This window comes from Antechinus flavipes, chromosome 3 (genome assembly GCF_016432865.1).
Source record: "Antechinus flavipes isolate AdamAnt ecotype Samford, QLD, Australia chromosome 3, AdamAnt_v2, whole genome shotgun sequence".
In the NCBI taxonomy this organism is placed as follows: Eukaryota; Metazoa; Chordata; class Mammalia; order Dasyuromorphia; family Dasyuridae; genus Antechinus; species Antechinus flavipes.
Window position 1 is genome coordinate 9066577 of NC_067400.1, and position 72089 is coordinate 9138665.

At 42.4% G+C, this 72089-nt stretch overlaps 1 protein-coding gene across 2 annotated transcripts; it reads right to left on the bottom strand.

Moving 5' to 3' along the window:
• Positions 1-5091: 5091 nt before the first annotated feature.
• Positions 5092-44067, bottom strand: GAL3ST2 (galactose-3-O-sulfotransferase 2). 2 transcript variants are annotated; one of them, XM_051991668.1, is made up of 4 exons: positions 43637-44067; positions 13290-13376; positions 11031-11289; positions 5092-6992 (listed from the first exon to the last, which is right to left on the bottom strand). In XM_051991668.1, exons 1-4 carry the CDS (start codon positions 43657-43659, stop codon positions 6183-6185), a joined length of 1179 nt encoding a protein of 392 aa, XP_051847628.1. In that variant the 5' UTR covers positions 43660-44067; the 3' UTR covers positions 5092-6182. The 2 variants fall into 2 exon arrangements, with proteins under 2 accessions (XP_051847628.1, XP_051847627.1); XM_051991667.1 differs by lacking the exon at positions 43637-44067 and adding an exon at positions 34727-35486.
• Between the last annotated feature and the right edge of the window lie 28022 nt (positions 44068-72089).

Below are 72089 nucleotides of genomic sequence, written 5' to 3' on the forward strand. Positions count from 1 at the left end.
TTTGCACAAACAAAACCAATAAAAACAAGATTACCAGGGAAGTACAAAGCTGGAAGGAAATCTTTACAGCCAGTATTTCTGATAAAGGGCTCATTTCTAAAATATATAAAGAACTATGTCAAATGCATAAGAATACAAGTCATTCCCCATTTAATAAATGGCCAAAGGATATGAAAAAGCAATTTTCAGATCATGAAATTAAAGTCATTTATAGTTAATATAAAAAATGCTCTAAGTCACTATTGATTAGAGAAATGCAAATTAAAACAACTCTGAGGTACCACTTCATACCTCTCAGATTGGCTAAGATGACAGGAAAAGATAATGATAAATATTGAAGGGGATGTAGGAAAACAGGGACACTGATGCATTGTTGGTGGAGTTGTGAACTGATCCAACCATTCTGGAGAACAATCTGGAACTGTGCCCAAAGGGCTATGAAACTGTACATACCCTTTGACCCAGCAGAGCCATTACGTCCCAAGGAAATCATAAAGGAGGGGAAAGGACCCATGTGTGCAAAAATGTTTGTAGCAGCTCTTTTTGTGCTGGCAAAGAATTGGAAAAGAAAACCCATCAATTGGGAAATGGCTGACCAAGTTGTGGCACATGAAGGTAATGGAATATTATTGTTCTAGAAAAATCATGAACAAGCTGATTATAGAAAGGTTTGGAAAGATTTACACAAATGGATGCCGAGCGAAACAAGCAGAACCGGGAATATCCTGTACAGCAAATTGTGCGATGATCAACTATGAAAGGCTTGGTTCAGTGATCCAAAGCAATCCCCATAGACTTTGGATGGAGAATGTCACCTACATCCAAAAGAAGAAATAAGGAGACTGAATGTAAATCAACACATGCTATGTTCACTTCTATTTTGTTTTTTTCCCCCATGGTTTTTCCCTTTTGCTCTGATTTCTCTCCCAATATGATTCATAAAGCAATGTGTATTAAAAATAAATAAACTTATTACAATAAAAAAACAATCTTTGGGGCCATTAGCAGAAGCCTCGCTTACAGAAAGGTGATGAGTTCTATATCCTTATCAGCCCACATTTGGAGTAGTGTGTTCAGTTCTACAAACCACCATTAAGAAAAGACATTGACATACCAAAGAGTAGATGGAAGCTAGGAGAGAAAAAGATCTTGCGGTCATGCCATTATGAAGAGAGGCTGAAGGAACGACAATGTTTAGCCAAGTGATATAGAAAGGACATGATAACTAATTGCAATCATTAAAGGGCAATACTTAAAGAATTAGGCTTGTCATTCTTGTCTCCAGAGATCTATCTATTCAAAAGGAAAATAAGATGCCTTGGTAGAAGGTAATAATAAAAAAAAAAAAAAGAAGAAGAAGAAGAACAACAACAACAACAACAACAACTAGCATTTTTAGAGACTTTTAAGGCTTGTGCTGCCCTTTATAAGTATTTAATCCTCACAACAAGATGCTGTTATAATTTTTTAAAATCATTATTACTAAATCCTTGGCATCCTTGTCTACCATCACCACACTTTGCCAAACCTCATCCCCGAACTTCTTTCATTATCTGTTGCTTTCTTTCCTATTCACATGCTGTTCATATGAAGGAAATCACCCAATCACACTGGTTCCACTAAAAGTTGTATTATACTTGATAGTCTCACTGGATCCTCATGGCCACAAAGAATACTTTTTAAAATAAATATTTTTGATTACATGCAACTGAAAAATTTCTGCACAAACAAAATTAATGCACCTAAGATAAAATGTCAAATGGGGAAAATTATTTGTATCAGATTTTTTTAGATGAGAGTATGATATCCTAGATATGTAAATAATTTACAAATATAGATATAACCAAAAGATATTTTCCAATAGATGGATGATCAAAGGATATAAATGTTTCAAAAGCGGAATTGCAAACTATTCATAACCATTTGAAAAGATGTTTCAAATTGTTAATAATAAGAGAAAATGCCCATCAAAACAACCTGAAGCTTTACCTTCAAACTGATAAAGATGACAAAGGTTGGGAACAGTGAATATTAGTTGAAGAAGGTTTATGGGAAAATAGGCACACTGGTATATTGTTGGGAGAGCTGTGCATTAGTATAGCCATATATAAAATCAATTATTTGAATTATGTGCAGAATTTCAAGTTCTGCAAATAAAATGTTCATTCATACTCTTTGACCCCGATATTTCTTTAATAGGCTTATTTGCCAAAGAGGTCATTGATTTAAAAAAAAAAAAAAAAACACGCACATATGCACCAAAATATTTATAGTAGCACTTTTCATGATACAGAGAATTGGAAATAAAGCAGGTAATCATCAATAAGGGAACGGCTAAATAAATTTTAATTCATGGATTAATGGAATATTCTTGTGCTATAAGAATGACAACTACAATGAATATAGAAAAACATGGAAAAATCTTCATGTCTTTATGCAGAAAAAAGTAAGTAGGAGCAAGAGAACAATGTACCCAATAAATACAATAATATAAATGGGAAAGAACAATAATAAATAACCAAATGTGAATGTTACTAAATTTTTTAAAAAAAGAATGGAAGAAGATATGAAAAGACAGAATTATTCCTTTACAGAAGTAGAAGGTCTATAAGTGTAACATGTTGCATATTTTTTTCTTCTTTTTTCTTCTTCCTTTTATCTTTAAAAAATATTATGTTACAACATGACAAATATGGAAATATGTTTAAAAGTATTGCACATGTTTGATCCATACCAGATTTCTTGCTGTCTTGGGGAGGGAGGGAATAAGGGATAAAGGGAGAAAAAATTCTGAACACAAAGTCATACAAAAGTGAATGTCAGGGCAGCTAGATGGTACAGTAGATAGAGCACCAGCCCTGAAATCAGGAGGACCTGAGTTTGTATCTGACCTCAGCCATTTAATACTTCCTAGCTTTGTCACCCTGGGCAAGTCACTTAATCCCAATTGCCTCAGCAAAAAAAAAAAAAAGTGAATGTCAAAAACTAGTTTTACATGAATTTGGAAAAAATGAATATTTAAAAATCATACATATAATTGGGAAAAATAAAATACCATTAAAAAAGAAAAATAGTATGCTATGTAGAATGACTCTTTGAAAGAGAAAATTATGATAATGTAAGAAAACAAAAAGATATCAATAAAACCTTATTTTTAAAAGGAGATCAAATATTGGTCGGTACTTAGTTCATCAAAAGTGGCAAATTATCGACATAGAAGACAAAGACTAGACTGATTGCTACCAAAGGATTTGTGGTTTATCCAATTTTTCTCTTCCTGTTTCAGCTCACCCCCTTATCTATTATTAATGGGGAAGTAATTATCTATTTATTAAATCTGCATCATTGGATGTATGGAGCAGAAAATTTGGACCTATGGATACCAAATTATGCTCTTTGAAGTCACTTTTATAACATAAAGTCCTTAATACTGTAGAGCTAAAATTATGTAATAGTTAATGGAGAGAAGGCAGAATCACTCAACATCTTTATTGCTTATTTTTCTAATGAGCAGAAGAATCTTCAGAATGGGAGGCATGAAATAAATAGATCGATGAAGAGTCAACACTCAAGCTAGATAAGATTATTGTTAAGATAAAGTGATTGTCCTCACTAGCTCCAAATAACCAGAGGCAGACAAATTACATGTAAGGATACTGAGAGAATTCTGAAGTTTTTAGAGCCACTAATAAGTAACGTCTGAAATTTTTTGGAGAGTAGAAATGTTACAGGACTAAAGATGGACAAAGGTTGTTGCCATTTTCCAAAAAAAAAAAAAATGGAAGATATATTGTTCAAGTCAGGGATGGTGAGCTTGACAAATGGCTGGTTTGTGAACACTTGGAAACAGAGCAATAATTACTATAAACCAGCATGGATTCACCAAGAACAATCCATGGCATTGTGATCAAATCAATAATCTAACCTCTCAACCCCGCGCAAGTTAGACTGGTTTTTAAAGTGTTTAAACCAACTTCAAGGCTTAATTGAGTCAGGAGATGAAATCCATTCGCTTTATTGCACAGCAAACAGCCATAAAGAACAACAGGTCTGCTCTGACACTTGGCCAACAGGCAACTTACAGAGATCTTACTTATTCTCCCAAATTATCCTGATTGACCTCTTTCCCTTCACTTCTCCGTATCTTCCTAAGTCATCACCCCCTTTGCTATATTATCCTTCCCAATCTCACCATATTGATGACGCAGTTCGCCATTACACTGTCCTTTTTTTCATCTTTTGCATCCTTGTTTTCACACCATCTGTCTCCTTCGTTCCTACTTATACGTTACTGCATAGAATTGGAAGACTGTAAGACAGTGCTAACTAGATCCACCCAATCCATTATTATTTTATCTAATGTTAACTGAGTCCTCACTGTTGCAAGGCAATCCTCTTTATCTTAATTGATTCCTTATTTCACTTACTGTGGGAATTATTATAAATCTTGTCTTTTTTTCCCCTCAGATCTCCCATGGTGCTCCCTGCTCCCCACACTCTCCATCTGGTTGAAAACTTTGCCTCATTCTCAACTAAGAAAACTGGAGCCCTTCCCTCTCTTCCTCTCAAGAAAAATAATCAGATGACAAGGGACCTTCAGCGCCACGCCATAGAAGTCAGTCAGTGACTCAGGAGATGTTTATTCTGGACCAGAGAAGACTTTGGGAGAACTTGATAACAGCCAGTAAGTACTTGGAAGCTATCACGTGGAAGTGGAATTAGAGTTATTTGTCTTGGCCCCAGGAGCGGGGACTGGTGCCAGGGGTGGAAGTACCACAGAGGCAGATTTCAACTTGATAGAAAGAAAAGCTTCTCAGCAATTAATTACGCCTGTTTATCACTGGCTTGAGACATAGTGAGTTCCGCTTTATTGAAGATATTCAAAACATACACTGGATCACCACCGTGGGGGGAGGGTTGCAGAAAGGATCCCCCTCTCAGGAACATATTAAAATCAGCAGCTTTGGAGGACTCACTTCTGGCCCTGAGACGCCAGCATGGATTCGTGAGATGCATTTACCACAATTTAGACCGGCTTGAATGCAATATTTAGGACACCATAGAATGAAATATTAGTAATGAGCCGACGAGAACTGAGTAATGAGTATTTATTTTATCATAAAAACATAGAAATGGTGCTTTGGAATGACCCAAAGCAAAGAACGTCCCGTCTATTGCGATCATTTTAAACTGCATTTGGAAAATGAAGACCAAGGTTCAAGTATGTCCACGATTTAACCATTTATTCTTTAAATTAAAACATTCCTTGTCATAACATTAAAATCCATTAGAACATGAGTTCCTTGAGACCCAAGGCCATGTTTTGGCGTTTCTTTCTGTCCCTACGGTTCTTGGCAAAAAAAAAATACTTCTTATTGACTGAATGACTGACTAAAATCCCTGGAGCTAAAAATCCTTTTTAACTGGATGTGTTTTACATGGTAAAAGTTAGCTACTACCTGTATTTTCCAGCCTCTAAGTAGTCGGTGTGATGGGGTGCATAGAAAGTTGACCTAAAGTTCAGAAAAAAATTGGGTGCAAATCCTGTCTCGGAGACATCATGGCTGTGCGACCTAGGATCAGTCACCTAACTCCTCACTGCTCGAGGCAGCTCTCTGAGACTGAATTTCAGAACAATGGCAGATCTGCTTTGGTAAGAGGGACTTTCCCTACTGGGACACTGCTACCCCAATAAAGTTCACAAGTTCAATCAAGGGCGGGGGAAAAACAATAGGACTTGAATTCCCATCACTGGGTCCATCTGCCTGATATTTCCATGTTAGCTACAGAGCGCGTCTCTTTGGGATCCAATATTGTGCCTTCACTCCCCGTAACCATTCTGGAAATATCGCCTGGAACTCTTGGCTTGAACGCTCCCCTGCAAAATTCTTCTGGGAGGAGAAGGCCGTGAGGTCAGTGACTGGGATCCCCTGGGACACACACACACACACACACACACACACACACACACACTCCCCCCATACCCTCAAAGGAAAAAAACCCTTCTCTTAAGGCAATATTCCATTTTTTTTAAATAAAACTCTAGCCTGAGTTAAGAACTGTCCAGGTCTCCCAGAGATCCCAGACCAAGGGCCTCGTACCCCACTTTCTTGAAGCCTATCCCTGCCAGTCAGACCAGAGCTGGATGACCCTCTTCCGGGGCGCTGGGCCCCCCAAGCCCATCACTGAAGTCTGATCTTCTTGGGGGGGTTCGTGGGGAACTGCTGCGAGTACAGGTGGGCCATGTACTGGATCTCCGGCATGACCATCCTCTGACACCTGGCCAGGGTCTCGTTGTCCAGATGCTGCTTGAGATTGTAGCCCAGGATGTCGGCTTCCCCGGACTGGTAGGGCTTGAGGTTCACGTCCTTGATCTGGGTCTTGTTCTTGGGCCTCCCGTCCTGGATGCAGACGTCCATGAGCTCCCGCTGCCTCTCCCTCAGCAGAGCCACCTCCCTGGCCAGCCTCTTGAGCCCGACGACGGCCCGGAGCTTCTGCCAGAAGGTGCGGTTGAAGTGCCGGTAGAGCTCCCAGTCCAGGGCGCACCACTCCTTGACCCTCTCCCGGTTCTCGCGGGTCAGGTTCTGGATGCTCTTCTCACTCCTCGAGTTCAGCTTGAAGTAGACCACGTCGTCCAGCTCCCAGCGCAGGGTGTTCCTCAGGAGCACCATGGACTCGTCGAAGTAGTCCGAGATCAGGATCAGCTGGAAGCGCCGCTGGATCTCCCGGATGGCGTCGCGCACGTAGCCCTCGCCCCGCCTGTTGTTGTCGTAGCCGAAGTCGAACCACATGTTGTTTTTGGCGTAGATGTTTTTGATGGACAACGTCTCGTTGTAGTACTTCAGCGGGGACTCCAAGAACTCGTTCAGGCTCTTGGTCTTCTGGAAGGCGGGCACGTAGCCCTTGTAGTACACGAAGGCCGACTCCAGCTGGGCCACGGGGTTTCTCAGGATGGAGAAGTAGAAGGTGTTATTGGGCATGACTTTTTGTACCTTTGGAGAGAAAAGAGAGAGAGAGAGAGAGAGAGAGAGAGACAGACAGACAGACAGACAGACAGACATTAGCTAGCTTGGCTCATCTCCCGAAGGGCCTCTGGGAACACAGAGAAGACCGGGGCGGAGGCCCCAGCCCGGGCTGGGGGACGGGGGCAAAGCTCGGGAACCATCTGGGGGAAATCTCAAGCGGGGGCTGCAGCTGCCCTCCACCCCTGCGAGGAGCCCAGGAGAGGGCTCCAGCACGCTGGAAATGATGCAAACCAAAAGGAGAAAGCAAGAGCAGTAACCCCGAACCTGCCCTGCTCCCCGCCACCGCCAATCCCAGCAAGCTTCAGGTCTCTCCCCGGCCAGGGCCCTCGCACTCGCCGGCCTGGATTCTCCCTCCCTAGTTTGAGTGAATCCGCCCAACTTCCTATCCCCCTCTTCCATCAAGTCCCTGCCCCTTCGTCCTTGCACCAGGCAAGCTTTGCCCAACCCAGTTTTGGATTGTGCTACTCATCCCCTGCCATCTTTAATCCTAGTCATATGGTGTTAAATAAAGCCAGAGGAAGCTGTAAGGCTGAGTGGTTTGGGATGTAGAATCTCAAATGGACTCTCACTGGCGATCTTTTTTTACCCTTCTCTAATTGATTGAGGCAGCTGAGGGACACGTGAGAATGCTGGGCTTCCAGTTAGAAAATCTGAGCTCAGAGCCGACCTCAGACACTTATTCACAGGGTGAACCTGGAAGAGTCACTTCACCCTTCACCTTAATCCAGTGGAGAAGAAATGGCTGCATCTTTGCCAAGAAAACTCCAGGATGTTCCTAGGGGACCCAAAGAGTTGGACACAAGTGACTAACAACAGAGCTTGGTTCTCCGTCTCCTACTCCGCAGTCATTCTTCCCACCCTTTCCACCCCTCCTCCAGTCTCTCAGGCTTTCCCACCCTCTCAGTGTGGGGCTTTGCCTCACATCATCACTTAACCTTGCTTTGTCTCAGCTTCCTCACCTAGAAGGGGATGTATCCCAGAATTGTTGAAAGGATAGGATGATATATTTGTAAAGTGCTTAGCCCAGGACCTGGTACACAGTAGGCACTATATAAATGCTTATTCCCTTTCCTCTTCCTCATCTCACAGCATTCCTAGGTTCTCTGTCTGTCTCCTCCATCATTCCTGTCACTTTAACAGCTGATCTGTCTCCTTGCCAAGACTAATTCTGAACTCTCGATCCATCGCTCCCTTCCTTCTCCCCTCCGGTCATCCCCACTCTCTTAGTTCTCTCCAATGCCCCCCTGCTACATTGGCTGACTCTCTAGTCTCCAAATCTTTGCCCTGGCCTGGAATGCTTTCCCTCCTCCCCTTCACTCCCTAGCTTTCCTGACTTCCCTCAAGACTCAGGCAAGAAGACAGAGTGACTTCTGTACAGAATTATTCCAGACACATCTAAAAATTCATCAGATTAACTCCTGATTGGGAAAGCCAGAAAAAGTCATTGTGTAACTCAGATCAGCATAAGGAGACTGAGGGGAAGGACCACAGACATTGGGACTGGGCTCAGGACAAGAGCGGGGAGAACCAGAAACGTTGTCACTTGCTCATCAAGTCCAAGTACCAGATCGGAAGGAGCTGAGGAGAGGGGATGCACACAGGCAAGGATGATATAGCCAGGAGGGAGGTCCTGGGCAGTGGACCAAGAAGGCCAGACTGAAGCCAGTGGCTCAAATCCCAGGCACAGAGCTCGATCTCATTCCCAGCCTGAAGAAGAATCCCTGGGCAAGAATCCCAGTCCAAAGGGAAGTGTCCAGTTGGGATGCTCTAAACCAGCAGAATGTCCCAACTGGCTGATGGGGATTAAGTCTAGCTGCAGCAACTTCTTATGCTCAGACCCAGACTCCAGTCAGGAACTCACAGAGTTCAGATCCAGAGGCAGCGATCAGGCTTTGTCCTGCATCAGATCACTTTGGAAGCACCAAATACTCGCTTAAACCCAAGATCCTACAAAACTCAATACAGAACAATACACGACTCTCAATAGACCAAGAAAGCAGCAGCCGGCAGCCCAGATTTTCCCTCCAGAAATGCTGCAGAGAAAAGCCCTGACATCCAAAGTCAGGGCTAAAAGAATAGGCAAACCAAGCAAGAACCCCATCCCAGGAACTCTGAGCTAATGGGGGCAGGAACACTCAAGACACAAATGCAGAAGAAGAGAAAGACTCTAAAACATCTAAAAGCAAAGCCTCAGATAAAAACATGGCTCAGCCACAAACTTTAAAAAATACATGGAAGAAATGAAACAAAATTTTTTAAGTTTTTAATATGTTATAAATGAAGTGGGGGCACTAGAAAAAAAATTGGAAAATAAATGAAAGAATGAATGGAAAAAGAGGTTCACAGCCTAGCACAAAGTAACAAAATCCCAAGTAACATACCTCCTGAGAATTCACATGAACCAAATAGAAGCCAGTGATTCCATGAGACAACAAGAAACACTAAAACAAAGACAAAAGACTGAAAAATGGAAGGGAGTGGGGAGGAGTAAGGTATCACATTGCAAAAATGACTGGCTTGTAAAACAGATCAACGAGAAAAAAATTAAGAATAATGGCTTCTCTGGAGTCCATAACCCAAAAAGGAGCCTGAACATCTTGTTTCAAGAAATCTTAAAAGAAAACTGTCCCAAATCTCTTAGAACCAGAAAGCAAACTGGAAATAGGAAAAACCTACCAGTTGATTCCTGAAATAAACCACCCTATGAAAATTCTCAGGAATATCATAGCACAAACCCACAGCTTTCAGGTCAAAGAAAAAAATACTGCAAGCTTCCAGAAAGAAAGAAATCAAGTACTGGGGAGACACAGTCTAGACCACATGATTTAGCAACCATCACAATAAAAGAGCAGAGAACTTGGAATATGATATCCCAAAAGGCAGAGGATTTGGGCTTACAGTCAAGAATAACTTATCCAGCAAAACTGAGTATAATGCTGCAGAAGAAAAAATGATTTTTAACAAAATAGAAGCATTTGTTTCCAAATGAAAAGATCGGAGCTGTGAAGAACACACTGAAGTTCAAATACAAGAATGAAGATCAATATCAGATTAATAATAATAACCAACATTCATATAGTTCATTAGGTTTGCAAAACCTATAACCATTATTTCATTTGGTCCTCACAACAACCCTGGAAGATTAAGTGCTATTATCACCATCTTACAGATGAGGAAACAGTTAAGCAGATGTTAAGTGATTTACCCAGGGAGGCACAACTAGGGAGTGTCCAGGGCTGGATTCTGATTCCCAGAAATAGATTGAACTGAATTGTTGTTCAGAACATCTCCTTAGGTGGATTTAGAAACAATTCCCTTTTTGAAGTGCTAGCAATAAGAAGGTAGAAAAGCTGAGAAAAGATCTTCATGGAACGGAAAGGGACAAGCAATAGTCTTCCTAAAAATCTATGGCATTTTTGTCCCTTAAACAGTAACTTGTGTGCCTTGAGCTGGGAGAAAGCAGCTCCCTCGACCAGATAATTTCCATTTCACAGGTCTTCGATAAAAAGAAGGTTATCTTACAAGGTGTGGCTGACTGCTCTTATGACTGCCTGTTCAAGGTATTTCTGGCCCTGTAAAATGGTGATGAAAGGAGACTGGAAAGCCACTCCCTCGGAGAGACACCTGAATCATAAAAGAGCTGGAATGAGTCCAGAGGAAGGAAGCCAGATTCTGCAGAGGTTTGAAACCTGGCCATACAAGGATCAGCTGAAGGAAGCGGGGATGTTTAACCAACAGATGGGAAGATAGAAGGGGAAACCCAAGAACTGTCTTCAAATATTTGAAGATTTATCATAGAAGAGGTAGGTGGCTCCCATATGAAACCAAGGGTTGGACTGAAGATCAGTAAACAGAAGCTACGGAGACAATCTGAGCTCAGTTAAAGAAAAAGGCAGGTTATACACCAGCTGTGTGACCCTCTTAAGTCATTTAACTAATCAATGCCTGGGGAACGCGGCTGGCGCTGCACCTGCCGAGGGAGGAGAGCGCGGTCCTGGCCCTTACCTCTGTGGGGTTAAAGCGCAGGTGATTGCACATGATGTTGAAGGTCCCATTCAGGTCTTTGAATCCCTCCACATACTTGGTCAGGAAGAGCCAGGGGTAGCCCAGATGGAAAAGCTGCCCCGCAGGCAGAGCCACCGTGAGGTTCCGCTTCTCCGTGAACCGATACAGGATGTTCATGACGGTGCTGCTGGCCGTCTTGTGGGTCTTGAGGAACATGATGTTGGTCACAGGATGGAAGGACTCCTGGCCATTGAAGAGACTGGGGACAGAAGAACGGAAGACACCTTCCATCAGTGACTAATGCTGCTAGCGATAAAGTCCCCTCTGGATGAAAGAAAATCGGGGCTGAAAAGAGATCCCTCTCTGAGCTAGCTCTCTCTGCCTGGATGTCCTGGAGGCGTCCCAGACTCAACGTGTCCAAAAGGGAACTCGGTACCCTCCAAACTTCCATCCCCTCTGAACTTGCCTACTTCTGCTGAAGGTACCAACAACCTCCGAGTCTCTGGAGTTGCAGGCTAGCATCATCTTAGATTTTCCACTCTTCCTCATCTCATAGAGCCAATCAGTCACCAAGTCTTATTGATTCTATCTCCACACCTCTAGCTTCCCAACCTTCCCACTCCCTCATTCACATTAAACTTGATCTTCACCCTTATTTTTTCTTCCTTGACCCTCCTATTCTCTCAGACCAGCTAATAAGCATTTTTTAAGCACTGAACTATGTGCCTGGCACTGTGCCAGCCTCTGAGATACCCTTCCCTCTGTTGTCTGTCCACTCCATGGTATACTGGCCGTCACTCTGATCTCACACTCCCAAGTGCCACTGATTCGGATCTCAATCTGCCCATTCTCGACCCCAATTAGCCCTCACACTCTGATCCCTCGATTCCAGCATTTGTCCTCTCTTGAAAAGGGAATTTTGAGTCTTCATTCTTTATAGAATGTTGGGTTGGTGGGGTTTTAGGAATCTGGTAAATCTGCGGGAGCCAAGCCCTCCACTAAAATCTTCCACTGACTCCTCATGAGAGCATGGAGGTGATTCTGGGTCTTCGAAGCTTAAATCAAGAATCCCGGGCTCTCCTAGGGTGGATCAAGCTGGAAAGGCTTCAAGTTGTCTCTCCGGTTAGCATGTGAGATCCTCAAGCGCAGGGATGGGGGTTTGTGGGGTTTGCCTTTCTCTAGCACCCCAGCACTTAGCACGATCCCTGGCCCATAGCAAGGGTTTCATAAATGCTTTTTGATGGATTTTGTTGGAGGACCAGTCTAGTTAGCGAGGTTCCAAGAGCATCCTGGGCAAAAAGGGTCTCGAGTGAGCTATGTTTTGGCCCCTGCATAGAGGCACTGGAGGACCCAAACTGATCCCGTGTTCAGACAATTAGAGAGGGCCTCCTTCCCAGATAACCTGGTACTATTTCAGAATAAGGGAATGACCATGAGGTGGAAAGGGATGGAAGTTCAGGGTGGAAGTGACTTGGAGAAGGGGCACTCAAATATCCAAAATGGGTCTCAATCAACCAACCAGACACTTTCTCTTCCCTAAATCCAACACCACCTTCCAATAAGACCATGATTCTTTGGTTCCCTATAGTCCCTCCCTCTACTCGATAGTTTGGCACTAGGTATATCATGAGCCTACAAATCCTGACCAATCTCTCTGCTGATAAAGCTCTTTCCAGACTGGCTGTGCCCCCTCACCCCTGAGCCTGTAGGGCAGCAACTCGACAAATCCACTTCTGTTCAAAGGGGTCTATCAATTTGTAGCCACAAGGAAGTACATCCTGGGCAGCTAGAAGGTGGAATGGACAGAGCACTGGGCCCGGAGTCAGGAAGATTCACCTTCATGATTTCAAATCCCGCCTCAGACACTTCCAAGCTGGGCAACTCTGGACAAGTCTCTTACCTCTGGTTGCCTCAGTTTCCTCATCTGTACAATGAGCTGGAGAAGGAAATGGCCAACCATTCCAGTGATCTTTGCCACGAAAACCCCAAATGAGGTCAGAGAGAGTTAGATGTGACTAAAAAGGTTAAATCAAGCCCCTCATTTTACAGATGGAAAACTTGAGGTCCAGAAAGATAAAGATCATTCACAGAAAGTAAAGGGCAGAGCTAGAACCCACATTCATTGTTCTAATTCTAAAAAAAAGCAAGTGCTCTTCTCCCTACCTCCTTGCCTCCAGTCCCAGCCACGGGACTCATAGTAGCTGACAGTCTTGTGCATCAGAACCCCAAAGAGCACCCCCAGATGCACAAGCCACTTACGGGACCAGCAAGCTGACTTGGGTGTTGAGGAAGCTTCCCAAGAGAAGGATCAAAAGCACCAACAGGATGACGACGATACGGAAGTACCTGAAATGACACCAGACGGGAAGAAGCATTCAGTGTTAGCAGTAGCAAGATGGCTCCTTCGCAGCACTCGGGATGGAGGGCTCATCGGGCCCCCTCTTCCTTTGCCTCTCCAAGGCCCTGGTCTATCATGAATGCCTGAAGAGAACCGCTCTTGATGATGTGAATAATCATGTTCTGCCTATTTCTGTTTCCTGCCTCTGCTTTCCTCAAGCCTCAGCTCCTGGTACAGGAGGTTTTTCCCATCCTACCCCTTCCCCATCCAAGCTGCTGAAGTCTTCTCAGGGAACACTTCCCATTTACAATATACACAATTATCTGCACCTTGTTTCCCCCTCTAAAATATGAGCTTCTGGGCGGGGGGAGGCCATGGAATTGCCTCTTAGTCCAAAGTACAAGAAGTTACAGCGGGCGTACAGAAAGTACCAAGGAGCAAGAGTCAGGATCACTCAAGACCGGTATCTTCTGGACCTTGAGATGCTCTGGCTACCAGACTCTCTCATCTTCCTCCCCCGATCCCTGGGATTCAAAATCACCATCAGTTAAAATAAAACCCCTCATTCCAGATGAGAAAGCTGGGGTCCACAGGTGTGAGCAGTTTGTCCGAGACTACAGCTAGTAACTGGTACAACTGAGATTCAAACCCTCAACTGCACAGACAAGCACCTATGGCCTTCACCTGGGACTCACGGGTTCTCACCTCAACTGCAATCCCCTAAAGTAAGGTGGAGATAACATCTTCCCTTTCCTGTAAATGGAGTGGTTGAGATAAAACACTTTTGTAAACAGAAACCCAAGACTGGTTTGAGGGGCCCCTCAAAGTCTTCTGGCTCATTCCTCTGTGTGGACAGAATACCTCTCATTCATCCCAGAAAGCTGTTCAACCTGCTCTTGAAGTCCACCAGGAAGTTTTTACAGTCTGTCTTTTGATGCATCAATGCTTTAGGATTAGGATTGCACAACCCTTTCACCCCCAATCCTGATCCTACAGCTATGGGAGGGGAGGTGTTGGAGACCCGGCAGATTAGCTCTAATTGTCTCCTTAGTGAGAGCTGTTGGGGCCAACATGAGATAAGATTACCATTTTCCTCCCTTTCATTAAACTAGAGCAAGGAAATGTCATGTCCTAGAAGGTTGATGGATTTAGGGGCAGGAGACCTCAGTTAAAACCCCAGATCCATATTCACTCAAGTCCTTTTTCCCATCAGAGCCTCGTTTTGACATCTCCTGTGACTCCCCAGTCAATCCCCCAACCCAATGACCTACCATGGACTTATCATGCTCCTTACTCTCACTTGCCTCCCTATTCTATCAGGAGAGATGAGCCCCTGGAAGGTAGAGAGAGAGAGAAGACTCTGGGAATACAGCTTCCCCTCAGGGTTCTTGCTGTACAATTATCTTACAAAGAGCCTCAAATGATTTTGAAGACACTTCTTTGGAAAGAGGTCTTTCTGTTCTACAAAATCAAATGTATCAACAAACAATAAGCACAGGGAAGGAGAGCACTGAATTTTCTACACCATTCAGTCCACTGTGAAATGGTAAAGATGGGGCCCATTGCAGAAGACCCCTGTAAAAATACTCCCTCTTTAAATTCAGACCCACACTCCCTGAGTGAGTCAATTAATCTGTTTGTCTCAGTTTCCTCAAATGTAAGATGAAAATAATAACAGCACCTACCTCTCAAATGAGATATTTGTAATACAATTAGCAGAGTACCTGGAATATTGTCGTTCAGTCTGACTTTTTGGGATCTCATTTGGGATTTTCTTGACAAAGATACCAAATTGGTTTATTTCCTTCTCCTTCTCTTACAAAAGAGGAACAGGGGTAAGTGATTTCCATAGGATCACACAGCTAGGAAGCATCTGAGGTAAGATTTGAACTCATAAAGATAAATAACATTTTCCCAACTCCAAGTTTGGCACTCTATTCAAATGTAACAAATATTTAATAAATGTTTTCTTTCCTTTCCTCCTTTCTTCAAGGATGACCTCAATCCATATGTAGAAAATTCTCATAAACCATAGATTATCTAAATGGGAAAGTAGAATGTAGATTGGTTTTATTGGGGTTGTTTCTGTCATCTTTAGGGGATATTAATAAGTCAAAGACTTTTTTTTTTACATCTCTGGAATTTTTCCCCTCCCTTCAGCTATTTTATGACTCAATCCTTCAATGCCCTCCCTATTATATCACTCCAGCACAGATTTTCTCTGTATGCACTTGGGCCAGTCAGGCTGGTTTTCCTGCCTTTGTTCTGGTAAACATGAATCTCCTTGGGGAGAACCCTAGCTCAGCTCTAAAGGGCTTGCACTTGGGGGTGATAGAGACCATCATAGAAATGAATGGTGTTGGATCCATGGTCTGGACCCTTGCTGAATAATGCACACAGAACAGAGTGATCTCTGGTCCCATCACCCAGAGCTATGTTGAAGAAAATTGATAATGGAGCCAAGATGTTGCCTTCTCGGTAGGGGAAAAAAGGAGAAATGATTTCCATTCTTCCTCCTCTCTTTCAGATAGGTAGCTTGGGACTTCCACAGCTCTACCTTGAACTTCCAGAAGGGAAAGGGATCCCTCTATCTTCCCCTCCTCCCCAGCACTATCTATGGTATTTGTCCTTCAACAAAGAGTTGAAATACCTGAGTCCCATAAAAGGACTCAAGGGAAATACACTGACACTAGCCCCACTACACTAAAATTGTCTTTGTTACTAGGAAGAATTCAACCATCTATGGCAGCAAGAATATGTGCTAATCTAGGAGAATCCAAGACTGGTTATCTCTTCTTCCCTTCCTGAATGTAGATGGTCCCCATCTTGATGACAACCTTGTAAATTAAAAAGATCCAGAGAGTCTTGTTCTAGGTCCTGTTTGGCCAACTTCTCAGAAGAAAAGATAGTCACCACCAGCATTTTACTTAGTTCAGATGAAATGGGTGAGAAAACCCAAGCCAGGCTATGGATTGCCAGGAGATGCCAACTTGTGAGCCATCCAAAAAGCAAGGAGATATTAACTTGTAAGCTACCCCAAAATCCTGGGTGACAAGTAAAAGCAAAGTACCTGTTCAATAGCCTCCAAATGCCCAAGTATTCACTCCCGGGAGAATATAAGAAAAGGGTTGTGTTATGGTACCGTGTTGACTTGTGTGTCGATATGCTTGAGTATATGTTGCATTAAGCATTTCCTTTGTTTAGCTATGAAAAGACCCTAGACTTGGGTATGTACTACTTCAGGCAACGAGTAATTTTCAAGAAGGGACCCTGCCCATGCCTTTTATGGAGATCCTACACATTAGCCAAACCTAAACTTTGCTGTGGGGCAAAAATGGGCCAGAATGTATGAGAAAAAAGTGGTCTTCTTTTTTTTAGAGATCAGGTTTCCAAGTTTACTTGAGCCAAAAATTCAGGGTCCCTTTGGATAGGGAAGGACCCCTGAATTGTATGTAACATCTTGATCATGAACATGCCCCCAAAATCTTATAAATGCCCAGGGGAAGATTTTTCCTATCACAGTTCTGCTCCGGACTTGTAGAGGTCCCAAATTCATCCCAAGAGCAGCCTGACCACAGTAAAAAGGGATTTCTAATTTGTAGAAAATAAAGAAAAATCTCTTAAACACAAAGTTCAGTTTTGGTTCATGAACAGGATCTCCTCAAAAGGGATTAACAAGGTCCCTTTTCAGAGAAGGTATTCAAGGGGAAGAATAAATATAAATAATTATAGGACAGCTATTTTTTTCCTCTACCACAAAAGAAATGTTCAAAATACAAAGGCCTCATAAGCCCACGTTAACAGATACCTAAAACATAAAATATCTGATCACACCCATTAGGCTCCCCTGAGAGAGAAAGAAAACAGATGACCCCAGAGTTCACTTTCACTTGAACTTCCTACATTCATTGCAACAACAAAGCAGGTACAGCCCTCTAGACCTGTCAGAAGCAAGATGAGCCTTCAATCTCCTATCAAGTAGCCAGTACCAATTTAAGAACTCTCCAGCTCTCAAGCTCATGAGCAAAATAACTCCAAAGAGACAGAGTAAAGATTTGCTGTTATTCTCCCAGGCTTTTGTGGGAAGGAGAAAGGTCCCCTGACTCAGGAGCTCCCAATCACCAGAACTGTCATGAAGGAGTTTCTGTATAATCATAATGTGCCTTCCTTCCACAAAGAGTTCAAAGACATGTGTCTACAAGAGGGCTCAAGGGAAATACTCCGACCTAGCCCCACTACATTAAGATTATCTTTGTTATTAGGAGGCATTCAATGAGAAGAAGGGACGGCAGAGAAAGAAATGATTGTTTTAAAGGCACGAGCCAAAGATATTAAATTAGAGGAAAAATAAAATAGGCTCTAGGTAAAACAGCGTTACTTTGGATGGTTGCAGCTGCTTAACCATATACACGCATACCCCTCCTGTAATCTGTCCATGACCAGAAGTGCCAGGGGCACATTTGTGCCACTTTGTCCATCAGGGACAACAAGAGTGGGAGGACCCTCCCAGGGGCAATGGGTACAGGTATTACTTACTCTAAGAATCTATCAAAGAGGGACCTTGGGAAATAGCCCAAGTAGCATCTGTTAGAAATTGTCCCCTGAGGATACTCAGTCCACAAGCATTTGGTAAGTGCTGCCTATGATACCAGCCAAGGAGCACACTGAGTTTGTAGAGCTTTTCCCTAGTTTTTTTAGGAACAGTCACCTGGAAGAACTTACCTTGAAAGCAAGAGACTAAATAGAAGACCTCTTGAGGACCGTAAGCACTGACTACTCACTCTCCACCAAAGAGGAAAATCCTATGTAAACAGTCTGAGGAAAATGACAGATGCTGAAGGGGATGGGAGGAAATAGGGACACTAATGCTCTGTTGGCGGAGTTATAAACTGGTCTAACCCTCTGGAGAACAATTTGGAACTATACCCAAAGGCTATAAAACTGCAAATCTCTTAACCCAGCAATATCACTGCTAAGTCTGTATGAAAATATTCACGGCAGCTCTTTTTGTGGTGGCAAAAAATTAGAAATGGGACGTCTATAACGGGATTAGCTAGACAAAATATGGTACATGATTATGATGGAATAATGCCATAAGAAATGATGAATGATGGTTTCAGAAAAATTTGAGAAGATTTATGTGAATTGTGTAGAATGAAGTGAGCAGAACCAAGAGAATATTGTATACAATCTCAACAATATTGTAAATATGATCATCTTTATTTGTGAAAGACATAGAAGCTCTGATCAAGACAATGATCGAAAACAATCCCAAAGGACTCATGATGAAAAATGCTATTTGTCCCCAGAGAGAACTGATGGAGTCTGAATGCATATTGAAGCATATTGTTTTTTACTTTTTTGTGCTTTTTTCCCCTCCAAAATGTGGCTAATGTGGAAGCCTGTTTTACATAACTGTATAATGGGATCATATTTCTTGCCTTCTCACTGGGTGAAGAAGAGGGTGGAGGAAGAGAGAATTTGAAAATGGAAGTTTTAAATAAAAATTTAAATCTATGTACCCCTTCTTAGAATGTCTAGGAGAAAATATTCAATTTCAGTTAGGAGTTAGTGAAAATCAAGATGAAATTGTTCATATTCAAATTCAAGAATCCCCTGACATCTCTCCAAAGACCCCAGATTAAGAACATCTATTCTAAGACTAAACATGACAGAGAAGATGCTGGTTTGCTTTTAGTGAAGGGCTTCTAAACCAAGGAGTTCTTCACAAGTCCTTCAAAATCCCTTCTTTCAAAAAGGAAGTTAGAATGGAATTCTATATCAACGTTCTGTCACTTATTTATAGATCCAAAAAGAATACACAATGGAAATCTTATGGGGACAAAGAAATTGGTTAAATGTTGACTTTGCGTTGTTTTTCAGCATAAATGGAAATCAGACTTTTTCTTGTTTGCATTATGGTCTCGAATTATTGGTTGTGAGAAATGCGCTGTCATGTCTGAGTAAAGTCCACAAGAAAAAAATATATGTCAGCAGGACACTGGTGATAAGAAAGATGGGGAGTGCATCCTGTGGCAAGAGGCAGGAGCAGGTGGGCCAATGGAGAGCGCCACTCTGACTATCAGAGGAAGGACCTCCAGCATGTCCTGTGCATTCAGTGGCGAATTAGGGGAAGATGTGGACAAGAGTGACACAGGAGGGAGCAGGAGTGGCTGTGAACGGCATCACTGGCAGGAACATCCACATGGATAAGATCCCAGAGCCACCTGAGGGGATGTAATAATACATGGTAGACAGAGTCCTGGAATAAAAGGAGCTGAGTTCAAATCTTATCTCTGCCATTTGCTACCTACATGAGTGTGGGTAACCTCCCTGTATCTCATTTTCCTCATCTGTAAAGCGGCGGGGATTGGAGATGGGCTGGATGGCTTCCATGATCCTTTCCAACGATAAGTCTGTGGTTCTGTGATCACAAATACAAACGTGTGTACATATCATGTACATGTTAACATACATGACAGCCAGTATGGTCTGAACGTACTTGTTTGATTTTTCCAGGTGACGCTCAAGCCGTTGGAGCAAAAGCCGAATAAAGCTTCCAGGAAGCAAGATGTCACAATCATTCATTAACTCTTCTCCATCACCATTTCCCAGCAGAACAACCTCCCCAAGCTTCGGTCTTAAACAGACTGAGATAGAAGCAAGTGTTCCTTGGCCCAGGTTCTGAATTCTAGGGTATGATATAGAAAATGGCCGCCAATTACCAAATAAGAGAATTATTCCTCTTGGTTTCCCCAACCCCCATTCCTGCTTTTGGCATCTTTCTTTCTCATCCATCACCTTCTAATATCCTTTTGTTGTTATTATTTCCTGTTACAATAGCATGATTTTAATGGACAGGACCAAAGTAAAGGAGGTATGAGGCTCAGTCAGTTATCATCCTTTTTTTTAGAAGGACTTCCTATGTTGGGGTCAAGATATAGTGTGTCCCACTGTGGCTGATCGGGCCAATATGTGTTCAAGAGGACAAATAGTCCACATTAAGATTCGAAGTCAAGATGTCTCTAAATTTGTTCATCTTCCATTTCCAAGAAAAATAAAATGTTTTAAAATTCTGCTTCAATCTGTACTCAGAGGGAACCCATCAGTTCCCTCTTTGAAGGTGGATTTTCTTGGATCTTGTGTTAGAGTAATTAAGTCCTTCACAGTTGAACATCCTTACAATATTTCTGTTATTGTACACAATGATCTCCCAGTTCTGCTCACTTCACTTTTCATCAGTTCATAGAAATCTCCCCAGGTTTCTCTGAAATTATCCACTTTGTCATTTCTTATAGCACAATAGGATCCCATCACAATCACATATCACAACTTTTTTCAGGCATTCCCCAATTTCCAATTCTTTGCCATCCCAAAAAGAACTGCTATAAATATAAAATAAAATCCTAAAAAAAAAAAAAAAAAGAAAAGAAAATCCTTTTCTTCTTCTTTAATCTCTCTGGGATACAAACGTCTTAGTGATATTGCTAAGTCAAAGCTTATGCACAATTTTATGCCCCTTTGGGCAGATTTCCAAATTATTCTCCAGAATGGTTGGACCACTTCACAGCTCCATCTACACTAGAGTAATGTACCTACTTTTCCACATCCCATCTAGTATTTGCCATTTTCTTCAAAGCCCACTTGCACAGCAAACTTACACTGGCAGATATTGATTATTCAATGCTCGATGCCTGAAAGAAATCTTCTTGCTTTTTGCTTTTTTTTTCAATAGTATTTTATTTTTCCAAATACAGGCAAAGATAGTTTTCAATATTCAGCTTGCAAAATCACATGTCCCAAATTTTTCTCCCTCTGGAAAGTTCCTCTGCTGGAAGTCAAAAAATCAGATTTCTCTTCTCCCCAGCTCTCCCCAACTCTGGCCCTCTCCAAGGCATGGATCAATCTCCACCACAGAAGAGTCCCATTGGAGTATGAGCAGATAGTTAAAGCCCTAGGTAAAGTCTCCAGTGAGGGCTCTAAAAGTATCAGGAGGGAGGGGTTCTTATGATTCCAAACCACTGGAGTTTCAGAAAACTGAACAGGAGTTTCATTCGGCACAGACTTGAACTGCAAGTAAAAGCTAATAAGGGATGCTAGAGATACCCCAAGCATAGAGAAAGAACCATAGCACAGATAAGGTGTAATTTTGCTCTCAGAAAGATCTATAAGGGGCCGTTCACTTGAATCCTAGCTCAGATGAGCTTGGAGAACTGAGAGGTTAAGCAATCTGTCCGAAACCTGGTTCTGAAGAGTCTTGAAGACTCTCCGACTCCAAGACAATCCCTCTGGCCCCCAACTCTCCTATCTTGAGTAAGAAAAAAGGGGGACATTTTAAATAACAGCTCAACATGCTCATGAGCAGGCGTAGCCTAGCAACCTAGCATAACTTTGATTCTTCCCAGGATGGGATGTTTCAAGAATCAAAACCATGTGGCTTCCCCTGGGGAACAGCTGTGTTAAAAAGGTGGAGTTTTCGGCGGGGGAGATGACTTCAGGTTGTTGACAGCAGCACACGATCTCTCAAAGTCACCTCAGATTTCAGATCTTGCCCATCCTTCTGCACGGACAATCCCAGACATCACACGGCTGACCCTCTAGTGGACCGGTACCTGAGTGCCATAGTGTGGCCCAGGGGAGTCCTCCACTCATTGGGCTTCTTTCTAGTATAATGGAAGAGCACTAGCTCTAGGAAATGGTTCGGAGTTTAACTCTTGTCTCTAACACTCAGTACTTATGAGGTACCTCCCTGGACTAGAGAGTCCTTATCTATAAAATGAAGAGATTAGACTAGCTGACTTCTAGATGCCCTTAAAGCTCTGGATCTATGATCCTATGAAGGCAAAATTAGAATATGCACAACTGGGGAGATATGCTTTAAATGATTTTACATGTACAACCTATATCAGATTATCTGCTATCTTGGGGAGGGGAAAGGTAAAGGAGGGAGGGGGATAAAATCTGGAACTCAAAATCTTACAAAAATGAATGTTGAAAATCATCTTTACATGTGTAATTTAAAAAATAAAATATTATTGAAGAGAAAACAATTTTTAAAGTTGCATGTTTACACAAGGTTTTTTTATACGTAAAAGAGAAAACAAGCTAAATGGAATAGAGACTTCGGGTTCCATTACAATCATTTTTTTCTATTCTACTTTATATACAGAATTTCTCTGGGGGTTATTTTGGTTTGGTTTGGTTTTAGTGTTTATTAAATTCAGAATTTGATCCTTCCTGAAATACCTCAGAGGCAGTGATTCTACTAATGTCTAAAGATGTTCTTCTCCGTTCTTGAGTTTTAAGAGCTCCTGGTTATTACTTGCTTTATCTTAATATGTTGAAGTGAACAGGTTTGTAAGAATCCATATAGTGTGAATAAAAGACTCCGCTGTGGCCACACTAATACATATTATACAAAGGGGGGAAATGAAACACCACCCAGAGGAGGAGACAAGTAAGCTGGCTGAATGAGCATCCATGAATATGGGTCACCCACCCAAACACTAGAGAAACTAACCTTGTGTTCATGCTGATCTAGCTTACTGATCATTGATGTATTCAGGAGTTAACTAACTGCTGGCAATATTTGTAGATATATCTGAAAAAAGGTTCTAGCTTACCGATCATTGATGTATTCAGGAGTTAACTGCCAGCAATATTTGTTGATAAATCTGAAAAAAGGTTCTAGCTTACTGATCATTGGTGTATTCAGGAGTTAACTAACTGCTGGCAATATTTGTAGATATATCTGAAAAAAGGTTCTAGCTTACTGATCATTGGTGTATTCAGGAGTTAACTAACTGCTGACAATATTTGTAGATATATCTAAAAAAAGGTTCTAGCTTACCGATCATTGATGTATTCAAGAGTTAACTGCTGGCAATATTTATAGATATATCTGAAAAAAGGTTCTAGCTTACTGATCATTGATGTATTCAAGAGTTAACTGCTGGCAATATTTGTAGATATATCTGAAAAAATGTTCTAGCTTGCTGATCACTGATGTATTCAGGAGTTAACTAACTGCTGGCAATATTTGTTGGTATATCTGAAAAAAGGTTCTAGCTTGCTGATCATTGGTGTATTCAGGAGTTAACTAACTGCTGGCAATATTTGTAGATATATCTGAAAAAAAGGTTCTAGCTTGCTGATCATGGGTGTATTCAAGAGTTAACTGCTGGCAATATTTGTAGATATATCTGAAAAAAGGTTCTAGCTTACTGATCATTGATGTATTCAAGAGTTAACTGCTAGCAATATTTGTAGATATATCTGAAAAAAGGTTCTAGCTTGCTGATCACTGATGTATTCAAGAGTTAACTAACTGCTGGCAATATTTGTTGGTATATCTGAAAAAAGGTTCTAGCTTGCTGATCATTGGTGTATTCAGGAGTTAACTGCTGGTGTTTCTATTGGGCTTATATCCCAAAGAAATACTAAAGAAGGGAAAGGGACCTGTATGTGCCAAAATGTTTGTGGCAGCCCTGTTTGTAGTGGCTAGAAACTGGAAAATGAATGGATGCCCATCCATTGGAGAATGGCTGGGTAAATTGTGGTATATGAATGTTATGGAATATTATTGTTCTGTAAGGAATGACCAGCAGGATGAATACAGAGAGGACTGGCGAGACTTACACGAACTGATGCTAAGTGAAATGAGCAGAACCAGGAGATCATTATACACTTCGACAACGATATTGTATGAGGATATATTTTGATGGAAGTGGATTTCTATGACAAAGAGACCTAACTGAGTTTCAATGGATAAATGATGGACAGAAGCAGCTACACCCAAAGAAAGAACACTGGGAAACGAATGTGAACTATCTGCATTTTTGTTTTTCTTCCCGGGTTATTTATACCTTCTGAATCCAATTCTCCCTATGCAACAAGAGAACTGTTCGGTTCTGCAAACATATATTGTATCTAGGATATACTGCAACATATCCAACATGTAAAGGACTGCTTGCCATCTAGGGGAGGGGATGGAGGGAGGGAGGGAGGGAAAAAAAATCGGAACAGAAACGAGTGTCAATATAAAGTAATTATTAAATAAAAATTAAATTAAAAAAAAAGAGTTAACTGCTGGCAATATTTGTAGATATATCTGAAAAAAAGGTTCTAGCTTGCTGATCATTGGTGTATTCAGGAGTTAACTAACTGCTGGCAATATTTGTTGGTATATCTGAAAAAAGGTTCTAGCTTGCTGATCATTGAGTTAACTAACTGCCAGCAATATTTGTTGATAAATCTGAAAAAAGGTTCTAGCTTGCTGATCACTGATGTATTCAGGAGTTAACTAACTGCTGTGAATATTTGTTGATAAATCTGAAAAAAGGTTCTAGCTAGCTCTGCTCTCCGAAGTGTGGAGCAGGGCTCCTCCTGGCCACGGCAGCACTCGGACCTCGCTAGTGTTCTGGTAAGATTGATGGTCCTACTGCTTGTGCTGCTTTGCCTCTCAGGGAATAAAATAAAGAGCAGAAAATTTGCTGACCTGCCAGACCAACTGACATTTGTGCAGCAACAACTCTGCCCTCCTCCTCCCCTTCTCATTTCTCCTTTCAGTGGGGTCTCCAGGAGGCTGTTTCCAAGATTCAAGATTCAAAGACGGGGCCTGCAGCAGAGCCCTTCTACACTCTAGAACTGTTCTACAAGCACAGTAAATGACAAGTGATGACTCCCCATCAGTGTTTCCTGTTAACAACCAGCCAGAAAATTTGTCCTTCGAAAAGGCATTTATTCAAGGACAATAGTTACAAAGACCGTCTCTCTGGCAAACCTCAGACTCTTTCCCACAGATACACATTTTGGCCTGGTGACTCTGGGCCAAAGTACAATGGCACAAGGCACACACGAAAAAAGAGGGAATTTACAACTTTTAACTTCAATGTCCTTTCTCCCTGCGGAACCGAAGAACCTTGGACACATTTTCCCTCATGGGGGAGTCACTGCTGACCTAGCCTGGATGTCTACTAGAGGGTCCAAGCCCTCAACACCACGACGGCTTGTTCCTCAGTGGGCACTGACACACGCCGCCCTCTCCGGCTCTGGTCCCGTCAAATACAGTCTCAGTTAGAATGTCCTGGGCTCTTTCAGAAAGAGCGGAGACCCTTCGCTTAGCACCCCAAGAAGTCTCTCCTGCTCTTTCTTCGGGGCCTCCAAGACAGGAGATGGGAGATGAGGGTCATTTCGGCATTAGCCTTTCCCTTTGACCGAGTTTCCTCATCCAAACCCAAGTTCTCCTATAAAAAAACGCACCCTAATTTACAGTAGTGACCACCCACTACATCCCCCTGATCCCCTTCTCCACAGATGAAGCCACAAACAGGCAAACACGATTCAATGAAATTACTCGGCAGTCTGGGGGTCAGGGTGCCCTCGTTTTCAAACTAGGCTTCTATTAGTCTATGGAAATGAATGCTTGGAGGTATCTCTGCCTGGGAATAAGTTCATTCCCTCTATTTTTCACTTGTAAACAGACTGATCCAAGCCTCATATACTGTCCGAGGACAAAATGACAGACTCACACGCGACTGAACCTCAGCCCCTCCTAAGGTACGACTGCAGTCCCCGGGGCTGCCGGGTGTCCTGTGGGTTCTGGGACTTGGCTCGCACAACTTGCAGTGCCCTCGTCTGAAGAGCCATGGCTCGCATCTTGGTCCGGGCAGTGTTTTGGTACGTATTTTTAATGGCTTACACGTGGTCAAGAAACCCTATATTGTTAGCGCTAAGTAGTTTGTGTCCGCAAGGGAAGGTAGGTAGACAGATAGACAGATAGATAAATAGACAGACAGACAGATAGATAAATAGACAGACAGACAGGTAGATAGGCAGATAGAGAGACAGACAGATAGGCAGATAGAGAGACAGATAGATAGAAAGATAGACAGATAGATAGGTAGATAGGCAGATAGATAGATAGAAAGATAGACAGATAGATAGGTAGATAGGCAGATAGACAGACAGACAGACAGATAGATAGACAGACATATATATGCTTGTGTATATATATACACCGAGATAGAGATATTTGTACGTATAGATAAATGGACAAACATATATATACCCAGAGATAGAGATATCTGTAAGTATGTATGTATATATAATATATGCATATATACACAGAGATAGAGATATTTGTATGTATAGATAAATGGACAAACATATATATACCCAGAGATAGCGATATCTGTAAGTATATATGTATATATAATATATGCATATATACACAGAGATAGAGATATTTGTATGTATAGATAATTATACACACACATATATATATACATACAGAGAAAGATATCTGTATAGAGATATATGGATATATATATCTGTATATATATGTACACAGATTTTTATATGTGTGTATATACACATACATATATAAATAGATAGATAGATGGATGTCTCTGTGTATATTGATTCAGTCTATCGAGACTTTATAGGAAAATTCACCCAATGTTAAGTCAGTCTCTTTAGAAGAGAAACCAAGAAAATCTAAGAAGTACTTCAGCTTCCAAATGCTTAATCTCGTGTCTCCGAGAGATGTGGCAACCAAAAGCAACACTATTTAAACCATAAATTTGTTTGTAAACACACTATAAAGGAGCAGTGTTGTTTCATAAAACAGTGAGAAGCACTGGAGGGAAAACCAGTTTACAGAAAATTTGACAAGGGAACAGCAAACCAGAGGACCTGAATTCAAATCCAGCCAAATATCCTTGATATTTACGAGCTGGGTGACCTCGGACAAATCATTTAGCCCCAATCGCCACAAGACAGAGACACAGAGAGATCACAACTATCAAACTAGATCACAAAAAGAGTATTTAAGGATGAATCTGAGAGAAAAGAAATGGGGGAGGAGCAAGGAATGACAAAATCTGTCAAGATTATGGCACTAAATCAATCTTCCCATCAGTGAGAATGGGCTCATGGCCCTCGGATTCTAATATTATGATCCCGAATCATCTGCACAATCAAGTAGAAATGACAGGGAGATGAAAGTGGCTGCCCACACTCGAGGGGCTCTGGGATAGAAAAGATACAACTTCCAGGAGGTCGGACATTTATCAGCAGAGTCCAGAAGGTCCAGACCCAGAGTGACACCCCTGGTGAAGGCCCCTCCCCTCGGATCCTGGAAGTCCTTCAGGTGAGCTTCCCTTGGTTTTATAGCAAGATCAGGTAAAAGGTAACTTAGACCAAGAAACGCCCCTCATTGGAATTCAAGCTCAGCCTGGATTTCCTGCCAGATCTGACCCAAGAGTGAAGGATCAAAGGGCCTCGAGCCACAGTGGGACTCCCCCAGCCCCTCACGGGAGCCTAGAACCAGAGAGAAGGCTTGAAAGGATCTCAGAAGCCGTCTGGGCCCCTCTTCTTACAGAAGAAGAAACTGAGGCTCAAGGGGAAGCTAAGCAGCAGAACCCAAGCCTCCAAGTGGCTTCTTACTGCGCTGCGAGGTGTCCCCCCCAACATGTCGGCGGATTTGGTCCAGGAGAAGCAGAAAACATGGGCAGCCCACGGGGTCTGTCTGCCAGCAGGTTCTGGTGAGTCAGAATCGCGGGCTCCGAGCCCCAGCTCTCCACACACTGGCTTCTGGCCTTGAACTTCACCTCCCAACAAATGACCATCAGAACCACTGGTCCTCCGCCATGAGTGTGGGGCCTCAAAGGCACTTTTGGTACATTTGAGGTCTTTGCAGAGGTACATACAGAGTCCTCTGAGGAACAAATGGGGGAACCCCCCAACACCCCTGTTCCAGTCAAACAGGAGAAAACAAGATGAGGAGCACACGGACCTATCTCCTCCTCCCTCCCCTTCTCTGTTCCCAAAAACAAGAAAGGGCCCAATTTAGATGGGGACAGCGGCCTGCGGCGGGATGCTCCTGCACTGAGGAGGCCAGACAGAAATAAGAAAAACGAAGGTTTCAGGGCGGCAAACTGCAGGGAAAAGTCTCCTAAAACTACCCAAGTCAGCATGGCTGCCTCAGGAGAAATGGGTCTGGGGGGACAGGGCAATTTAAGCTAAGACTGGAGGGCTGATGGAGTAACCTGGAGGGTAATCCCACTCTTTCCTGCCAGGATTCTAAATGCAACTGGAAAGCCCAAAAGTGGGCCTGCTGCCTCCTGCTTTTCTCGGTCTTCCTTCTGCCTCAACTACCTTGTTTCCCAACACTCCGATGGCTCCACATCCCCCGCCCCTCCCACCTTCCCATCCCAATTAAAAGTCAATACCAGCTTCTAAAGATGCAATCCCAGTTATTATTGATCCGATTATCTGATTAAAACAAATCTAAGGGGCAAATGCGGCTTAATTTTCCAAGGGATATTTGAATTTCCAAACCCCCTTTAGTCCCCTTCGAAGCTCTCTAACTTTCCCTGCCTTCCTCCTTTCTGGGATTCTTCCGGCCTGCTCTACTCCTCTCTCTGGGCGGGTGGAGGAGCAGCGTTTGCCACCTGCTCGCCTCCCGTCCCAGAATCCGTCCTCACTCATCCCCTCCTCCTGCTCTCCCTGCCCTGGACCCCACCTGCCCCAGGAAGCCTTTCCCAGGCCCTCTGGAGGCCGGTCCTTCCCTCTCTGACTGGTTCCAGTTTATCCTGTCACAGCTTCTTTGGTTTTTGTCCGCCATCTTTCCCATTGGACCCCGAGCTGTGTCAGAGAAGGGTCTGGCTTTTGCCTTTCTCCATATTCCCAGTGCTTAGCACAATGTCTGGCTCATTTTTTTCAGTCATCTCCAACTCTTCTTGACGCCTTTTTGAGGGGGGAGGACATTTCTTGACCAAGAACCTGGAGGGGACTGCCCATTTCCCTCTCGAGCTCATGTCACAGATGAGAAAACTGAGGTAAGCAGGGTTAAGTGACTCGCCCAGGGTCACTGATACGAGGCCAGAGTTGAACTCGGGAAGATGGATCTTCCTGCTTCGGACCCAGCCTCCATCTACCTTTCTGAAAGGGGGAGAGGGGTAATCTAGGAAAAAACATTACAGGGGATAGTTTGTCTCATTAGAGCAATATTATGAAGGGGTCAAACAACATGAAGCCCCAGGGTGGAGGGAAGGGAAGGGGGATAGAATGTTTAGGTGAAGTTGGGTGACAGTGTATGAATTTCTTTAGTTTTAGTCAAGACCAAATGCGATGTATCTTCCTGCTCTCAGCAGAGAAGCAGAGGACTATGGGACACGCCATTTCATTCGCTGCCATATGTGCTCCACTTGTTTCTGCTTCCCTGTTTTTTCTGTGTTGTAAGGAAGGGGGGAGGGGGCTGGAGCTAAACCCCAAAGTGTCAGTAAGGGAAAACCAAAAATCATCAACGCAACTTTTTTTTTTAATAAAAAGCGGATTATAAAACGTTCCAGTGTACAAAATAAGCAATGAGTGCACCCTAGTCAGGCACAGAGATCCCCTCCCTTTTAATCTGTCGAGCTGTATTTCTGGGGCTTTGAGTCAAAGCAGTGACTCACTCACAGGCTGCAGAAAGATCCCCAGTTCATCCCTGCAAACCACGGAAATGCAGAGCCCCAGGAATGCCCTGGGGACTTCCCAAAGCAGAATACAATTCTTCTTTCTCTTCAGTCTCGCAGCTCGTCAGGCCGGAGGAACTCCTGAATCACCAGGTACCGGCCAGGCTGCGTCCTAAGTGCCGGGGCCAGGACGGCGACACAGCCCTTGGACTCGGGAAACTTCCTCGGGGACCTAAGCTCTTGCCCGGTTTGGGGGGCTCCTCTGAACCAAAGTACCCGTCCCTAGTGCTGGGCCCTGGAAGGCAGATGTGCACCCGGGGCGTCTGTGCAAGTCCGGGGACGCCCATGCAGGTCCTGAAAGCTCCCGGCCCAAGCTGCTGCTTATCCCCGGTGGGAGAGTCGTGGCGGGGCAGGAACAGACGGGCCTGAATTGTTCACGCTCTGTCTCCTAATCCCTGATCAGGTCCCTTCTCCCTTACCGGGAATTTAAAATGCAAAGACTGTTACAAAAGATTTCATTGACAGATGCTTGTATACGTACATATGTATAAACACATATATGTCTAATTATAACGTCCTGGCTATATGTGTGTATATATTTTACCAAATTGGACTCAGCCCCATTTCTCACTAAGATTTTTGCCTCCTGAACTTCACATGACCCAAAGAAATACAGATTTACATTATGGTCTTAGCAAAATAGCCAGTATTTGATAAGCACTTGATAAATGCTTGACAGCTTGATTTTACAATACATTTTTTTTGGCTGGGGTAACTGGGGTGAAGTGACTTGTCCGGGTCACACAGCCAGGAAGTGTTAAGTGTCTGAGGCCAGATTTGAACTCGGGTCCTCCTGACTTAAGGCTGGGGCTCTAGCCACTGAGCCACCTAGCTGCCCCTACAGCCCATTTATCGAATGGAGTTTGATGTTACCAAGAAGAAAAAGAAAGAAAGAAAATGGCTCCTCCTGGAGCTCGGCCCTTCCAGCTTCTCTGGAGGGAACAGACCCGCCCGGAGGCTGTGGAGGTAACTCAGGGAGAGTTATGACAGCCAGTCTCCCAGGGAGAGGGAGGGGACAGTCTCCGCAGGGCAAGAGGCGACTCTGTCCAACTGCTGGAAGGCTACAGTCGGTTCTTGGCTGATGGCCAAACCACGGCCTCGCTTCTGCTCAAGATCTCCATCATCTTCCCCAGTTGTCCCTCCCCTTCCCAAAGCCCACGAGCCATCTTAACCCGGATTTTCTCCAGGCTCTGCTGGAGGGTTGGCCACCGGGCAGCCACAGCCCCACGAGCTGCCAGCTCCGAGGCCGGTGCCAGGGGGGGAGGAGGAGGAAAGCCCTCCCTCAGGAGGCCCTGACCCGTCCAGCAAGCTTGGGGACCGCCCGGGTCCCTCTCCTGGGTCTCCCACAAAGCGAGCAGGCTCAGTTTCCTCCGAAAAGACTATCTCCCCAGCACAACAATCACAGCAGGTTTGGCAGCTCTGCTTGAGCACAAGCCGCAGACACTGCCCTGGCCTTCGGGGCCTTCCAAATGCCGGGGAAAGCTGAAGAAACGGCCTAACTAGACAAGCATCACAGGCCCAGGGGCTCATGGGAACCTCCCCGGTCTCCTGACCCGCCCTTCAGACGCTGTTCCCGCTAGTCTACACACGGGGAAGCTGGGGCTCAGAAAGATTAACCAGGGCGCACAACTGGGCTCTGCAGTCATTTCAGTCATGCAGGACTCTTCATGGGCCCATTTGGGGGCTTCTTGGCAAAGCTACTAGAGGGATTTGCCATTTCCATCTCCTTTTACAGATGAGGAAAATGAGGCAAACAGGGTTAGGTAATTGGCTCAGAATCCCCCAGCTTATCAATACAAAGATAAACTTTAACCTCAGGTCTTGCCGACTCCTCTCTCCATTTCTTTCATGAAGAAAACCCAGTCCCTGCCCTTAAGGAGCTGGTGCAACTCCTTGATAATTAACGATAACAACAATACAGAATTTCAGAACTGAAAACAGAGGAGGAAAATGTCTGAATTCACCTTTGCCTTTCTGCTCCTCCTTCCCCCCCGCCCCACACCTGTTAGATAGCTCCACTTGGAAAGCGCTGTATGGTTACCCTGTCCAGCTCAACGTACCCAAATGGAAAGGATTTGTTATATCCCCTCCCTAAAAGCACTGCTCCTCCAAACTTCTCCATTTCGGTTCAGGCCATCACTGTCCTCGCGCTCAGGTCCCTGTTATCCCACTCTGACCCCCAAACAAATCGCTGCCTTGAGATCTCTCTTATTTATCCCCTTCCATCTACCTACGAGATGGCCAATCAGATTCAGAGACGATCACTTCCCAAGTTCCTCCACGCAGTGGCCAATATCATCTCCCTAAAACAAAGATCTACCGATTCTTCTTGTGCAGCCAGATAATTGTATAATACGTGTGCCTGTATTGGATTTAACATATCTTTTTACCATATTTAACATACATTGGATTATTTGTCAGAATAAAGTGAAGGGAAGGGAGAGAATGTTGGAAAATAAGGTTTTTCCAGGTCAATGTTGAAAAATTATCCTTGCGTATGTTTTGAAAATAAAAAACTTCAATAAAAAAAAAAAACAAAGATCTAACCATCAGTTCAGTGTACAAGAAACTTCCCTGACTCCCTCATCTTCCATTTTTAGTCTTCAATCCTTAGCTTTCTCCGAGGCTAAGATCAGCAACTGGCAACCCCAAATGGGATCAGGAAGAGTCAGATATGACTGAAAATGACTGAACAAAAAAGGCACTGTCCATTCCCAGATGAAGGGGAGGAGAAAGTGCGTACCTGTCTGCACAGGTGCCTTTGCAGGTGGTCCACACCCTTGAAAGCTCTCTTCACCAGGCTTCAGAGTCTCCAGCTTCCTCCAAAGCCTCCCTCATGCTCCCACTACACAAAATGTTTCTTGATCCCTTTCCTGCCCAGTGTTCTCTTCCTTTTGAAATGGCACAGAGGATAGAGCCCGGAACTATCAGAAAGAGGAACTCAAATCAAGCTTCCAACTCTCTCTAATTGTGTAAATCCGGGCAAATCACTTCCCTGTCTGCCTCCAATCCTTCAGCTCTAAAATGGGGATAAAATTAGCACATGTCTTCCAAGGTTATTTCTAAAGCACTTTAAAAACTTTAAAGCATTATCTATATGCGTCGTAGTAGTAGTTGTAGTAGTAGTAGTAGTAGTAGTAGTAGTAGTAGTAGTAGTAGTAGTAGTAGTAGTAGTAGTAGTAATAGTAGTAATAGTAGTATAGTGGTGATAGTGGTAGGATGCACACACACCAGAATGTACTATCCTTGAGGGCAGGATCTGTTAAGGGTGATTTTTCTTCTTTCCCCAATCCCTAGCCCAGTCTCCTGGCACATAGTAGTACTCAATAACAAGGAATTAAATTTAAAGAGAAGGGGAGAGGTTCTGCACATTGGGGACTTTAGAACTGCACGAGAGCTTTAGTGAAAGATTTTAAATGGATTTTAAACATTTTTAAACATCAAATTTGTTTACTGAACTTTTTATATTAAATCCATTCCTCATAATCCTTACCCAAAAAGTTAATTAAGTTAAAACACACACACACAAAAAAAAAATCACTCCACCTATTTATTACTGAAAGGGAAAGCAGGCCCCCCAGGGTTTACTTAATGCTTTCTTTTCCTGCTGTAGCAACCAGAGAAGCAGACTGGAGAACGGGAGATTGCTCTCCTGTCCCGTAAATGACAAGCTCATCCCGATTCTCTGTAGCATCTTTATGATTTTATGTCCAGATCTTGATAATATTAACAGGACTCCTTTATGGGAGGGGGGAAGGGGGGGCAGAGTGAGGTTCTCTGAGGATAAGATCAACAAGCCGAAACTGGAGATTTGTCCCAAACTTCGTGTCTTTCTTAATTCTCTTAAGAACTTAAGAAAAATGAAAGCAACACGTGAACCAGGTAACCCAGCAGTAACTGGGGCAGAGAGCTTGACAGAGACACAGAGACAGAGAGATGCAGACACAGAAAGGCAGACGGAGGAAAAGAAGGGGAAGGAGGAGGAAAAGGAGGAAAAGAGGAGGAGGAAGAGGAGGAGGAGAAGGAGGAGGAAGAGAAGGAAGAAAAGGAGGAGGAGGAGAAGGAGGAAGAAGAGGAGGAGGAGAAGGAGGAGGAGGAGGAAGAAGAGGAGGAGGAGGAAGAAGAGGAGGAGGAGAGGAGAGGAGGAGGAGGAGGAGGAGGAGGAGGAGGAGGAAGGAGGAGAAGGAGGAGGAAGATTCTCTTCCCCCTCATTCCCCCTCCCCTCTCTAAAGAGAAAGTTTTCGTTTCCCCAATGCCCTGGGCACCTTCTGAGATTGAGGCAGGGGCAGAAAGCTGTTTTCCCAAACTCTGAAGTGGCGCCTTGGGACGATTCCAAGCTTTTCAAACAGTCGCCCCTGAGGCAGGGAGAAATGTCCGCCCAAGGGGAACGTTTCCCAAAGTAAAGTTAGAAACCTTCAGAGGGGGCCGCGCGTCCTGATCCCCGCGCTCCGGCTGGGGAGGAGGGGGCGGGCGCCACCCAAGGGTCTGGCCGCTGCCTGGGCGCCGTGGGGCTTAAACAGGGAGACGAGCAGGGCCAGCAGAAGGAAACAGAGCGCGGGCGGAGGGGGGCCGCGGTGCTTGGGGGGCGGGGGCAGAGAGAGGGGCGGAAGAGCAAGTCTTCCTGCCCGACCCCCTGGAATCCAGGCAGAGAACGTCCTCTGGCTTCCTGGGAAAGGTGGCTCGCCAACCTCAAACAGAGATGGCTTGGCTCTGGTTTGAAGGGGGGGCCGGGGGAGGCTCGCTCCCCTCCAGCTTATCTCCAAACCGGGTCCTTCCAGCTTCCCCCTGCGACCTCGGTCGGCCTAGCCCTCCCCAGCTCCTCCCGCCTCCATGCTTACCTCCATTCGTGGAGCAGCCCCAAGGACATCCTGCAGGGAAAGACTCCGGGGAAACAAAGAGCCGCCTGTGTGCGATCGGCCCGCGGCAGGGGCCCGCTGGCTGCGCCCGCAGAGCCGGCCAGCCGGGGAGGAAAGGGCTCGGCGGCCCGGGGCGGGCTGCGAGAGGGCAGGGCGGGGAGGGGCTGGGCCGGGCGGACCCGGAGCTGTCATCACCTGGGAGGCTCACCTCCGGCCCCCGCCGGCCGCTCCTATCCCTTTGCCCCCAAGCCCCAAGCTGGGACCTTTGCATCGCTCCCCTCCCCCGAGGATGAGTTAGCTCTGAAAGGGACCTCAGAGGTCACTCAGTCCGAAGCCTTCCTTTTCCAGGCGGGCAATGACTTCCCCACCGACACGTAGCCCGTGTCCCGCGGGAAACTGCCAATTGCTGAGCCCTCCAAGTCCAGCAGCATCCTTTCCACAGCCCCGAGCTTCAGTTAGTGTAACAGTGAGGGGCAAAGGGCATTTCAAATAGCAGTTTAAAGTTTGCAGAGCTCATAACGAAAATGAATTCCGTTTAAAAATGAGCTATCTGCCAGGTGAGGAGGGAAGGAGAGGAAGGAAGAGGAAGGGATATGTTTGGGAGGGGGGGACAAGAAGGAGGGAGAAAGAGAGGGAGAACGAAGGAGAGAAAAGTAGGAAAAGGAAGGGAGAGAGAAAAGGAGGGAGGGAATGAGAAAGAAAGGAAGGAGGGAAGAAGAAGGGGAGAGAAGGAGGAAGAGAAAGAGAGAGGAAAGGAGGGAGGGAGAGAGGAAAGGAGGGAGGGAGAGAGGAAAGGAGGGGAGAAGGGAGAGAAAGAGAAGAAAGGAAGAAGGGAGGAGAAGAGAGAGAAAGAAGGAGGGAGGGAGGAGAAGAGAGAGAAAGAAGGAGGGGAGAGAACAAGAAGGAAAGAAGGGAGGGGAGAAAAGAAGAGAAAGAGAGAGGAAAAGAGGGAGGTAGGAGGAGAGAGATAAAGAGAGAGGAAAGGAAGAAGGAAAGAGAAGGGGAAGAAAAAAGGAGGGAGAGAGAGGAAAGGAGGGAGGGAGGAGAAGGGAGAGAAAGAAGGAGGGAGAGAACAAGAAGGAAAGAAGGGCGGGGAGAAGGAAGAGAAAGAGAGAGGAAAAGAGGGAAGTAGGAGGGGAGAGATAAAGAGAGAGGAAAGGAAGAAGGAAAGAGAAGGGGAAGAAAAAAGGAGGGGAGAGAGAGGAAAGGAGGGAGGGAGGAGAAGGGGAAGAAAAAAGGAGGGGAGAGAATAAGAAGGAAAGAAGGGAGGGGAGAAAGGAAGAGAAAGAAAGAGGAAAAGAAGTGGGTAGGAGGAGGGGAGAGATAAAGAGAGAGGAAAGGAAGAAGGAAAGAGAACAGGAAGAAAGAAGGAGGGAGGGAGGGAGAGAGGAAAGGACGGAGGAAGGAAGAGGGAAAGAGGGGAAGGGAGAGAAAGAGAAGAAAGGAAGAAGGGAGGAGAAGAGAGAGAGAAGAAGAGGGAAAAAGCAAGCCATTTCTAAGAGATCGGTACTATCACCTAAGGGTGTTTAAAATGCTTCAAATAATCTAACAATTCTTTATTATTTCACTAGAGAGGGGCAGGTAGAATGCAGCTAGAACTTGAAGTGATTTGGAATCAGGAAGTCCTAGCTGCCCTTTTTTTTTTTTTTTTTTTTTTTTTTTTAATGCTCATGATTCTAAAGGTCAATAGCTTCTGGCTGACTCTAGATGTAGTGAAACAATATAGTTGAAGGGTTTCCCTCTTCCCCCAAAATGCATTTCACACACCCTTGACAAAGTTTGTTTCCATCAACATCCACTGCTCAGTCAGACAGAACATGTCACTGCAGATCCATATGCTGGCGCACTAGGCTGAAAGCCCTTGGCCCAGCGGTGATCTGCCTCACTCTGAAAAATAACAAACTCAACACCCTCCCAGCCTCCGTTGCATGTCAGAAGGGAAAAATGTTACTGTGAAAATCTTACTACCCGGTTTCCTTTTGTGGATTTTTTCCCTCTCTCCCTTTCCTACTGAAATCATACGGCGTAAAGCTCATACGTCTTCCCCCAGCGCCCCAGGACAGCCAGCGCGAGTGTGTCTGCAGTCTCTGTCTGTGTGGGTCATCCCTCCTCACGAGCCCCCCACGAGTGGGGGAATGAGCATGTGCAGAGCGGCCAGGAAAGTGATAGGTCTCCTTCTCCACTGCAGCAAGGGCCAAACTGCCAGGAGATTCTGGAGAAGGTGTGACGGGCCACGTCCGACGGACAAGGAGAACAATAAGGGAAGAGGCGGGCACTGCCCGCCAGCACTGCGCTCCTGGGGAGGAATTCCCTCCAGTGCCCCCCCAACCCAGGTGGGCTCCCCAACTCTGGGTTTGTATTGCGCCTCCAGAGCCGGTCCCAACTCTTACGCAGGCTGGGCGCTCTCCACTGGAGATTTTCCGAGCACTGTCATGTCTGTAGCCACAAGGCTACCACCTGGTGCTTTTATCCAACGCGTTCCTTCTGCAGGCGAGAGTCCCAGAGTTCCCGTGCAAAAGTCAAGCAGCGCTAACGTGAGTTCCAACTTCAGCTTTAGTACGTCCTACCTGGAGCATCTCTGAGCTTCTCATCTTCATCTTCCACAGAACGGAGGTAACGACCCCCTAGAATTTGGAAGACAGCCAAGGGAGATGAGGTGCGCAGGGCGCTTTATAAACCTTAAACTCCAGGGAAAAGTTGATAATGATGTTGGAAACGATCACGGGCCAATGACTGATAATGACAATGTTGAAACCCGTCCCTGTCCCTACGGTTCCCAGAACCCGCCTCTTTTTTGTGCTCGCCAACTGCACACTATAAATATGTACAAAGTACAAGTTACAAAGTAACCAGGGTGGGGAGAGAATACCAACCACTGAGTGACCGAGTATGAGCTAAGGTTTAAACTGACCTTCTCCATCTCTTGGATACCAAGAGGCAAACAGAAGGAAGGAGGGCCTTCAAGGCAACCTAGGCAAAAGCGCAGAATGAAGGATGGATGCTTGTATCAAGGGAAGGAGGAGCAGGCCAGTTTGCCCGGATGGAGTGTGCATAAAGCAAAGGCACCTGTTCTTCCTGCTAAGGCAGTAGAAGAGCCTATATCCCTTATCTTTCTGAGAGCCATTAGAGTACCCTGAGAATATCCTAATTGATCTTCCTTATACCACTTCAGTCTCTCTCCACTTCAATCCATCCTCCACTGTTCCATGATTGATGCTCTCAAAACACCAATCCAACCATGGCACTGCTGTACAGCTCTCTTTATTTCTCCCTTCCTCCTCCTTCCCTTCTTTTCTCCCCCTCCTTCTTTCTTCTCCTTCTCAAACTTCTTTCTTCTCTATCTCTCCCCTCCTCCTCCCTTCTCTCTTTATCTTTACCTTCCTCCTCCTTCCCTCTTTTCCTCTCCTTTCCTCTCCCTCCTTCTTTCTTCTCCTCAAACTCTTTCTTCTCTATCTCTTTCCTCATCCTCCTTCCCTCCTTTCTTCTTTTTCTTCCTCCTTTTCTCCCTTCCTCCTCCCTCCTTCCTTTCCTCTCTTTTTCTCTCCCTCCTTCCTTCCCATTAGCCTTTCTTCTTTTCTTTACCTCTCCCCTCCTCTTCCCTCTCTTCTTTCCTCTTTTTTTCTCAAACTTCTTTTTTCTCTATCTCTTCCCTCATCCTCCCTCCCTCCTTTCCTCTCTTTCTCTTCCTCCTTTTCTCCCCTCCTCCTCCCTTCTCTCTTTATCTTTACATTCCTTCTCCCTCCTTCCTTTCCTCTCATTTTCTCTCCCTTCTTTCTTCCTCTTAGCCTTTCTTCTTTTCTTTTTTCTATCTCTCCCTTCCTCCTCCCTCCCTCCTTTCCTCTCTTTCATAGGAAAATCAATTAGGGTGTTATCAAGGTACTCCTACTGAGAGGTGATAAAGCCCTGAATTAAGGTGGAAGTAGACAAGTTTAGATTCAGGAAATGCCACAGAATGACAACTGACAAGGCGTGGCCACTGGATGAGAGGGAGCAATGGGAGAGGGAAAGGATGAAGCAATGAAAGAGAAAAAAAAAATCTAGGGTCTTGGAACCAGGCTAGTTGTTTCTACTGTCTGAAAGGAAATCATGTTGTTAAGAACTGAACAATGCAACTTTCTTGATTTGGGAATTATAGAATATTATACTTCTGTGAATGATATAACAGGACTTCATTTTTATTTGGATAGATCAGGCTTTTGTAAGCTGATAAAGACTTATAACTGCTAAATACATCTTAATGAATTTTGGGAAGTTTGCAGCTAAGATGAAATGAGGTGCTTTCATCTCCTGGAGGATAACTGAATTGCAACTAATTAGTAATAATTCAACAGAGTTCATTTGCTTTAAGTAAATGAGAAAGTCACCTGAATTGAAATAAACTATGCAATTTAGAAAGTAAAAGCTTGGTAAATCATTGGTTTTATTTAACAACATTTTGTGGCAAAGGAGAAATTCATTGCTGTAAAGATCAATTGTATAGAAGAAATTGCTTAGAATGAGTTAAGATAGACTTGCTATTAAATAATGATTGTTGCTGTTATTCAGTCACGTCTGACTCTTCGTGACCCCATCTGTTGTTGGTTTTTGACCAAGATACTGGAGTGGTTGGCTATTTCCTTCTCCAGTTCATTTTACACATGAGGAAACTGAGTCAAATAGGGTGAGGTGACTTGCCCAGGATCACCCAGCTAATAACCGTGTAAGGTTGGATTTGAACTCATTTAGATGAATCTTCCCGATTTCAGGACTGGTGGGCAGTCCACTATGGTGCCACCTAGGGGCTAGTCAGTATAATATATATTACCACAAATCATCTTTGAAATCTCAGAATAAGGAAATAATCAGACAAGTATGAAGTTTACGGGACAAAGATATAACCACTAATTAATAAAATTAAAATCAGAAATATCTTCTATTTTGTTTTAAAGAGGATTTCAATGAAATATATTTTGAAATTTTAAAATTGAATATATTTTAATCTTTGTCCCTTACAATTGAAGTTAGATAAGAGTCTGTTAATAAAATCCACTCATTTCACAGGGTTACTTTGTGGAAAGAGTTGTTTATAAAGTGCTAAGCCCCATGCCTTGCCCATAGCATATATCAAGCACCACAAATGTTATCTATTATGATTACTTCATTCTCTGTGCTCTGTTCCTAGTAATTATTTGTCTTATGGGATTTCATTTACAGAGAGATATATTTTCCTATTAGGATAATTAGTCAAAACTTATTACTATGTCCTGCCATCTTCATTTCTTTTTTATTGAAGTTTTTTTAATTTTCAAAACATATGCAAGTATAATTTTTCAACACTAACCCTTGAAAAACCTTGTGTTCCTATATCCCCTCTTCTTCCCACCCCCTCCCCTTCTTTATTTCTTAGTCTAAAAGGATAAGTAAGAATATTCAACTTTCCCACCCCCACCCAGCATTGTCTCATATATTATTTTTTTGCTGGTTCTGTCTTTAACAAAATCTTTGGTATTAAAGCCTTTCCCAGTCATAAGGATTGCAAGCTTAAAAGTTACTTGTGATAGAATGTATGATTTTCCATGTGGGTTAATTTAAAAATGCAATTGATTGATTTCATGTCAAAGATTAAGTTTTGTTTGAAATTTTAAAATTCATGTTTTAATTTTTTTAATTCATGATATTATGAAAGTTATTGCTGCGTTTCTAAATTTTCTTGTATTAAAAAAAATTCTGGGAAACCATTGCTTAAGAAACTCTATTTAGGGAATGATAGGATTGTACCATTGGAGAAATATGGGAGGGGGAAGAAGCCTTCTCAGAATTTATTAGCTTAGAACTAAATCTGATCAGTGACTTTTTCCATCACTCAGCACCTGTACCAGAATCATTGGTCACTGAGATCCAGACTCCACCCACTCTCTCTTTTTTCTCAGACTCCCAATCTTGGCTTGATTTCTCAAGGAAACCAGTTCCAAGGGTTTCTCCCTATGGACCCACCCTGCTGTTCTCATCAGTCCTTAGTGTTTGAGCTCCTACCCCACTGAGACTCTGATCCCCAGGGCAGGGCTTCAGGACGTGAATTCACACTCTCATCTACTCACTCAGCACATTCCCATTCACAAACACTGGCACCGAATATTCCTCACACCTGTGAGCTTTAGAGAGTAATCTCTCTCCTTCCGCCTGCCACAAGAATGACAAACAAACGTACACACAGTGTTGTAAAGTTTGCTAAGGACGTTGCCTAACCACTTAAAGGGCTAACTCCCCCCCCACTTATTCTCAACCTACTGTACCCGAAGTACAAGCTTCCTTCCAGTCTTTGCCTTTATGGCCCTGGGGCAAGCAATTCTACATTTACAGGAAAAAGAGAATACTTCAGGTCAACCCGGTAACTCTGACACCAACTGCTCACAGTACATTTCCACATCCTCAGTGGAATAAAACCAGTTAAAATCTTCGTTCAAAACTTATTGTTTGCCTTAAAAAGAAAAAAAATTTCTCATTAAGGTATTCTTTGTGGAAGACATTTCTGGGGGAAAAAAAACTCTTACTCATGGAAGTTTCTATAAGTTCAGGCCACTGAGGAAATCACTGAACATAAATTTCAAATGATACCTACTCATCAGCTTCTGTCTAGGGAAGTCTGTTTAATTCTTCTTAAAGAACTATTCCAAGCAGCTTGCCCACTTTTTCCTCTTCTCCATGGAAGAGACATAAAAAAGGAATTCCAGAAAAGAATAAAGACTTGAACAGAAGCAGATAAGGAAAGGGGAGGAACTGTAGATGTGGAACTTAGCTTATTTTTCCAGATTTAGTTGATTGTTTTCTGGTGGATTTTTTTTATTTCTTTTTTTATTCTTTGTTTCAAGGGATTGGTCTTCTGGATTTTGAGCAGGGAATGGGATGTGTCTGGAAATTGAAATTTTAAAATAAAGAAAGAACATATATTCAGCAATGGAAAGAGGCTATAAGAAGATATCCAGCCAGGACATCCTAAGGGCTAAGACCATAAAGTCTGGCTCATATCATCAAGTTGGGATGATAGACAAGTTAGAAAGAAATTTTTTAATCACTCTTTATGGAATATCTGAAATTTGGAGCAAATTGAGAATAAATAAGAATTAGCAAGAAAGTTACAAGATTTTGAGAAGTAGCTTTTCTAAAGCTTATTCTCAAAGAATTCCTTTATTTGCTATTTTACTCATCTAAGACTTTTAAAGCAGCCCCAAATTCATAATTACAATCTAGACATAAGTAGCACCTACAAAACTTATTAAAATTTTCAAAGAGCTTCCTATATATTGTCTCATTTGCTCCTTGTGAGATAGGGGCTTTTATTATCTCCATTATACAAGAGAGCAAGCCAGAGCTCAAAGGGATATCAGACAAATACGTTATCTTTCACGGATTCAGAACCTGAGAAGTCATCAAGTCCAGCCCACTCATTTTGCAGATGGAGAAACTGAGATAAAGAGGAGGTTAAATGACTTGTCCAGCGTCACACAAGCTTTAAATGTCTGACACAATTCGAACACGTCTTTCCGATACCAAATCCAGGATCCTTTCCAGCACAACCTTGCCCTTCCGAACACATGAAAGAGACTCATTCAAACAGGCTCCACGCTATATTTGGCCTGCCTAGGCTTTGCTTTTCATTCCTATAAAATGAACTTGGATCAGCTGCCCCATAAGTCTAAGAATATGGGGCTCCCGAGTCTCGCCTTGAGTCTCTCAGTCTCATTGTCCTTCGAGCTCAGAAATGGGCAGGACTAAGACTTCAGGGAGAAAAATGCTGCTTCTGGCCCCACTCCTCCCTCAGAGACAAACCATCCATCTGAATGTAACAAAGTCTCACAAGGAATTGCAGGGTCAGGAATTAAGGCAATTGGAGAATGTTGAATAAACCGTGGATGTGGTGGAATACCGTGGGAAATGATAAGCAGGATGCTCTCAGAAAAACCCGGGAAGCCCTCCATGAACTCAAGCAAAGGGAAACTGTGTACAAAGCAACAGCAAGGTTCTGGGATGATCAGCTGTCAATAAATGACTGCTATTCTCAGCAGAACAACGATCCATGACTGCTGTGAAGGATTTATGATGAAAAGTCCTGTCCGTATCCAGAGAAGGAATTGATTGTGTCTGAATACAGACTGAAGCATTCTCTCTCTCTTTTTTTTTTAACTTTGTTTTTGCTTGAGGGTTTTTTAAAGAGGGGAATCTATGTTTTCTTTCAAAACATGACTTTTCTGGGGGGAAAGAAAAAAATTAAGACAGAATCCCTGGAGTTTTCTGAAGTTGAGAACACTGACCAGCTCCAAAAATGCACAAAGTTTTCCCAAGCTGGGGCCAGTGGACCGCGACTTTCAAGATCACAAGCTTCCCCTGCATGAAATTCCAGACTCTTCCCAAATCCCCTTTAAATTGTGGGTAAAATAACTATTCTCATCTCAGCCCTGGAAGGAGAGGATATTGTGGTCCCCACTTTTCACTTGAGGAGACTGAAGCTTCTGACAATCCTACTAGTCTAAGAGTCACATGAGAGCCTGGGCCCAGAGCCCAAGAAGGGGTTTGACAAAACTGAGACCCAGAGAGGTGACGGCTTGTCCCGGGTCGCCCAGCTGGTGTGGGGGGGGGTTCATACCCAGATCCTCGGGTTCCCAGCCCACCCACACCTAATACACACACCGATGGCACCATCGCCTTTCATCAAATGACCAGCATTAAAACGAGCATCTGTTTGTCGCAGAGAGCACCAACCACCTTCTCCCCCAGCATCGATCGGGTCCCAAGAAATCTGCCTCCAACTCCAACACTCCTTTGGGCGCAGGGTTCTTCCCACCTGACTTTCCCTGGCACACGAATCTGCCCTCCCCCCTCCAGGCCACAGCCTGGGGCCAGCTGCCCCTCCCTTACCTCCATTTGCATCCCAAAGTCATGCTGTGTGGGACCGAGGGGGAGCCGCTGAGCCAGAGACCCACTAGCGCAGGCTGAGTGCCCTCAGCCCTGCTTCTCTGCCCTGGAGGGAACGACCTTATACAACAGCCTTCCTGGCATCCGAGAGCCGAGACAGGCTGGGTGGGTGGAGCGTGGCTAAGCACACAGATACCAGGAGACCAATCGAGCCCGACAGCTCATCTCAGACTTAAGGTATTAAATGGAAAACTTTGAGTAAATTTCAGAAGATTAAAAACCATGTCCAGGGCTCCTGTCGCGCCCATACCACGTAGATATTTAACCAACCCTTCCTGTCCCCTCCACTCCTAATTCCTTTTCTTTAAATTAAAAAAAAAAAGTTGTTTTGTCACCTGTTATTATATGACTACCAGACTATCCCCTTCCTTGAAATCGAGCCTTTCCTTGAAGTAAAAAAAAAAAAAAAAAAAAAAAAAAAAAAAAAAAAAAAAAAGGAAGTTGAGCCAAAAAAATAAATAAACAAAAAAAACATTGTAATCCTGCTCTGGACACGTAGACAACATTCTGACCTACTAGTCCCCCACCTTTTTCCTCAAGAAGAGGGAAATTGTTTCATGAGCCTTCCTTGATCTCTCAGCTGCCAGTGTCACACCCTTCTCAAATTTACTTGTATTGATTTTTGTCTCCTCCTGTGTGTCCACGAGCTCTCTCTTCCAAATAGACTGTAAGCCCCCGGAGAGCAGGAGGGCTTCCTCTCCTCCTTTCCCATGTCCTGCCATGGCACCTGGTAAGGAGCGTCGATGACTGCTTGGGGATCGAGCAAGCGTCCCCTTCCCTGATAGCCCCCCATATGTCTCTGTAGAGAAAAGGGAGGCAGTTCTTGCTTTTTCCACTACTCAAAGTTCAGTTCCCCTTCCTTCATTTACTTTTTTGCAGTCATGTAAGGTGCCAGCCTTCTGGAGCGCTCCCATCTTCCCCTGTTTCCCTGAAACCTCATCAGCAGTTCTTGGAGCACAACAGGAGCAGAGATGTGGGGGCGGGAGGGACCCCAGAGGCTGCCTCATCCAAAGCCTTCATTGTACAGAGAAGGAAACTAGACCCCGGAAGACGACGTGCCGAAGGTCACGCAGGACCGGGCCCTCACTTTGTTCCTCGTTCTTTATTCCCACAGAGAGCATCACCGTGAACATCTCAACATATCTGAGACTTTCTCTCCTGCCTTTGACCCCCCCCCAGACCCTTTGCCCATGGCACACTCAGCCCTCTTAAAACCCAGGATGAAAAGGGTCAGGCCCAGGTTTGGTTCTTCCCTTTTTTATGCTGAGTTGGGGCATAAAATGGCACCAAAGGGTAGAACGTGGACCTGGGCAGGGCAAAGTCAGGTCTCACCCAGAGATGAGGGACAAGCTCAGCCCCCGGAGGACGTAGTTACAAGAAATCGAAACTACAGGTGGCCGGGGCTGCTGCTTCCAGGTCCTCCCCGCCTGCCAGGCTTACAGCAGGATCTGCAAAGCCGTGAGCAATTCAGGAAGTCGTATCCAGTTTCTAACTCCTAGTGGGAGGTGGGCAGCTCTGCTGGCAGACGGACCGGCCCTTGGTTAGGAGCATTCACTGGGAAAGGCAAACACAGGGTTTCAATTACTCAAGAAAAGTGTTTGACACTTGGTCTTCCGAGAGGTTCAAGGCCCTTTTCGGGTCTCCCTCCCACCCAGCGGTCAATCAATCAACCACGGTCTGGGGGCCACGCACTGTGCTAAGCCCTGCCAACCCTGCCTCAAAGGGGCTTCCGTTCTCACTGAAGGGGCCTGGGCGGCAGGAGGACATGCAGATAGCCAAGTGCCGACAAGACATATCAGAAGGGGAGGTAACCTCAGAAGGTGAGAGGCAGCTGGGGCTCCCAGGCTGCAGAAAGCGCAGGGCTGTGTGATCCCGGACAAGTCCCCTGCTCCTGCCTTCCTTGAGTACCTTCATACCAGTTCTCTGCGGCACACAGTGGGCACTTAATCAGTGAGCTTCCCCCCCCCCCATTTATCCTTTCACAGAATAAAACTTGTCAGTACTTCAGCTCTCTCGACAAGGAGTGTGTCTGGATATTGGTGTTATAAGGAACTCCCAGGTGATTTCCTCTGCAAGTCAAAGTCCTAGAGCGCTGCTTCCTCTTCATGATTTTTCCCAGGGATTCACGATGGTGGCAGGAAGAGCCCGACCCTTCTCTTCCAAAGCCAGGCCCTCCCGGGCAAGAACCTGCATCGGGGTGAGCTCCCAGCGGGAGCCCACAGTGGGAGGGGGAGCCCCGGCCCTCTAGGCCAGCCCTGGGGTCTCCTGATTCGCGTTCAACTGTGCCGGTGACTATATAAAATATCAGAATAGCAGCAGAACTAACCGATGCACCAAAAAGCAAGAAAGTGGGAACTACAGCCTGCGGACATCAGAGCCTCCACGGCCCGACTCCCCAGGGCTCTCCGAGCCTTATTCCGTAGAAGTCACCTTCATGCCCTCTATGGTCTTCTTGCTTCTCCTCATACAACCTTCCAGCTCATCTCTGCACCTTTTACAGGTTTGTCCCCCAAGTGCATCTCTTCCTTTCAGGCTCTTAGCACCCCGAGTTTCCTTCAAAGCCCAGCTCAAGCACAGGGCAAAGTGCTGAGGAAGTGGAACAGTCTGGAGCCTCAGGGGAGCCACTCGAGAAAGGCGATTCCCAACCAGAGATTCACCAGTCCGGAGGGCGGGCCCCATTCCTCAAAAATCTCCAGCTTTCTAGCTGGATTTTCAGCTGTTTTTCTGCCCCTGGGACCCTCTCCTCCAGTTGGTTAGACCATTTCATGCAGGATCCATACTATCCATTCCCACTTCACTCCCCACTCAACTCTTGAATCTCAACACTTTATGCATCTCTTTCCCTTGCCCGTAGAGGACACTGTCCTTTGTCGGGTCCCATTTATGGATCATCTTCCCCCATTAGAATCTAAGCTCCTCAAAGCATATTCATATTTCCAGAACTTAGCACAGTAGTTCCCAAGAGATTATGCCCTTCAAAATACTTTTTCTATGTATCATCAAAACAGAATTCACAAATGAGATCATTGTACAAGGCAACAACAAGATCATATGATGATCAATTCTGACGGACGTGGCTCTCTTCAGCAATGAGAGGATTCAAACCAGTTCCAATTGTTCAGTAATGAAGAGAGCCATCTGCACCCAGAGAGAGAACCGTGAGAACTGAGCGTGGATCACACACAGCATTCTCACTCTCTGTTGTCTGCTTGCATTTTATTTGATTCAATTTTTTCTTGTGCAGCACGATAATTATATATGCATATATTGGATTTAACATATATTTCTACTATATTTAACACATATTGGACTACTTGCCATCTAGAGAAGGGCATGGGAGAAGGGGGGGAAATTGCAAAACAAGGATTTTCAAGGGCTAATGTCAAATAATTGTCCACACATACATTCTGAAAAATAAAAAGCTTTAATAAAAAAAAAAACAGAATTCATAAAAGAAAGACAGACAGTAATAAGACTGGAAAAACAAGAAAGGAAGGAAAGATTGTGAAGGGTCTTGAAATTCAGAGGGAAAAAATGTATTTGATTCCTAGAGACAATTTCTGGAATCTCTGAGGGTTTAAGAGGGGTGACAAAGTCAGATTTGTATCTTTGAGCATTGATTCATATTAAAGTCAATTAATTAATGTTCATTCTGATATCATCTGCAATTCATCACAGGAATTTAAGTGACTTTTCTAATTTAAGAGACTTAGTTTAGTTAAAATTCAGTAATATTTACCTGGCACTAGTAAACTCCAATACATCCCAATATAATGAAGGTGAACGGGTGGCTGAGGCTGCCACTATCGCCCTCTCTGAGCGATCAATGCCCATTCTTCCTTCAGGAAACCTTCAAAGCTGGATATGACAGATGACTTCCGACATGCAGACTGAGGAAGGGCTCTAGGGTCAATCCATGGACAATGGGCTCGAGACTCAGTTTCTCTCTTTTCTTAAAGAAATGTAAATAGTTCCAATTTTTCCCCACCCCAATGCATCATGTTATACTCCCTTTGTGATATACACAAGCCATTCTCTCTAATGCCTTGAAAATATCATTTTAGTAATGGTAGAAGATAAATCGGGGAGGAGTGATAGTGGAAACATGTGAATCAAAATCTGTGCTCATTTTTTACTATTATATTAATATTATATTATACATATATACTATCTATGTATCTTTAATGTATCTTACATTTTATTTGATTCTTTCACTATCATTACTATCATTATCTATAATAGTCCAGGTAAAAGACTAATAGCATCTGAGATACAAGGAGGAAGGCAAGCCTTTGCAGAGAGAAAATCAGCCTTTTCCTCAGTGAAGATGAGAGGTTGTATGTCAACACAAAGTAGAAGACGTGGATGGGTTGGAAATTTGTACCATTGAGAAACAACCTATGTAAGTAAGACAACAGATCCATTGGAAGACCAGGAATTGAAAGAAAGTGAATGCTTTACATATATCTTGTAAATAAAAAGCTATAATAAAAACAATAAAGATATGCCATAAAAAAAAAAAGAAATTGAATGTTTTCTAATCCTGAAATTATTAGCCATGGGTAGACGAAGAGTTGGGGGGAGGGGGCAGGGGGCCTCAGACAGGACTTTGGGGAGCTCAGCCAGCACCTGGAGGGGCCAGGAGACTGCTGATTGTCTCCCAGGGAGATGTCGCTCTGGGGGCACAGTCTCCCCTTCTCTCTGCTTCCTCTCTGCCAGAGGAGGGAGAAGCCAGTTTCACCTCTGACTCTGCTCCTGAGACAAGGCAGAAGCAGCTGGTAGTACATGCCTCGGGGGATGATTGTCTGTGAAATTCCCAGGGTAATTTGTGGGGAAAGCAGAGGTGGGGTAAGGGTCCGAGAAACCTGGCAGCTCCATGGTGGGGGCCGATACGCCCTTGTGCGGCTGGTCTGCATTTGCTCTGAACTTCAGAGAGACAACCACAAGCATGTGACATTTCTGCGTCTCCCTGGTCTGATGAGACCCTGATCCATCGGCCCCTCGCCCATCTCGGTGCCGTGGCCTCCTGCCAATGGTACATGATCTTTCAGAGGTCACCGACAGGAGCTTGGCTAGCCCCTTTGTTCCATACCTTGGCAGAACTCATCTAGAGTTGGTGACTTCAAGGAAGGAAGCAAAGGAGAGACATTTATGAAGCGCCTGCTATGTTCCAGGTGCTGCTCTGAGTGCTTTACAGATAAGATCTCATTCGATCCTCACAGTTTATTATTATCCCCATTTTACAGATGGGGAAACTGAGGCAGACAGATTAGCTGAGGTGACAGAGACTGGACTAGAACTCGACCACATCTAACACTCTACCCATCCTGAATTTACTAGGAACAGCTAGACACTGGCTAATCATCTTCTCACTAGTCTTCTGGTTGATGTTCCTTCTGATCAAGGTTGTTCCATCCTCTCCTGTCCAAAGAGCGTTCTTTTTGAAAGAGAAAAGAAAATGAGAACCAAGTCATTCAACCTCAGCTCCCCTCAGCGGTGGGTCCATCCCTTCTTGGATTCTCCTCTGGGCCCAAGCAGAGCAAAAGAAACAAAGACCTTCTTGTCCACATCATTCCGCCCAGATTCTTTTCATTCGTGATGGATTCCCAAGACTCCAGCCTTTTCCTGGCTTCCCCTTCTAATTCCCAAATTGATAGAGGAGTTCCCTGTAAAGTCAGAATCTTTCAGGAGTCTCCCAGCACACTGGGAGTGCAGAGGCAGAGGGGCAGGAAGGCTGCTGGCTGTGGGCACTTGCAGGAGGGAGGAGCTCTTGGGTTGGGGTTCCTAGTCAGAAGAGAGAGCTGAAGGGAAGCCAGAGACACTATCCCTTCTACCCCATGATTAGTGCTTACACTAATACCTCTTATTTTTAAAAAATGAACTAGCAAGGAATAAACATATTATAAAACAGGGAAGACTGGGGTTCATCTTCAGAGGAGGACACTGAAATAAAAAAGGTTCCACCCCAAAGAGTAACATGAAATGTCTCCCTGCCAGAGAGAATTTGTAGAAGAACTCAAAAAGAATTTAAAAAATCAAATTGAGATATTGAGGAAAAACTAAAAATAAACAAATGAATAAATAAGAAAAACCACAAGATTGTGAAAAAAAAAAGTGAACCAACTAGAAAAGGAGATGCAGAATCTCAAAGACGAAAATAATTCTTTGAGAATTAGAGCTGGGTAAGAGGAAGCCAGCGAGGCTATGAAAGACTAAGGAATAACAAAACAGATTATAAAGAATGAGAAAAGGGAATCTCCCCCTTTTTTCCTCATGAGGACAATTGCTGCCCGTGACTTCAGCATGTTATTCTTAGAAGCCCCCATTCCTCTTGGGCCCTGCTTGCAGGAGATTGGAACTCTTGATCCCATGCAGCCTTTTCCCCAATACTTTTGTATCCAGACTTGGAGACACATTCCTGTGGGCAAGGAGAAGTATTCCGAAACCGTCTATGGAAATTTCTGAACGATAAAGTCTCAGAAAGATAACATTTTTCTTCACCCTTTGAAGAGATTGAGATAATCATAGGCCCCGAGTCGGGTTTAGGTATGGGAGAATAAGGAGAAATGCCATCTGGTAGCTTTCTGTTTGAAAAAAGAGACACTGAGGATAGATGCAAATGAAACATGAGGAGGGAAAGAAGGAGGGAGGGGAAGAGAGAAAGAGAAAGAAGGGGAGGGAGAGAAACAGACACTGGGGATAGATGTAAATGGAACATGAGGAGGGAAGGTGGGGAGGAAAAGAAAAAGGGAAGGAGAAAGAAGGAGAGGGAGGGAAAGAGACACTGGGGATAGATGTAAATGGAACATGAGGAGGGAAGGTGGGGAGGAAAAGAAAAAGGGAAGGAGAAAGAAGGAGAGGAGGGAAAGAGACACTGGGGATAGATGTAAATGGAATATGAGGAAGGAAAGTGGGGAGGGAAAAGAGGGAAGGGAAGTGAGAAAGAGGGGGAGGGAGAATGACAGACACTAAGGAAGGATAAAAATGGAACATGAGGAGGGGAGATAGGGAAGAAAAAGGAGAGAGGGAGGGGGAGGGGGAGAGAGAGAGAGAGACACTGGGGATAGATGTAAATGGAACATGAGGTGGGAAGGTGGGGAAGAAAAGAAAAAGGGAAGGAGAAAGAGGGAGAGGGAGGGAAAGAGACAGACACTGGGGATAGATGTAAATGGAACATGAGGAAGGAAAGTGGGGAGGGAAAGGAGGGAGGGAAGAAGGAGGGAGGGGAAGAGAGAAAAAGAAAGAAGATGTAAATGGAACATGAGAAAGGAAGGTGGGAAGGCAAAGAAAGGGAAGGAGAAAGAGGAAGAGGGAGGGAAAGAGACAGACACTGGGGATAGATGTAAATGAAACATGAGGAAGGAAAGTAGGGAGGGAAGGGAGGGAGGGAAAGTGAGAAAGAGGGGGAGGGAGAGTGACAGAGAGAGAGAGACACTAAGGAAAGATGTAAATGGAACATGAGAAGGGAAGATAGGGAAGAAAAAGGAGAGAGGGGGAGAGAGAGAGAGACACTGGAGATAGATGTAAATGAAACATAAGAATGAGAGAGACAGACACACACACACACACACACACACACACACACACACTCACTCACTCTCTCTCTCTCTCTCTCTCTCTCTCTCTCTCTCTCTCTCTCTCGGGACATTTGGTCCGTGGAGACCAGGGCACAAGGAGACCCACCGGCTGCTCTGAGCAGCCAAAAAGGGCTGACTAGGGGACCGCCAGGGAGGAGGTATCCCGAGCTCCCCCGGACTTCTGACCTTCCCTCTCCCCCCTCCTCCTGCTGCCCTAGAGAGGAAGAAGCCGGTTTCCAACCCAATTTCTCGTTTCTCTGCCTGATTCACTTCTGCAGGCTGGGTAACCCGCTCTCCGTCCCTTTCCTCACAGACGGCACAGGGCCGGCACCGGGATGCGGAGGAGCCCGTTAGCCGTGGCTCTGCAGAGTTTCAGACAGGACCAGCCTTTGAGCCTTCGGCCCTAGAAAGGGATGCGCCTTCGTGGTTGGAGACGGCGGCAAACAGAGGGCCACCCGCAGGGATTTCCTCCTTATTTGGCTCGGTCTCCTCCAAGCAGATTTAAACCGTGTGAGCCGATGGTTTCTCCAGGAATACCGTTTTTACTTGAAAGAATGACAGACAAGCTCGGGCTCAGATGTGCCATCTGGCAGGTTTTCCCCAAAATAAACAAAGTGAGCCTCCCGCCCTGTGTAAACAAGCGACAGCATTTGTCGCCAATGACAAAAATCGGGCTTTCAAGGGAAAAGGAGAATTTTGGAAACTGTATCCATCCCCGTGACCTTGACAGCTTGACAAGGTCATTTCTGATGGAATCGGTGGCAATGTTAGCAAGTGGGATTTTTTTTCTATTGTATAATGAAATGTGTGACATTGGGAGATCTGCCACTCGGCAAGCCAGTGTTTTTCCAGGTGACCACTGAATAGTGTTATAAAACCATGTGTAGGTAAGAAAAACAAACCGCTCAAAACACAAGAGGGGTTGATGGGTTGTAACGCAACAGAGGATGAAAGGCTCATTCATAGGGGATCAGATTCCACGTTGCAACTAACCTTTAAGAAACAACCATTTATTAAGTTGCTCTGTAATGTCAATAAAGAAGATCCACAGTTATCTGAAAAGCTCTCCTAATACCCTTCCCTTTGCCAACTTCATACGGGTAAAGATACGTGTCTTTGGTTGAAGAGTACGAAAAAGGTGGATCGCAACCATTGCATGCGGAAGCTGGTAGGAGAATCTAGGTGCCTAGATTAAATCAGACAGTAAAGCCAAGATATATTTAAAACACCAATCTTTACCTGCCACCTGGGGGAGATGGTGGGGAAGGAAGAAGAAAGTTGGAACAGAAGGTTTTGGAAGGGTCAATGCTGAAAAATCGCCCATGTCTATCTATGTCTTGTAAATAAAAAGCTATTTAAAAAAAAAAAAAAACACCAGTCTTCTCACTAATTTGTTTGAAAAGTTATTTTTTATGAAAAATATTTGTTAACATGTAATGAGTTTATTGTTGCCTTTTTAAATGTATTATTAAACTTTTTTTAAATTATCAGTTTATATTGATCAGAGAAATGCAAATTAAGACAACTCTGAGATACCACTACACCTCTCAGATTGGCTAAGGTGACAGGGAAAGATATGTTGGAAGGGATGCTGGGAAACTGGGACACTGATGCATTGTTGGTGGAGTTGTGAAGGGATCCAACCATTCTGAAGAACAATTTGGAACTATGCTCAAAAAGTTAAACTGTGCATACCCTTTCATCCAGCAGTGTTTCTATTGGGCTTATACCCCAAAGAGATACTAAAGATGGGAAAGGGACCTGTATGTGCCAAAATGTTTGTGGCAGCCCTGTTTGTAGTGGCCAGAAACTGGAAATTGAAGGGATGCCCATCAGGGGAATGGCTGAATAAGTTATGGCATATGAGTGTTATGGAATATTATTGTTCTGTAAGAAACAACCAGCAGGAGGATCTCAGAGAGGCTGGAGAGACTTATATGAACTGACATTAAAGGAAATGAGCAGAACCAGGAGATTGTTGTACATGACAACAGCAAGTTTATGCTATGATCAATTCTGATGGACATGGCTCTTTTCAACAATGAACTGATTCAGGTAAATTCCAATAGACTTGGGATAGAGAGATCCATCTGCATCCAGAGAGGGGATCATGGGGATTGAATGTGGATCACAACATATTTTCACCTTTTTTTGATGTTTGCTTGCTTGGGTTTTTTTTCCCCCTCTTTCCCCTTTTTGATCCTATTTTCTTGTCCTGCATGATAAATGTAGAAATATGTATAGAAGAACTGCACATGTTTAACTTATCTTGTATTACTTGTTGTCCTAAAGAAAGGAAGGAGAAAAATATGGAAGACAAGGTTTTGCAAGGGTGAATGTTGAAAACTATCTTTTAATGTGAAATGTTGGAGGGGATGTGGGAAAACAGGGATACTGATACATTGTTGGTGGAATTGTGAACACATCCAGCCATTCTGGAGAGCAATTTGGAACTATGCTCAAAAAGTTATCAAACTGTGCATATCCTTTGATCCAGCAGTGTTTCTACTGGGCTTATACCCCAAAGAGATACTAAAGAAGGGAAAGGGACCTGTATGTGCCAAAATGTTTGTGGCAGCCCTGTTTGTAGTGGCTAGAAACTGGAAAATGAATGGATGCCCATCAATTGGAGAATGGCTGGGTAAATTGTGGTATATGAATGTTATGGAATATTATTGTTCTGTAAGGAATGACCAGCAGGATGAATACAGAGAGGCTTGGAGAGACCTACATGAACTGATGCTGAGGGAAATGAGCAGAACCAGGAGATCATTATATACCTCAACAACGATACTGTTTGAGGATGTATTCTGATGGAAGTGGATCTCTTCAACAAAGAGAGCTAATTCAGTTTCAATTGATCAAAGATGGGCAAAAGCAGCTACACCCAAAGAAAGAACACTGGGAAATGAATATAACCTGCTTGCATTTTTGTTTTTCTTCCCGGGTTATTTATACCTTCTGAATTCAATTTTCCCTGTGCAACAAGAGAACTGTTCGGTTCTGCACACATATATTGTATCCAGGATATACTGTAACCTATTCAATGTGTAAAGGACTGCTTGCCATCTGGGGCAGGGGGTGGAGGGAGGAAGGGGAAAAATCGGAACAGAAGTGAGTGCAAGGGATAATGTTGTAAAAAAATTACCCTGGCATGGGTTCTATCAATAAAAAGTTATTTAAAAAAAAGAAAAGAAAACTATCTTTGCATGTATTTTTAAAGATAAAATCTACTATTAAAATTTTTTCAGTTTTAATTTCTAGTACAGTAAATGGCAATAACTGTAACCCAAATAAACAAAAGTTTTTTGGGAACCTTAGTGATTTCAAGAGTTTAAAGGGGTCCTGAGACCAAAAACTCTGGGAACTACTGGGCTAGGAAAAACTTGCCTCATTCTCTTTATCTGTAAAATGGGGATGACAATATAGCAACCCACCTCTAAGGATTGTTGTGAAGATCAAATGAGATTATAATTGTAAAACCTTTATCCCAGTACCCAACATATATCAGGGCACCAAATAAATGCTAGCTCTATAGTCAGTATGAACTTTGATCACCCAAACATAGGTTATACTTCAAGCTCTCCTAATTTTCCTCCCATTCTATAATAATCTGCAATGGAGTAGATTTCTCCCCAAATTCCCCATAATATCAAATCTGGCCACCTGTTTCCCTTTGTTGTTCTTTGACCTTTTAAAGGGATTAAATTATCTTTTTAAAATTAAATATTATTTTAATTAGCAGATTTTTGCTTTACCTTCTCTCCTACTCTCTCCCCGCCACTGACACTGAAAGAGAAACAAAATCCCTATCACCAATCTGAAATTTAGTTAAACAAATGTTCACACTGGGCATATATGAAGCTAGACATAGATGAAGAGAGATAGAGATATGTCTCATTCTATACTCTTACTCTTTCATCTCTCCATGAGAAGGTGAATCACAATGATCTTTTCTTCAGTCTTTTTCCAGTCATGCAAGACTCCTCATAAATCCATTTGTTGTTTTCTTGACAAAGATACTGGAGTGGTTCATCATTTTCATCTCCAGCTCACTTTACAGATAAGGAAACTGAGGCATTTGTTCATACTATATTATAATTTGCAGGTATCCCCTCATAGCTTTGCCACTTCAAAAAGAGCTATACAGAACCAGGAGATCATTATATACCTCAACAACAATACTATATGAGGATGTATTCTGATGGAAGTGGATCTCTTTGACAAAGAGAAGATCTAATTCAGTTTCAATGGATCAAGGATGGACAGAAGCAGCTACACCCAAAGAAAGAACACTGGGAAATAAGTGTAAACTGTTTGCATTTTTGTTTTTCTTCCCAGGTTATTTCTACCTTCTGAATCCAATTCTCCTGTGCAACAAGAGAACTGTTCGGTTCTGCACACATATATTGTATCTAGGATATACTGTTACCTATTTAACATGTAAAGGACTGCTTGCCATCTGGGGGAGGGGTAGAGGGACGGAGGGGAAAAGTCAGAACAGAAGTGAGTGCAAGGGATAATGCTGTAAAAAATTACTCTGACATGGGTTCTGTCAATAACAAGTTATTTTTTAAAAAGAGATATTAAATTTTTTTAAAAGAGCTATAAATATTTGTATACATTCTTAGAGTTTGCTTTGTGTGGGACTACTCCCTCCCATAGTTTATCCTCCTTCTATTCCCCTTTTTCCCCTTCTTCCCTTTCCTTTCCAATTCTCTGCTGAGTAAAATGTGTTTCTGAACCCACTGCATGCACACACATGGATGGAAATTATCTTTTAAGCAAACTGACAGACTCTTAGCTTCTATTTCTCAGTGAGAACTCCAACAGACGACCAAACAATTGGAACTCCCCAGTTCTACATTGCCCCCATTCCAGACTTGTGATCTATTCTTTTGATTTTTTTTCCTTCTGCGCAGATGGTCTCTGACAATTTTTTCCTGTTGATTTTTGCCTTTGATCTTCTCCCTGATATGATATAAACTCTTCAAAGACAAAGATAGCTATACCTTTTTCTTCACATCCCCAATAGGGAGCACAGTACCTGGTACCAGGAAGAACTTTATAAATGCTTTCTATTTACTAAAGGGCTGGTTATTAACACATAACATATATGAAGTAATGAAGGGGGAAAACAGAGCAATAGAAACAAACCAAACAAAAACACGTAGATAAAGACAATACTAAAAGCAACGATAGTGAAAGGCCGAAGCCAAGGGCCAAAGTGGCCAAAGCGACAAATTAAAGCACTTCGTTTCTGCTCTTTCAATAAGCAATAAACGACAGAAAAAGGAAACTCGCTATGACGCATCAATCACAATGATGTGATCATGTGATTTTGCTCGACAATTTGAGGGAAATGTCTTTTTCTGAGATGTGCTTACTAGCTAGTGCCCATTGGGAATACAGACGTGTACTGGAGGAATTGGAGCAGGAAGAGCCTGGATGCGCAACGAGCAAGGAGACCATTCCATGGGCGAGCTGCCGCATTCTTGGACTGGGCGGCTGTACCTTGGGTAAAGAGAAGCAGCAGATGGGAGAAGTATTGAGGAGGTGCCAAAGGGAAGTAAGACTCAACAATTAATTGGACCAATAAAACGAGAGAGCTAGACACAGAGCCGTGGTTGTAAATCTGGGTAACTGGCAGGATGATGGCGTCTGTGACAGAAGGAGAAAATGCAGGATGGGCGAGTTTGGTTAAAAAAGAAGAAGACGACGATGAAGGCAGATCTCCTCCAAAGAGGATGTGGACAAAGAAAGATTGAAACTCACAGAGAGGCCAAAGAGGGATAATTAAAGAGAAAGGTCAAACTCCTGACATGGGAGAGAATGGAAAAAAGTGGGGGGGAGAGAAGGGGTTATGTTTTTTATACCTGGTTCCTTTTCAATTCGAACACCTTTTATTGACTTAACAGGGTGTGCTGACTTTGTTCATCCTTAGGACATTAAAATCTGCTGCTACCCAGGAAGTTTCCTTGGGGCAAAGGTGAGCTGTGAACTCCATGCTTGTCCCACCCTGCCCACCCCAAAGAAAGTGTTTAGTAACTTATTATCTATACCACCCTTAGACCTAGCTGGGATTTGGGGGAAGGATGGGGGGAGGGAAGCAGCCACACCCATGAGTTTGATAGAGAACCCACTAATGAGAGAACTCCCTCTATCCATGGGATCAATGCCTGCTCTGCCGCACCTGGAGTGTTAGCACCAGTTCTGAACTTGGTGTTCCCAAACTTTAAAAAATATACATTGCTAAAACTGTACTTTCATAGAATTAGTTCCCTTTGTAATCCTATTTAGTTTATTTCATGCATTTAAAAACATTTTGAGAAGTAGCCCTTTAACTGTACCAAGTATAGAAAGATAGAAACCCTGTCTTAGAGAATTGCCTAGAGACATTAATAGATATACCCAGGATTAGACAATAACGTGTGTATATATGTATGTGTATGTGTATATATATATATATATATATATATATATTAGACATGGAACATGAACTTAAATTTTTAAAGTCTACTATGCTGCAAATATCAAAAAACATTATTATTACTTCTCTCTGGCAAGGAGTCTGATTACTTGAGGGAGAAGGGGAGAAGAAGAAGGATGCTTGCAACCTTCACAACACAATGCCAATGCTTGGGGAGGAATCTGAAAGCGGTCCTGGAATTCCTTCCCCCTTCTCCCAAAACCAAATCCTCAAAGTACTGAAAGGGAGCAGGAATCGGCTCTGTCGATCCTTGCTTCTGCAGAGGAGCACAATGAGATCTCAGAGTGGAGGGAGCAGCTTGTCCAAAGTCATAGTTATTAGGCTCTTTCAATGGAGCCCAAGTTTCATAGATGGGACTTTTCAGAGATAAAAGACCTTAGAGAACCTTGTCAACTCCATTTTTGTACTTCTTAAAAATGACATTAAAGTCTTTACATCATCTTTGTCACCTAATATCCCTTACCTGATCACCCAAGAGGACCATTTCTTATAAAATTATTGTTAAAGAAAAGGAAAGAGAGGAAAGTCAGTAAAACCAATCAACAAATCAAAACAGTTTAAAAGCAGCGTCCCCAAAGTTTCACCACTCCTTTTGGTGCACCTAGTATAGGTCCATACCTTTGAACTTCCCACATTTGCAAAAGAGTTGAGGGAGATATTCTGATATTTCCTCTTTGGGACTCAGCTTGTTCTAATTTTGCAATTTTGACTTGATTTGATTGATTTGATTGCTTTGAGATCATTCTTTCCAGTTAAATTATTGTAGTTATTCTAGATTGTGTTTTCTTAGCTCTTCTCTCTGTATCAGTTCATAGATCTCTTTTCATGCTTCTCTATATTCATCATGTTTTATCATATCTTCCAACAGTCATATTTCATTCCAATCATGTACTCAAATTTGTTGAGTCATTGCCTAATTGATGGCCTTTTTTTGGTTTCTGGTTCTTTACTACCATAAAAGTGTTGCTATAAATATTTTGGGGTATATGGGAAAGTTCTCCTTATCAATATCCTCCTTGTGGTATGTTTCTATTACTGGAATCTAAGTCAAAAGGTATGGACATTTTAGTCACTTTATTTACATAACTAAATTGTTTTCTATATGATCATACTGATTCACAGCTCTACCAATAATGTACTAGTGTGCCAAGTATCTTGACTAACCTTTCATCATTTGTCAATTCATTGTCAATTCCCTCATTTTATAACTGGAAACCGAATTAGAGTGAGGACTAGAACCCCGGGCTCCTGAATCTCAAGTTAGTGCTCTTTCCACCAACTTGTTGAAATTTTCCCTAATTTGGGATGTACAGTTGCTGTTTGAGCCCTTCCAGAGCATCATTTTCTAATCTCATGACTCAAGCCAAGCAAAAAAACCTAGGGTGGGAGGGAAGATACTTCAGTACTTCTAGGTGGATTAATCCCAAACTCCTTCAACACTACTATTCCCTTTGATCCCCAGGGAAACTAGAAGCAGATTAGCAGTGACCCTAAAAGTGAGAAAAATAGAGACCACGAAGAAACTGAGGGCACGAGGCAAGGATGACTTTGTTAAATAATTGCACATATTTTGAAAATAAAAAGCTAGGATAGTTTAACATTCACCTTTGCAAAACCTTGTGTTCCAGATTTTTCTCCCTCCCTTTCTCCCACCTATTCTCCCAGATGGCAAGTAATCCAATGTATGTTAAACATTTGCAATTCTTTTATACATATTTCCACATTTATCATCCTGCCGATTTTTTCTTATAGAACAATAATACTCCATAACATTCATATACCATAACTTATTCAGCCATTCCCCAGTTGATGGGCATCCACTCAGTTTCCAGTTTCTTGCCACTACAAAAAGAGCTGCCATAAACTGTTTTTTGTATATGTGGGTCCTTTTCCCTCTTATGATCTTTAGGATACCGACCCAGTAGAAACTATGCTGGATCAAAGGGTATTTACAATTCAATAGCCCTTTGAGCATAGTTCTAAATTGCTCTCCAGAATGGTTGGATCTATTCATAACTCCATCAACAATGTATTAGTGTCCCAGTTTTCCCACTTCCCTTCCCTTCCAACATGTATCATTATCTTTTCCTGTCATCTCAGCCAATCTGAGAGGTGTGAGGTGGTACCTCAGAGTTGTCTTAATTTGCATTTCTCTGATCAATGACCTAGAGTATTTTTTATGTGACTAGAAATGATTTTAATTTTTCATCTGAAAATTGTCTACTCATATCCTTTGACCATTTATCAGTTGGAGAATGGCTTGTATTCTTATACATTTGAGTCAATTTTCTATATATTTTAGAAATGAAGTCTGTATTAGAATCTTGGTATGTAAAACTTTTTCAATTTTCTGCTTCCCTTCTAATCTTGTCTACATTGGTTTTGTTTGTACAAAAACTAACAATATAATCAAAATTATCTAGTTGTCCTTTGGCCATAAATTCCTTCCTTCTCAGATCTGAGACTATCCTTTGTTCTTCTCATTTGCTTAGACTATCACTTTATGTCTAAATCATGAACCTATTTCAACCTTATCTTGGTACATGGTGTTAGGTGTGGGTCAATGCTTAGTTTCTACCATACTCATTTCCAATTTCCCCAGGAATTTATCAAATAGTGAATTCTTATTCCAGAAGCTGGGATCTTTGGGTTTATCAAACATTAGATTACTATAGTCATTGAATATCGTGTCTTGTGAACCTAACCTATTCCACTGATTAACAGCTCTGTTTCTTAGCCAGTATCAATGGTTTTGATGACCGCTGCTACAAAAATGATTTTTCCAAGAGTATACCAATGACTAGAAACAGCCAGATCTCAGCCTGTCTTTCCAAAGAAAGAGCTGCCTCTCTTTTTTACAATCTTATTATAATTGAATTCCTTTTTAAAAGACCCATTTTTCAAAGGAAATGCCTAAAAGATTTTTGGTAAATTTTTTTCTTCACTTAAATTTGGGGAATAATAACCTCAGAACAATTGTCTTTCCTCTTATGGAACATTATTACTCTTCTCTTGATTTTTACATTGTCTTTCTGATTCTTGCCCTCCTACCTCAGTTACTGCTTGACATCTTATAAGATGATTCTAACTCCACATGCCACTCAACTGAAATTTCTTTCTGCAATATAAATAATGATCTCTTAATTTCTAAATCTGATAACCTTTTCTAAGTTCTCATCCTTTGACTTTTCTGTATCATTTGAGAGCTATCCCCTCTTCCTAAATTCATTCTCCTCCCTGGGTTTTTTTGATCCTGGTCTTTCTTGGTTCTCTGTCGACTTCTTCCTCTGTCTTTATTTTGTTGAATCAATAGGTTTGTCCTTTCCCATGTATAATTGTCTTTTAGGGCTTTGTATTAGGCACATTTTTCTTTTTTTTCTTTTTTACATTGTATCCTTTTTTATTTTCCTGAGGCAATTGAGTTAAGTGACTTGCCCAGGGTCACACAGCTAGGAAGTGTTTAGTGTCTGAGATTTGAACTCGGCTCCTTCTGGCTTCAGGGCTGGTGTTCAATCCACTGCATCACCTAGATGCCCCTACATCGTATCTTGAGAGTAAAACATAAAATCCATAAGGATAGAAGGAATTTAAAGTACCTTCTTCAAACCCACCCCCCAGGAGCAAGCTTTCCATTTACATAAAAATCAGTCATCATGGCATTATCAATTCCTTGTAATAACATAGTAAAAGCAAGAATAATAACAGTACGACTTGAATCACACTCTCCCATGAGTGAACACAGTATCTGAGAAAGTGGACACACTCATAAATCTAAAAGAAAGAAATATTAGTAGACAAATCTATTTGCTCAGAATAACTCACAATTCTTGACTGTAGGTCTTGCCGTCTTTGGTCTCTTCGGGAACAATCTATACCACACAAAACTATTTTTCTACTAACCGATCCCCTTCTGCTTCTTGCAGTAGGAGAGCAGGTAAAAATTATAGGTTCTGTAGGTAAAAACTACCAAGAAAGCCAGACTCATTTCTCTGAGAAAAGGGAGCATTATTTAAGCAACCAGACAACATCAGGGAACTCTCCTGGTCTGAGAAGCTTGCCTGGTATTTATAATACAAAGGTTGGCTCCTCCCAAGGGTAGTAATCCTTTAATAAAACTAACAAGCTCCGGCTGGGGTCTCAGACTTTGAACACAATCAGCAGGATCCAAACTTCCTACACCTGGCTAAGTGGGCAACAGCATCCTCCTGCAATCAGCAGCCCACGCAGAAATTAACAAAGGCCTTGTTGGGCCCAAGCCAATTCTCACTGCCCTCCTGCTGGATAAATCCCCTTTTTAAAAATATACTCTTCCTAATGAAATGGAAAGCTTTTCAAACTCAAGTTCAGGGGCAACTAGATGGCACAGTGGATACAGCATCAGCCATGAAGTCAGGAAGACCCGAGTTCAAATCTGATTTCAGACACTTAACTCTTCCTAGCTGTGTGACCCTAGGCAAGTTACTTAACCCCAATTGCCTCATGGAAAAAAATCTCACATTCACTTTTAAAAGAGCATAGAAAAGTGTTACATTATTTTAGGGATAAACGGTTCACTTAAGGCAGAGAACTGCAAAATTTCTCAGGTTGACTCAATGAGCTTTTCATGAAAAAGGTTTCTTCATCATGCATTCATCTTTCAAAATCCCATTACAGCAAAATTCTTATTCTGACTTTTGGGCAATAAAAATGAGCCTAGCCTGCTCCTCACTCAACAGGATTCTGTGTTGTCCAATTAAAGGCAAGATTCTTATTACAGAAAATCACATGAAAAGCCTGTATTTCACTTTCTGTCTTTTCCATCTCAAACTAGAAGGAAAAATAGAGATATTTCTAAGAGTTTTCATCTCTTTCAAAATGAAACTGGTGCTTAATTGCAGGAGTTCTTAAACCAGCATTGGAGTACCTAAACAAAGTCTTCTGGACCAGGGAGAGGGGTACTTGGGTAAAGCAGGTATAATGAGCCTATTCAAGCTGTAAAAGTTCAAAGAAAGCTTTTCTTTTTTTTTTTTTACATCATATCTTGGTAGTAAACTATAAGATCCCTGAGGGTAGAAGTTATTTAAGGTAATTTCTAACCCCCCTCCCCAGAAGCAAGCTTCCCATTTACATAAAAATCAGTCATCATGGCATTATCAATTCCTTATAATAATATAGTAAAAGCAAGAAAGATGATAGTACATCCATAAAGCTGAATCACACTCTTGGGAGATTCTAACTATCTCCAAGAAACCAACGCTTATTAACTACCTACTAGGTGCTGAACATTGAGCTAAATGCTTTACAAATATTATCTCATTTTCTATTATTATCCCCAGTTTATAGTTGAAAAAAACGGAAGTAGACAAATGCTAGGAAACTTGCCTAATGTCACACAGCTAACAAGTATCTGAGGCTGGATTTGAACTCATGAAGATGAGTTTCCCTGATTCCGAGCCCATTGTTCTATTCACTGCCACTTACCTTCCCCTAAGCTAAAAATGTTATAATATTACCCCTAGGCTGAGCTTATTGTTGTAACAGTAATGATTAATGGAATCTTCAGAAATGTCCTTTTGGCTAAAAATGAGCTTATTGTTTCTACGAGGTTTGGTTGATTAAATTTTCAGAAAAGAGATTTAGAGGAGATGGGGGAGACTAAAGAAAAGATCCCATCCTAAATGACCCTTTTACAAAGCACAGAAAAGAGAGTTAGGAAAGATTCAGTTGCTACCCTTCTGAGGAGAAAGGGGAAAATGTTGAAAATTGGACAAACAGCTCTCTCCTCCACAGCAATAATTCCCAATGTTATATAAAATAAAATTTTTGTTGTGTTAATTCGAAAGCTGCCCTCATTGTCTGGATCTCCTTCAGAACTTCCTTCTCTTCTCTGCATTTTATGTGCTTTATTAATTCGCTAGTCTTTTTCTGCCCATCACAATCATGAATTTTGTCCTTTAATTGTTCTCCCCTCAAAAATAAAGTAAAAACCTTCACCTATAGCAAACAATAGCTAACATTTAAATAAATTTAAGGTATCAAAATTCTCAAAAGAATCCAACTTAACAAGAACTATGTGAAGGAAAAAAAAAATGCCCCAAAGGATAGTGTCAGTTTAGAGTGAGGAAGATTCATTTTCCTGACTTCAAATCTGTCCTCAGACACATACAAGCTGTATGACCATGAGCAAATCACTTAATCCTGTCTGCCTCAATTTCCTCATTTGTAAAATGAGCTGGAGAAGGAAATGGCAAAACTACTCTAGTATCTCTGCCTAGAAAATGCCTAAGGAGGTCACAAAGAATCAGCTATACCTGAAAATAACTGAACAACAGCAAAAACAACTAAAAATAGAAAAATACAAATTAAAACATCTCCGAAGCACCATTTCACACCCATCAGATTGGCAAAGATGACAAAATTTAAAATGACAAGTATTGGAGGGGCTGTGGGAGGTATTATATCCCCTTTTGACAAATGAGGAAACTAAGACTGAGAAAGATTAAGCAATAAATGGCTGAGGAAAGATTCCAACTCAGAACCTTCCATATTCTAAGTCTTTATCCACTGAACTCCCTAGCTAGTCAGTCAAGAGAAGCAAATCCACAAAGATCTCTGAAAATATCTGGCTCAGTTCACACTTCTAGTCCATCACCTCTCTATCAAGAGGAGGAAAGCGTACCTCATCATTGATCCTCTACAATTGCGGTCATTACATGGATCTTATTTTTCTTTATAATGTTATAGTTATCAAATAAACTATTTTCCTGATTCTGCTCACTTTGCTTTATATCAATTAAAACAAGTGTCCATGGGTTTTTCTGCATTCATCTTTTCATCATTTTTTAATAGCCCAACTCGTTCACATATCCAAATTTGCTCAGGTAGTCACCAATTGGTGAATTTAGTTTTTAGTTCTTTGCCATGAGAGAAAGTGCTACTGTGGATATTTTTGTACATAGGGACCCTTTCTTTCTTTTATCTCTTTGGGTATATGTCGAGGAGCATCATTTCCTGGCCAAAGGTCACACACGGGACTTTTGGACATAGTTCTAGATTGTTTTCTGGAACGGTGGGACCAATTCACAATTTCAATAGTGTATTACTGTGTCTCTCTTCCTACAAGCCCTTCAACAAGTGTCATTTTTAATTGTTGTCATCTTTGTCAATCTGATGGGTATTTGTTCTGTTTGTTAATAATTCAGAGCATTTTTAATAGGACTCTTAATAAGTTGAATACCTTCCTCTGAGAATACCAATTCATGTACTTTTACTATACAGCTATTAGTATATAGTTTATTCAGTTCCTTATGTACTTTGCATATCAAACCATTATCAGAGAAATTTACCATAAATACATTGATTTATTTGCATAAAAACTTTTCAATTTTATATGATTAAAGTTGCTCATTTTGCCTGGTACTTTTACAAAATAAACAGCTATCTCCTGAACATCAAGAAAAAGAAAAAAGATATCTATACTGAGGTTGTACCTGAAAAAAGGAGCTTGAAAGATGGGAACTGAGAAGAGTAAAAAGTGAGGATGACTGGCATGAGTATTTCTTCAAATGGAGGTTTGGAGGAGAAAATCAACAATCTGAAAGCGATGGAGGTGTCTCTAGCAAGAAAAAACTATTGAGGCAGAATTGGTAAAGAGTAATACTGAGTAATAATGATCTCAGAGGTAATTAGGAGAATGTACCCATTTTCTTGCATAAAAATTTTGATGAATGTTCAAGCTATTCTCCTTCACTTGGGTTTGAGCCTCTAATGGCTATCTTCTAGAACCAGTTTGCTAGCACTGGCCTAAGGAATCTGTCAAACACATTTCTACCCTGACAATTCTCCTGGTTTTCCATAATAATTGTTCCAATTGGATTTAGAAATGTGTTGGAAACACATAAAAATTATTTTCACATGTGAAAAAATCAAAAAAATTAGTGGCTTTAAAGTAACAAATTTAAGGTTGATTTTTTTGGTTTGTTCTTTGATGAGACTGGGATGTCTTGAGCAGTAGTTAGAAACAATTCAGGAAGCAGGCAAAAGGAAATAAAGAAGGTATACGTTGGGGAAAGTTGAAATGAGCATAAAAATGATTTTTATCATTTTTACCAGTTGAAACAAAACAAAAAGAATATGAAGATCTTAATTTTTCATTTCTAATTATCCAAATTTTCCATCATCATCACTGTTGTTTCCCTGAGCAATTCATATATTTGCCATTCTGAGACTGAAGGTGATTTCAATAGAATCATAATTGTAGTTGAAAATCAGTGACATTTTGGATTTTCTAAAGGTGACATTATTGTTCATTTCGTCTATCAATGTGTCATACCGACATGGCTGCTGTGTTCAGTTGTCTTAACTAAAAAAAGGAAATGCTATTTTCATCATGTACAGTATAAAAGCAACATGTCACAACAACTGTATGCTTCAAAGTGTATGTTTTTATACCTTTCCCTAAGAGTTTGCATTCTGCTATATCACAGCTTACTAAAAGTGTACACATTATGAAATGAAAGAGTTGAGGGAAAAATTTCAAATTTGAATTGTAACATTGCAGTTCTATATTTTCAAATCTGCTTTTCTTTTTCCTTTATCAAAGTGATAGATGGATGTTTTTACTTCAAAATAAACACTTTGCAGGGAAATAAAATAAAATTGTTCATTTTTGTCTCCTCTGATCATTTTTATCCATTGTTTGGTCAAGAATTTTTTCCTCTACCCAAAGATGAGAAAACTCTCTTCTGTATTCCGCTCATTTTTTATGATATGATCTTTTTTTAATCTAGGACTTGTAATTCTTTGGAACTTATTGTGATAAGTAAAGATGCTAATCTAAATCTAATTTCTGCTCATCTGTTTTGTGGTTTTCCCAGAAATTTCCAATTATACCTTCTCAATATTCTGTATCACTCGCTCAAAACCTAATTACATCCTTTATGATTGATAGGCACTTTACAAAACCAAAGATTACAATCCATTTCATATTATTTACATTTTTAAATGAGACTTTCCTTTTTTAGGGAGGACCTAGGATTGCTGAGATTTTGGAAGGATGTAAGCCATCCACTCTAGAAGGGAAACGCCTCATCTCTAGGGTTATTATGAATGATGAGTATACTTCAACAAACCTGAGCCCCTATATTATAGTGAGTACCTCCAAAATCATTAATGCTCTGTTGGTGGAGTTGTGAATGAATCCAGCCATTCTGGAGAGCAATCTGGAATTATGCCCAAAAAGTTATCAAACTGTGCATACCCTTTGATCCAGCACTGTTTCTATTGAGCTTATACCCCAAAGAGATACTAAAAAAGGGAAAGGGACCTGTATGTGCCAACATGTTTGTAGCAGCCCTGTTTGTAGTGGACAGAAGCTGGAAATTGAATGGATGCCCTTCAATTGGAGAATGGCTGGGTAAATTGTGGTATATGAATGTTATGGAATATTATTGCTCTGTAAGGAATGACCAGCAGGATGAATACAGAGAGGCCTGGAGAGACCTACATGGACTGATGCTAAGTGAGATGAGCAGAACCAGGAGATCATTATACACTTCGACAACGATATTGTATGAGGATGTATTCTGATGGAAGTGGATTTCTCTGACAAAGAGACTTAACTGAGTTTCATTGGATAAATGATGGACAGAAACAGCTACACCCAAAGAAGGAATACTGGGAAATGAATGTGAACTATTTGATTTTTGATTTTCTTCCCGAGTTATTTTTACCTTCTGAATCCAATTCTCCCTGTGCAGCGGGAGAACTGTTCGGTTCTGCAAATGTGTATTGTATCTAGGATATACTGCAACATATTTAACATATATAGGACTGCTTGCCATCTTGGGGGGGGGAGGAGGGAGAGAGGGGAAAAAAACGAAACATAAGTGATTGCAAGGGATAATGCTGTGTAAAAATTATCCTGGCATGGATTCTGTCAATACAAAGTTATTATTAAATAAAATTAAATTTAAAAAAAAGTGAATAGTTCGAAAAAATAAAGAAAACATCTGATTTGAAAAAAGAAATATAAGGTAGATCACCCCTTTACAGAGATAGAAGATTCATGAATGTAGCACATTGCACCTATTTCAGACCTTTTCAAAGTATAAATCAGTCTTGTTGATTTTTTCCCTTTCTTTTAATTTTTTTTAAAAATCTTGCCTTTAAAAGCATTATCTGTTATACTGAATAGCTGTCTGGGAGAAGAAAGGAGAGAGATTGAAAAAATTTTGATTTGGTTTGGTTTGGTTAGTTTAAAAAAGCAAAAGATACCAAAAAACTTATTTGGGGGGGGGGAGAAAAGAGCAATCAGAATAAGAGACATTAATTTTAAAATAATTAAATTTGCTGATTAAAACAATCAGCAAAGAATAGAGAAAATAAATCACATAATATTCCCATCTAACAATCTGGGAAGGGAGAGGACAACATGAGACCACGTTCCCCAAAGGGTCACTAAGATGAGGTGACTGTCTCCACATCCAGACAAGATTCAATTGTCCCAGATTTCTCCACAGAAACTGACAGGAAGTTTTACGGCAGCAGACCTCAATCCAGTACTGGTGACTGCTTTTCTCCAGTTCCCTTCTAGTTGAGTCTTTGGAACTGAAACATACAGTGTACAAGGCAGGCTTTCTCACCCAACAGACCACATCCAAACACATCTCTTACTACCACTAAGAACAAGGAGGCTTAGTGGATACCTGTCTAAAACCAAGAACCAGTATTTTCTGCAATGGGTATAAACAAGGTTTTCCAATAAGACCACTGAAAAAACAAGGGTGTTCCTTGTCATCCCTATTCAATGCAGTGCAAGAAATGACAATTATATCAATTATCCAAGAAAAATTGGATGAATAAGTATAAAAGAAAACAAAATTGTCACTTTTAGAAGTGATATGGTGGTTTATTTAGAAAACCCTAGAGAGTTGATAAATATTTTCCTGAAATATTGAATAAATTAAATAGAATCTGCAACCTATTTAATATGTCATTTATGCCTCTGGCTCATAACTTAATATTGGATGGAAAAAGAAAATTGACATATCAACATATTTTGAATTAAAAACATCAAAAATGACAGTTATCAAATTTTGACTAAAAATTAAAAATAAATTTCCACCTCTCAGCAAGAAAGTCTATAAAATTCTTTTACCATTTTTGGTCATGTATTTGTCCGAGTGAGAATTTTCACTTTGTCTTGTATTAATAAAAATATAGAAATAAACTCTTTGGGGAACAAGACTTAAGACTGTGTTTATCTGGTATTGAGCAAAATATTGTAAACTTTTGTTCAAAAAAAAAAAAAAAAGGCCACCCAGGCATGGGTTTTGTGAATAAAAAGTTATAATTATGAAAAATAAATAAATAAAATAAAATGTAAAAAAAAAAAAAGCAAACAATAAAATTAGATTTCTATCTAATATTGAATATCTTCCAAGCTATCATTTATTTCATTATGGTGTTATTTATATTCACCAACTTTTTTAATAAATAACTTTAATATGAATCTTTGAGACAATTGTAAGCATATGAAATTTTACTATATTGCTTATTTGCAGAATGTTCCATATAAAATATTCATAATTTCTTTATAATTTTGTATCTTTGTTATAATTGTAGATAGAATAAAAACTTATATGTTGCCTTATTCTGATAATATGATATAAATTTTGTGTAAGAGTTTTTGGAGCATTATAGTTATAAGCATTTAATGAATAAATCTAAAATATATCATGAGTAGGATATCAAAATAATCTGAAACATCACATTTTTTTTTATTGTTGAGGACTTTCAGAAAAAAAAAAATAGAGAGCCACTGATCTAAAAGATGAACTGCTGGGTAACAGAAGCACCAGGCCCAGGCTCAGGATCAGGATTCAGGCTCAGGTGGGCGATCCTGGGCTGTGGCTTTTTCCCACTGGCTCTCTGGGAATTCTGACTGGGCTTGCACGCTTGTCTAATCATTAACTGATGCTTTGTGCCCCACCTGCTCTTCGGATTCCTGGCTATTATTGTTGTTGCTCAGTCGTGTCCAAAAATTCATGACCCTATGAATCATCCCGTCTGTGGGATTTTCTTGGCAAGCACTGCGGCGATTTGCCATTTCTTTCTCCCGTAAATTAAAACAATAGAATTTAAGCTACTATGTGTCTGAGGGCAGATTCGAACTCAAGTTTTCCTGACTGAAGCGCTCCCGATATAGAGCAAAATAAGTCACTTAAATCTCTATCAGCTGCAGTTTTCACATTCACAAATGAACAAAAGCCTCAGGTTTCAGTCAATCAGAAAAGCAGAGACTTCGGATCAAAGTTAAGAGATGGGAATGTGATGTTGTGAATAAGTGCTGGATTCCCAAATAGAGGTCCTGGGTTCAAATCCCAGATTTACTACTCACTGCTAATGTAGGATACCTTATAAGTGCTTTCACTTCGCTGGGCCTGTTTCCTCATCTGCAAAATGAGGCCACGGCACGATTTATGGAAGAAAGGCAGGAGCTTCATTACATCTATCAGACTAGCTTGTATGACAAAGGAAAATGATGAATGTTGGAGGGGAAGTGGGAAACCTGGGACGCTGGTGCATTGTTGGTGGAGTTGTGAACTGATCCAACCATTCCAGAGAGCAGTTTGGACCTATATCCAAAGGGCTATCAAACTGTGATCCCTTTGATCCAGCAGTGTCACTACCTGGTCCATCCCAGAGAGATCAAAAAAGGGGAAAGGACCCATTTGTACAAAAGTATTTGTACTAGTTTGTTGTTTTTTTTTAAATAGTGATGAAAAATGAGAAATTGAGAGGCTGCTCAACAATTAGGGAATGGCTGAACAAGTTGTGATTGCAACGGAATATGAATGTATATAAGAAATGAAGAGCAGGTGGATTACAGAAAAAGCTGGAAAGGCTTATTTCAACTGATGCAAAGTGGAAGGAGTAGAACAGGAGAACACTATATATCTAACAGCAGGATATTGTGAGGGTCAACTATGGAGTGGCGCAGCTACTCTGAGCAACACGATGATCCAAGGCAATTCTGAAGGACTCCTGGTGGAAAATGGTAACTACTTCAGAGTTCCCTCCTCCCGAAGAGTTCATTGTTATACCCTCTGGCTTTCCAAAGTGTAGATAGATAGATAGATAGATAGACAGACGGATGGACAGACAGACAGACGGACGGACAGATGGATGGATGGATGGATAGATAGATATAGATGGATGGACAGACAGACAGATAGATAGATGGAGGGATGGACAGACAGACAGACGGACGGGCAGATGGATGGATGGATGGATAGATAGATATAGATGGATGGACAGACAGACAGATAGATAGATGGACGGATGGATAGACAGACGGACGGACAGATGGATGGATGGATAGATAGATATAGATGGATGGACAGACAGACAGATAGATAGATGGACGGATGGACAGACAGACAGACGGACGGACAGATGGATGGATGGATGGATGGATAGATAGATATAGATGGATGGACAGACAGACAGATAGATAGATGGACGGATGGACAGACAGACAGACGGACGGACAGATGGATGGATGGATGGATAGATAGATATAGATGGATGGACAGACAGATAGATAGATGGACGGATGGACAGACAGACAGATGGACAGATGGATGGATGGATGGATAGATAGATATATGGACAGACAGACAGATAGATAGATGGACGGATGGACAGACAGACAGATGGACGGACAGATGGATGGATGGATGGATGGATAGATAGATATAGATGGATGGACAGACAGACAGATAGATGGACGGATGGACAGACAGATAGATAAATAGATGGATGGACGGATGGACAGAAAGATATCAAATCATAAAACTTCACTCTGGGGATGTTGGACTAGAACGCTTCTAAGGTCCCTTCAAGCGCTTAATGTCATTCATTTCTTGCACACGGTTAACCCAGATTGGATTGCTTGCTGTCAAAGGGAGGAAAGAGGGCGAAAAAATTGGAACACGAGATTTTACACAAGGGAATGCTGAAAAGAAAATACTCATTTTTTAAATTTTAAATAAATAAATTCATCCAATTCAACAAACATTTATGAGGAAGCTCGGCTAGGCTAAGCCCTGGGGAGCCAAAAACAGGCCCCAGCAGTCCCTGCCCACGGAGCTGGCGGCGCTTGATTCTGCTCACTAACCTTCCCGGGTCTCCGTTTCCTCGTTTGTACAAGGAGGAGGTCCACAAGATATTAAAAGCAGTAACGGCTGCTAAGAGCTTTGTATATAAAGCTAGCCCTTTATGTATAGAAGTTACAGATTGAGCCTCATAATCACGAGGAATAAGTGCTGCCGTTTGACCAACTTTT

What these genes read in the sequence shown, in the direction of transcription:
- GAL3ST2 (XM_051991667.1), bottom strand. Translation starts at nt 34,755, where the DNA reads ATGTCCTTGGGGCTGCTCCACGAATGGAG. An exon ending in GGGCTGCTCCACGAATGGAG is followed by an intron (nt 13,377 to 34,726) that starts GTAAGCATGGAG and finishes GTGTCATTTCAG; the next exon opens with GTACTTCCGTATCGTCGTCA. An exon ending in CAAGTCAGCTTGCTGGTCCC is followed by an intron (nt 11,290 to 13,289) that starts GTAAGTGGCTTG and finishes TTCTGTCCCCAG; the next exon opens with TCTCTTCAATGGCCAGGAGT.